Source organism: Nyctibius grandis, chromosome 5 (genome assembly GCF_013368605.1).
Source record: "Nyctibius grandis isolate bNycGra1 chromosome 5, bNycGra1.pri, whole genome shotgun sequence".
Classification (NCBI taxonomy): Eukaryota; Metazoa; Chordata; class Aves; order Nyctibiiformes; family Nyctibiidae; genus Nyctibius; species Nyctibius grandis.
Window position 1 is genome coordinate 45,660,186 of NC_090662.1, and position 72,089 is coordinate 45,732,274.

Genomic DNA, 72,089 nt, shown 5'->3' on the forward strand with positions numbered 1-72,089 from the left:
TTCAAAGTGATAGGGGCTTTGAATCCCACCTGTCAAGATCAGGTCTTAACAACCATCACCTTGGCAATCAGTGCTATGGGCCTAATCTGGCAGTCACCGCTTTGGAAGAGCCCAGAAGATCTGTCTGTAAGAGAATGGCAGGAGGGTATTCTGTGGCATTTCTAATCCCAATTGCTATAAACTGTAATAGGATCTGTAATGCTTCAGTTGTTCGGATGGGTGGCTTGGCAATTGTTTTCTTCTTCTTCTGGCATTTTCCCAATTTTTTTTTCTTAGTAGAAATGCATATATAGGACATAATATTCTATTTTATGGAATAGGTCAGAAACTGAGCAAAAAATAAATAAATCAATTAGACCAAGCAGTGACTGATCCCATTCTGAAGTAATTCCCAAATTACAAATGTTCCTTAGCTCCCTGTGAGTCTCTCTTCTCCAAGCATGGCAGCTCTCTTCATTCCCAGGCATTCTCTTCATTCCCAGCTTGTAATGTCTGAGATGAAGCACTATTAAGTATAATTAAACATATTTAGGAGACACAATCTGCCACTGTGCCAGTATCTATAACAAAAGAGGCTTTAAAAACTGCACAAGAAAAGAGAACTCCATTTTTTCAAGTGTAGCACACCTACCACTCAGTAATGGTTCTGTCAAACTGAATCTCCGTGCCCTACTGTTAAAAACTAGGCATCTGGTATAGTATTCATTTCCAAAAATTTTTTTTCCTACTGTCTGAAAATGGCCTCTTACTTTACTATGATGATTTTAAAACACACCAGAAATGTATTTTCCTGCATAGCTATTCATTCTGCCTTAAGAATATAGAAAAAACAGATGGGACTAATTTTCTCTTACTTGTTCCAAACATTTCAACAGGTGGGTAACTTTTCTTCCCAGTGTTTGGACTCTCCACTGTTCTTAATAGGATTATTTGGATAAATAAACTCATCCAACTTTGGCCCTTTATTAGTCATACACCTGAGGCAGAATATGCAGAAGTTAATGGAAAGAAAGGATGTCTGCTCTGGTAAGAAATGAGCTAATGTTGCTTTACTATGAAAAGGCATTAAATTCTTCTTGCCTGAAATATGCTCTTGCAACCCAGAAAGCCAACGGTATCCTGGGCTGCACCACAAGAAACATGACCAGCAGGTTGAGGGAGATGATTCTTCCCCTCTACTCCGCTCTTGTGAGACCCCACCTGGGGTACTGCATCCAGCTCTGGGGCCCCCAACATAAGAAGGACATGGAGCTGTTGGAGTGAGTCCAGAGGAGGGCCATGAAGATGATGAGAGGGCTGGAGCACCTCTCCTATGAAGACAGGCTGAGAGAGTTGGGGCTGTTCAGCCTGGAGAAGAGAAGGCTCTGGGGAGACCTTCTAGCAGCCTTCCAGTACCTGAAGGGGGCCTACAGGAAAGCAGGAGAGGGACTTCTTAGAAAGGCGTGTAGTGATAGGACGAGGGGTAACAGTTCTAAACTGAAAGAGGGTAGATTTAGATTAGATATTAGGAAGAGATTCTTTCCTGTGAGGGTGGTGAAGACAGTGGAACATGTTGCCTAGAGAAGCTGTGGATGCCCCCTCCCTGGTAGTGTTCAAGGTCAGGTTGGATGGGGCTTTGAGCAACCTGGTCTAGTGGAAGGTGTCCCTGCTCATGGCAGGGGGGTTGGAACGAGATGATCTTTAAGGTCCCTTCCAACCCAAACCATTCTATGATCCTATGATTCTATGAAACAGAAATTGATTTTTTGGCATAAATCTCCAGTTTTATTTCTGCTATAGTTCAACGAACACCAAAAAATGAAGAGGCTGGAACATAGTTTGGGAGGCGCAAAGAAGGAAGATATTATATCTACCTTATGCTTTACACATCTTCTAGGTAGGCATACAGATATCTCTCTTGTTTCAAAATTATCCTTGTACTGTTCTGCCAATGTTCAAACTCATTTCTCCCTTTACAGCTCTATCTATCTACCTTAATTACAGTTGAAGGAGAACAGGTTACAGTCTAGTGGGCAGCAAAAGCAGCGTAAGAATATCAAACAATGAAACAAAACCAGTTTCCACTATAGACAAGAAAGGAAAATTTTCAAAAAGTGAAACGATGTAGTAAAATAGGATGGACATTCTCCTTTTCCTTCAGGGTGAATGAATTAACAATGCAAGGATGCAATGAGATGCATATATCAGTGATAGATTACAAAGACAATATTGAGATGAAGATCTTGAACAAGGGAAATTAAAAGCTGAGCAGTGCTGTAAGTATGCAGATCACAGAAGAGGTGCAGATTAAACTCCCATATGTCATCCTAGATGGCCTTCATCTGCTTCCCAAGCTCTGATCATCAAGGAGCTGAAGCTGTAGTAAAATGTGCCAATGGGCTCTACTTAACCTTTAAGATGAAATATTTTGATGCTGGGAGTGACTGCCATGACTGAAGTGCTCTGACATGACACCCTGTGTAATATTTCTTGCTTTCTTCTCATCATCTGGCCTCTTTGTAGAGGGATTACAGGATTATAGGTGCAATGGAACTGATACTACAATGGAGTGGAAGTAGGAGTGGAACTGAAGCATCCCTTGCACCTGATGACCGAAGGTGTAAGTGACATTGATGTGTTGTCCTAGTGTGCAAGAAAACATGCATTGCAAACAGATACAACAGTGGAAGAGGGTATTGTCCGGTCCTTTTTCTTCTGCTGGACTGCCAAATGCTCCTGTTTGCTCAGATCTGCTAGCAGGCCTACTCATCAAACTCCCTTCGTTGGTTCAGTCTGCGTGAGCTGAGTTAACCAATACCTACGAATTGAGTTGTTTAGACTAACAGAAGTGATTAAGGGGATGCTCTCCTGAGGAGCCTGGGAGAGTGGTGATGAGTGGTTTGCAGCAAGCTAAGAGCACTTATCTCTTCAGCTGGTGCAGTTGCGTTTGTCCTTGGTATCAGGCCCTGCTGTGAATTTGTCCCAGTGAATTTATCACCCTGTAAATGTGGATCTGGTTCCAACTGTGAAGTTGAAGAGCAGGCATATAATTTTAATGTTTTTACAACTCCTTCAGCTAGAACTGCATTAGGACAGTTAGCTATGGCACCTGAGAAACAGATCTGTGAAAGCAGGTTTTTTTCAAGCAATCCTCTTATTTTGTATATAAAATACCCATTAAAAATAAGTCAAGTTGTGGAAGAGTGTGTAGGTAATTGCACTGTACTATAATTTCTATTTATATTAGACACTATTGGAATAAACCAAGCAGACAGAGTGGCATACCTGGCAAGAGGTAGAGGAGATGACCCTGCACAAGGTCATTTTGTTTCTGGACAGGACATTTGTCACAGCTGCAGTACTGTTCTGCTTTGGAAGAGAAGAGTGTGCAAAGTATTTTTTAATGAAATATTTAAGACACTGTTCCCAGTGTCAATGTGGCCTAAAGAACACTGTGTACTAATTTCTGTTGACATTGACTGTGCCTGTGACCTTGGATAAATCATTGCATCTCTTTGTGCATATCCCCATCTATAAAATGTCCTCCTCATGGATATGTAGTGAAGATTCATTAGTTAATGTTTGTGAAGTGCTTTCAATACATAAATATGGTTATTACTTTAACAACTCTGAAGTTTATGAGATTAAGAGGACATCTTACCCTTTGCATCCTACTCATCAGTTGGGGGCTGCAGTAGCCATCCGATAAATGAGTGCATCATTCACATCAATCTTTACACATATCTGTTACCTGCTACTAAATGTCTTTGTAATTCTACAAGGTCACTGGCTCTCCACTGTCTATGATTGCCTAATCTTTTATAGCAATTAAGGAGTAAATTATGTTCATTTTTTCAAAAATTGTACACTAGAGATGAAAATTTTTTGCATGCACTGGTATGATTTGTCGCTCCAAGCATCTACAGGGTGATTTTTTGCAATCATTCCTTTATTCCTATAATCTAGAGCACCTCATTTCCCAGGCAAAAAGCAGAATCCTGTCTGGACCTGGGGCTGCCACTAAAATGAAATAAGATTGAAATTCAGAGGTTTATTGTGTGCCAAATCTCTGGAAGACATTGGCAGGTATTGTTGTGTCTTTTCTGAGCTTCCAGATGAATATACCCAACTGATGTACCTCTGCTTCTTATGCTGTAGTTTAATATGCTACAGGAGGTCTCTCTAGCACAGTGAAGCAATAGAAGCCTTGATGAGAGCTATTGAAAAAGTGTGAATGCTCATAAAAGCCTGACTAGAAATCATATATATTGCTGAACCTTAAATTTCCACCGATGAAAATGAAATCAGACTTTGTCCCAAGCTGGTAGGTAACATCTTTTTTTGGTCTTTTTGGCAAAAGGAACTGCAGTGACATGGAAATAAGCAGGAGCTGTCAACTCTTAGCATAGTTCAACATTGCTCTGATTTATGTGTTGATGTACAGTCCTTGTGCTAATGATAAATATGTGTCCAGTTATTGTCCATGCCTCCATCTCCTTATATTCTTCTGTTCTTTTGTATTGGCGTTGAACAAGTTAATTTCCACCATGAAGAAGTTGGAGATATGGAGATATGGGGAACAACAGCGATGGTGCCTGGCATGGCATGAAATGGGCCATGAAGAACTGGATGAGGCTACTTTCCTTTATCAGGAAGGATTACCAGGAAGGATTAACAGGAAGGAAGACCAGGAAAACCATGAACATATATTCATTGATGACAAGACCAACTGCGAAGCGACAGGTTTTTTGGCTTTGCTGCCATCTAGCAGAAGTTAGACAGCCTGACACCCACTCACCCACCAACTGGGACAGAGAGGCGAAGTAGATTCCTGAGGTAGGTGGGGGATAATGTGGATTATGGCTGAGGTCTGAGCTGGCCATTCTGGCCTAAGTCCTCTGCATGTTGCTAGTTGACTGTTAAAAGGTGGCTTGGTCTTTGGAAGAGCAGCTGTGAGGGTGCTGTTCCCTCCTGCTTGACTTTACTTCTCTTCCTCAAGCGCAGAACTAACTGAGACTCACTCATGTCACTGGAGGAGTGACCCAGGCCGCTGCTGCCCCACCGGTACTGTTACGTTGAAGGAGATGTGCGGACAAAAACAGATTTAAAAGAAGTCAGATATGCCCTCTAAACACAAACCTTCTCATCAAGACAAGAGCCTTTTTCCTTTCTGGGGAAAGGAAAGCACTCCTCATGTGTACAGAACATATTTAATTATAATCAGTTAATAATAACAGTCACCTTGATCTAGGTTTGGTCAAGGCTCATGCTGAAAAAAATCCTTTAGCTTCTAAAGCATTTCAAGCAAGTCATTAGCTGGTTCTGAGTTTATACTGCTTTATCATCTGGACGGTCTTGAACAAAGCTTAGTTACATAATGATCCTGTTAGTCTCCTAAATGAGTTTCCTTTCCTGTAATTATTAATCCTTCAGCTTCTCTCTTTCTTGCAATCTCATTTTCTCCTGCAGTGTATGTTCTTTTCGCAGAGACAGATAACTAGATCTTGGAGACAGTCATTTATGGTCTGTGTTCATTAGTTCACAGGCAGAGGAAACTAAGCAGACTCTACTCTGATTTTCCTTTTGTTCAATGGAAACTGAACATTCATTATGGTTTTGCTGCTGAGGGAAAGTTCAATTGCTAACGTAACACAGGCTAAAAAGTCACAGAAAGAGAAATGTTTCATGTTCTGGAGCAACTGAGCTCACATGTATTTTCCAGGGAAGGAAAAAACCAGCTAAACCTGAGTTGAGGTAATTGAAATGGGCCTGTGAGGCTAACAGACATTATGAGAATGTTGTGATCAGGCTCAAACTAAGGATTAACCAGGTCACTCAGCCTGAAGGTTAAGCTTTAAAAGAAACGGAGGCAAATTAAGATACAGGAATATACAGACAAATCACCTGGGTAAGTCTTCCCTGTAGCAGTGTTCATTATATGATTGAAAGTAAGTCATTTTTCCTGCCAGGTCAGGTTAGTGTGGCTTTTTTAAAAGATAAAGTGAGAAGTTTTATTCCCATTTTTTTTTTCTTTTGGACATCACAATATAGCAAAGGCCATTTGTCTGTGAGGAGTATGTCAGAAGCAGTGAGACCCACACTCAGCTGAGTTTCTGGGCTGCTACTTTTTCCTAGGGCTTATGAATTCAGCACTAAATCATGTTCTAGGTCTCTAAATTACATTAGATGTCATGTGAATGCAAATATGTGTTAAGTAGTTTAAGAAACGCCCTGGTGGGGGATGTTGACCAACCTTCCTTCCTGCTCAGGTGCAGACAACCAAGGAAGGGCAGTGAGGGAGCATGGGGCATGCCTCACCTTCCTCACTGGAGCTGTTGGCTGGACAATCCCCTTCAGCAGAGCCTGGGAAAGCTCTTAAGGGGAGAGGTCTGGGCTGCATGTTCAGCATCTCCAGAGACAAGTGCTCCACTTCAAACAGGCGGGAGGAAGGGATCTGGGGAGTCAGGGTGGCCAAGAAACCATCAAGGCCCATCAACATGTGTGGGGATGCTGGGAGGAAAAGCCTGGGTGCCATGGGACCCTGTCCTATACATTGCGGGTGTTGGGTTCATGAGATGGAACTCACAGCTCCTCTTCTAAGTCTCCTTTTAATTTTGCAGTAGGAATATTCTTAAAATATTTTATTGCACAAACCTTCTTCAACTATTTCTGTTTCATGCAGTCCAGTAGACCAGGAGGGAATGGTGTCTCTGCTCAGCTGTGCCTTGGTAACCAGCCCTGAAGAGCTCGGCCCCTCTGCTGTGGTGTCTGCAGTGTGGTGACATGGACTGCATATGCTTTTCGTGGGGCTCAACCTAGCAGAATTTCATGGTTAGCCTCTGCACTTAATTGAGAAGCGAAACATTCATATATGCTTAAGTAAAATAAATGACCTTAACCAAGGGAAAAAATGAGAGAGTAACTTAAGCTATAAAACAAAATAACTTTCAAAGCATATTGTCAGTTTCAACAAAATAATTGTTTAAAATCCAGTGAAGTTAAATCAAATAGAGTATTTTGTAAAAATGAGAATGTCTCATGCTGCAGAAATGTGCATTTAAGCCATCCAAACAACAGTATTGTGGCAGGACAATTATGATTTAAAACCAGATTAAAATAAATTGATTTTTGCATCAACCTGCTGGTGCCTTTACAATCATTCCAGTCTTTCTGAAGTCCATCTCAGTGCATGTTTCCTTTATGGACTGGGAACTCCTGGGAACTCCAGAGAACATTCCTCTTTTATGTATGTTCACCAGATCAAGACTGGTTGAATTAGGGTTGCTTTGAAGTGAGAGCCATACCTGCTATTCAAACCTGCCCTCTAAAAGCAAAGGGTCTATAAACTTAAGTGTTAATAAGATTCAAAGAAAGCAGACTTATGTGCATGCTCCTTACATTATTCTGACTTACTGCTTCTTCCTATATTAAATCACTCAAGGCCCTGTAAGCACTTTCTGTGAGAATTTACTTACAGTTGGTCTAGTGATTGGAACAGAGCATGTCTATGCCAGCACAGTCTCCTCAACTGTAGGATGTTATTGGTGACCCTCTGAGTATGCTTTAACTTGAATCAAATTTTCAGGGCAGGAATTATGTTTTCAGATGTGTGTATGGGGTAATGGAGCTCTCTTCCACTACAGGGTCCCAGGATGCTTTTTATGCAAGCAACAAATGCAGCTAATTAGACAAGGCAGGGAGTAGTATCTTTCCTTTTGTAGAGAGCATATGGTGTTTCCCAGAAAAGCACAGTTTGTCCAACCAACACAGAGTTAACTAATACAGGCTTACAAAAATCCAGTATTGGGTGATGGATTTATGGGCTACTGATAAGCGACCAAAAGTGGGAAAGAGCAAAGCTTCCTAAACCACCACCATCTCTATTATAAATGTGGTTTTATGTCTTTTAACATACATCGCTAGTATTCATTCACTGTTCGGTTTTGTTCATTCCTTTTAACACAATGTCTGTTTTTCACAGAGGAGGAAAAGGTGGATTTTTTTTAAATGTCCTCTCTGTAAGATTTTCGCTCCCTCACTCACACCAACAGTGTGCAAATAACTGAATGGACAAATTTGCTTCTAGCAGTGACTTACAGGTTCAGTAGATGTCAGTTAGGCAAAGTCATGGAACAATGCTACAGGAACCACAGTTTTGAAGCTTGATGTTACCCACATTGAACCTATTTATTCTGTCATATGAAGGCTGATAGATTTGTGGCAAAAATGTCAAGAGCTATCAAGGAAAATGCGCTCTAAAAATTCTCAAAACCTGAAAGCATTTTAAAAACATATGGAGAGAATTTTAAATTTTGCAGAAAATGTGAGGAATGACATCTTTCTCTCCAACATGGAAATCATGAGCAGAAATAGAAATTATTGTCTGTGTTCCCCCACTGCTGAGATATTTCCACTCTCAGAGAATTTGTGGCTACTTGGAAAAGCTCCTATCTGGGTAGAACCATGATAATTGTAAGGAAAACTGAAAGAGATGCCAAGACAATGTCATCTATGTTATTTAAACTGTTTAGAAACTGGAAAAAAACACTCTGTGTTTTTATCATGCATAGATTTAGTTTCTTGCCCAATAAGGAAAGCTGTGATTGCCCACTGCTCTTTGGAATATAAGTGCCATATGATCACTCTGTAATGCTGGGGAAAAGAGTGGGGAGTCTTACATGACAGAGACCATCTCTGGAGGCAGTAGCATTGTTTGACCCTTGGCACAGCCAGTATCTTTGACATCATCTGAGATCAAAGACTCTGTTAGGTTAGTAGCTATTAGCTTTTCACTAAAAGGCAGCAGTTATGCCCCTTAACAGTTGTTTGAAATGCCCATCCAGCAGAATAAATGCCCAGTACACTATGTCATAGCCCATAGCCTGAAGAAATATATGTACCCCAGGCCAATGCATCGACTTGCTCAGGGTCCTTCTATACCTCTCCTGCATGGGGCTGTATGTCACATATACATGTGGAAAAAACATTTTAGTTAAAGTACATTTGGGTCATGAGCATATTTGGGTCTAGAGTGCAGCATCACAGATTTGGTTATCTAAGGCCACCATCAATTTGAGGTCACCTGGTGAGACCTTTTGTGATGCAAAACTGAGTGGCTGTAGTTTTGCTGCTGCTGAGAACTTGTGGATGGTTAAAGTGGAGCTAAGAAAGCTTCTTGCTCAGCCTCACAGTTGGCATTTGCATAGAAATCAGCAAGATATTCATGTGGACAAAGCTTTGCAGAATTCAAGCATGCCAGTACCTCTTTAGTGAAGGATGATCCCACTTGTCTGTCCTCTGAGATCCCCATTATTGAGATGCACCTGTGTCTAGGAGTTTTTGGAAATTGTAGGTTTCTTTAGGGCCAAAATAAACCTTTTTTATGTTCTGTCTGAAGAAGGTGTTTGGAAGGGGAGCCAACTGCGAGTGCACTAAAAACTGTGACAAAATGGTATTGAATAGATGATGAGGAACACTGCTAGCTGTGCTGTTAAGAGCTCATGGAGACCACATCACTTCTACTTCTCCATGCTTCTCTTCCTGAAAAGAAAAAAAAAATCAAGCCCTACACAGTGAAATAGTAGTTTTATGGGGTAGTGGAATTCATCTGTCTGTGTTAGCTAGAAAACACATTTAGCACTTTTCTCAGCTCTTCAAATACGACATACTTGGTATGGATATTAATGTCATTTTCCTGGCCACAGTAGATACAGTTTTGGGCATGAGAGTGATGTGATCACAGCAATTTGTTGCTAAGCAGAAATGTTGCTTAGTTTCATATCAACTGAAATATTTTCATTGTGTATGGCTCCAATTCCAGATGTACATTTCAATGGTTTAAATTCAGAAGTTATGAACATGTAGATATCCCCAGTCATACTTGGCTCCAGGGCCAAAATGTTCATAGGACAGAATTTCCTTGAGATAAATGCAGTGAGAACAAATATTGTGTGACATGACCTTACTGCAGGCAGTCAAAAATGTTTTGCAGTGAGACACCTTAGCCTAACCAACATGCTACCAAGATATTTTTCTTAGGCATTAATTTTCTCCACAGCTCCAGATATACCCATTGTCCTGAATTTACTTAGAGAAGTCAGTCCTTTTCTTCTCTTTTGCCCTACCTTTCCTCCAGAAGTACAAAGTTAAATTCTGTTCACTTCCTTAACCAAACTGCATCAAATTAGTTCCTGATGCAACTTCATTAACTTCAGCACAGTCTCACCAAGGATTAGCTTACCCTGCTCACCGATCCTTAAGAGAATATAATTTAATCAATCAGATGTAACTGACATAACCAACAAACAGCTCAAGAAAGATTCTTTCTTACCTTGAGGTCCACTGTCTTCATAGTGTAAAAATGGCATGAAGTGACTTAGGCACTCTCAGGTGCTTAAATGCCCTCAGAGTGGTGTAAGTGATAGCCTCACAAAATTGAAAGCTGTAGGAAACTAAGATCAAAACAAGCTTTTACTGTTTTGCTGTCTGTGCAACAAATTCTCTCCTTTAGTATGTCATAATATGAATTCTGATGTCTTTCAAGTGATATTTAATCCAGGTCCCAAGTGGCATTTTTTTGTCTACAATATGGCATGATGGATGTTCTATACGAGCAACTCACTCATCCCTAAAATCTCCTGGAACTGTGTCACTACGCAACAGGATATTCATTGAAAAAAAAAAATCTATCCCTGAACAACAAACCAAAATTACACTGTTGAGTTACAGACTCATAAAAATAGGAGGCAATTGTGGTAAGGCTGAATGATGAATCCATTAAATGGAGAGTTTAAAAACGACCTCTGGTGTTTCATATATAGATATATATGGATATTTTACTCATGGTGTAACTTTTACTATCTTGAGAGGAAGCACAAAAAGATTTGACTCCTCAAACAGAAATCACAAACGTGATTTATGGATTCAAACTGATCTATGGATTTCTGCTGACAGAACTCATGACTTCTTCTAAACTAGCAAAAGTTTTATTCTGCAATTCCAGAAGAATCAATGACTCAATAATACAGGAAAAAAGAAGAGAAAGAGGATTGTTACCCTTTATTTATGTTAGCTTGACCACACTGCAACAAGGACTCAATTAAAATGTAGCAGAAAAGCTCCTCAGAGCAGACTGACATGGATTCATTTGATTCCTTAAAAAGTACCTACCTGGCACACAAATGTTCTTCTGGAGAAAGTACTGTGTGGAACAGTCCTCTGTTACCAGAAGGACAGGACTGAAAACTTCTCTAGTTTTCAGATGAATTCTCTATTGTTTTTTCTCAAGAACTGCTGCAGAGAGGGTATTTCCTTCTCCCCCTTCCAGGAGCTCCTCCATATTTCCTGTTTATTAGTATTGCTGATTTCTAAATGCCGACATGGGACAAGAAAACAGGCATTGTCCCTATAGAAGCAATACAGTTATGTGACCCTTTTAGTCCTGTCTTAAAGGATGTGAACAGGACATGGGAGACAAGCTACTCCACTCCCCAACAAGCTAGTACAGAGTGGGTAGTCCTAGAGAAAATTACACCTTGAAACAAGGTGGATGGGTGAGGGTGGTCATGCCCCAGAGGGCCATGACTGAACAGCTGCACCACCTTCCAGCCAGCACATTTATGGATTTGCCTCAAGTTGTAACATCTTTCCCATTTTACGTAACTTATGTATGATACTCATCTGGTTTGCAGTGTGGAGAAGGATGGGACCCATCAGGATATGTCATAATGCAGTGATATAACAGGAAAACATGGCAGGAGACCAGATGTTCATACAAGGGGTTATCTTTTGGAGATGCAGAATGGTTGACATGAAGGGTTTCACCCTCAGTTTATATAAACAGGCAGAGGCAGCACTGTCTCCAGCTGTTGTACAGTGCTGTATGAATGACAGAGCTGTGCCAGGTGAACAGTTTAAGGGGACTGTCATGAAAAAGCATCACAGTGCAATACCCAGTAAGTGACTGCTTGGATTTGTTGACAATGTTCACTCTTTGCAGAATTGTTTCCAGATCTGTGATCATCTTACAGTGGCTTCATGATTTCCTAGGTTGAAATGGAAATGACCTAGCTTCTATTCTAGTTCAGCTGCAGTTGACTTGCTGGATAGCTGTTGTTACTGCAAAGGTTTCTAAATTTCTTTTATTATTCTCCTCTTCCACAGCATCAGTTTTAGTTTAGCATCTTGTCCTCCAAAGTGTTTTCAATGTCTTTTTTTCTCTCACATACATTTTCAAGTAAACTAGGTGTATTGCTGGTGAGCAGGCAGAAAACGACTTGAAAGGATAGGAAGGACATCAAAAAATGAATTCCCATTAGAATAGAGCTTGAGTATCATCAGCTGTGGTTAGGCAGGTATTTGCACTTCTGGTGTGGCAATTAGACCCTTCAGCATAGGGCTGTTGGAGGGGATATGCAAACTTCTTATAATACAGCTTTCTGATATGCTACTAAGAACAAAAATCCATCAGTTCTAGCAAATGCTAGATATACCCTGAATTTATTTGCCAGAAAAGAGCTTTAGCCACATGTGGTTGGGCAAAATTCTCCGTGCACCCCAAGGGTAGATTACTGTTCAGTGAGCACTAGTGGCTGCTGCTATCACCCCAGGCATGGCTGTGCTCAACTGGTGCTGCGTGGGTGTGATATAGAGAGTGACCACAGATCCTCTGGTTGGAAAGAGGTTTAATCCAGCTCATCACGCTGCTAGTTGTTGATCCAAATGTCCTCTGTTTGAAGTGCTGCTGAAGGGGGAAAGTTCTTTTTACTCCCATCTGGTTATGACTAATCTTCTCAGGCAGGCTTCCTTTGGCAAAGGAGGGGCCTAAGACAAGAACGGTCTCTCTCCCTCTAATTACAGGGTTTACCCTTTGGTTTAACACAGAAACACTAGTAATTAGAGTACAGAAATGCCAGTAGGCCTATGTGAACATGGAGTCAGTTTACAAGGTGATATGCTCAAGCTGATTCAAACCTTTACACAATCTCTTTCTCATTATGGAGTGTAATTAATCACTTTGTCTCATTATCACACTATTGGATTAAATAGAGTCGTTTTAACCTTCCTCCCGATCTTGGAATCTACTCTGGCGCAACTGAAGCCAATTTCCTTTGGAAAACGTGATTGAGCTTTTGTATCTCTGTGGATGTGGCTCTGTAGAGATCTTCTAATATTAAGTTGATTTTAGCCTTTCCATCAATCAGCTGAACTTGAATAGCATGTTAAAGTCATTGCCTTAGAGAGCATCCCCCCTTCGGGTGTCTCTTTGGCTAAGCTGAGGAGCTTAGCTGGCTGAGTCCAAGGTTGGCTCCTTTGCTGAGAAGGGCTGTGGTGAAGACAGCTAAGGTGAGAGCTTGCCCCTCTTCTCCTTTGGGAACTGCTTTCCAGCTGAGGCTTTACTGCTGGTCCCACCTGGGCTACGTGGCATCTGGATAGCAGATGTCCATGATTTTGGCCTGGACCTGGGCCTGCTGGCCTCAGACCAGCCTGGTTGCTGAGCTGGGTGATTTCTGGGCTGCGTCTGCCCCTGGTCACTTTTTTGTGCCTGATCCAGGCCCTCACATGCCACTCGGTATCCTGGCTCCTTGCTGCTGAGGCCACTGCCTCTGCCAGCCTTGCATCCACACTTGGCTCCCAGCTCACCTGCCCCTGGGAAGCAGCTAGTCCTTGCTGCACCCTGACACAAGTTTTTAGGACTCACCTACATCTACTAATAATCAATCTTCCCCATGTCTTCTTTCCATTGTCAGGTTCTGAGACTGGTCTGAAAGCAGTTTCATCTGAGTAAAAACTGAGGGCAGTCCTGAAAGCCATAATCTGACATAGCCCAAAATTCTAAGCTTTAGCCCTGTGTTTTATTTCAACGAATCAAGGTTTACTGAGTCACAGCACCTACCCTCCTGCTTGTCAATTGATCCCCCGGGCATTTGGTGCCCATTACCCCATTCCCGCCAAACTTGCAGTGTGAAGTCAGCTGTGGTGGGTAGTAGATGATGTTAAGGGAAGGTGACCATGGAGGGAACAGAGGTCAGCAGAGCCATGGGAAGGACAGCCTGGGTCTGCTGCAGTCAGGGGACCCATAACATCCCAAAATTTCACAGGGAAGCAGCTTTCATGGCTGATATCGCTCACAAGGCAGAACAATTGCAGTGCAAGGCAGAGACTCTCATGCAATATTGCTGTAATTTATATTCTACAGTGGGGATAGGCTCAGGCTTCGCAGTGCTTTGGGTTTTGATATCAGGCTCCTGCAGGCCTCACTTAATCCCAATCAGACTGCTGTGGTAACACAGGGACCATGTGGTATGGAGGAATCCTTGTCAAAACATAGACCTTCACCCCCTCCCAGGTTCCACAAACCAGTAACACACTCATTTGTAGGCTATCCAGTACACAGTCATTTATAGCTGGACTGGAAATAAGAGAGTCCTCTCTGTTTCACCCAACCCAGAAACATTTTGAGTGGCATGGAGAATCCTGCACTGGCGAGTGAGTGTTACAGTGAGTAGCAGGGAGTAGCTGGGTGCAAAATACACGTCAGCACAAGAGACAGCCAGCATCCATGTTTATGGACTTCCCTCAGAGCAGCTTTTGCTTACTTCACAAATGTGCTGCTACAAATGCCCCGTGGGGGACTGAGCTCAGTAAGATGGGGGCCTGAAGTGGGAGTGAATCCTGTACCTCTGGTGGGGTATAAGGAGCTGCTTCTGACTGCTGCTTGAGACCAGAGCCAGGCTGTAAGCTGGTGGCTGTGCTGGGTAGGATAGGGCATACCAGAAGGGTCAGGCGTACTTTGTTGCCCTGCTGCAGCCTCACCCTGCAATGGCCTTGAGCCTCCGGACCCTGCGCCAGACTGGTAGCAGAGAGAAGCCAAGGCTGCAGGTGAGTGCTTTGAGCCAGAGAGACTTCCCAGCAGCTCTGAGCGAGGAGGGACCGTAGCACACCATCAGGCATGTCGGAGGAGCAGGCACCCGGAGCTGCAGGTAGCAGGAGCAATGGCAGAAGAAATTGGGATGTGGACCTCCTCTAGGAAAGGCTGATATTCTGTTTCCCTTGCCATCTCTGAGGAGGAGTTTAGAGGTAAGAGATGGTGCAGAGAAAAGGCAACAGTGCTGAGCACAGGCAGTCAGAGTTTGCAGAGCCAAAGACAGAGGACAGGCTGCACTATGCCAGGTGGGAGATGCATGAATTGGGCTGGTTTGTTCCCCGCTGCCCGCCTCTTATAAAATGATAGCCTGCTCCTGGAGATATGGGTCCAAGGACCTTCCCGCCCACCCCAGGTGACCCTGGGAGCTGTGTGGCCCGAGAGCTGTGCAAGCGTTCCCAGCGGTGCCTCAACACCCGGAAGAATCCAGGTCTGTGTCGTGCATGAGACCTCACAGCACTGCGGCAGTCAGCATGCCCCATCCGGGGGCTGGCCTGGCTCTCCTCTTCACTTTAATCCGTTCAGGCGCTTTTCATCTCCTCTCTGTTGTGCTGAAAATACCGAAATGGTTTTTATTGCTGTAGGGCTTGGAGAGGCTTCCCCTTGCTAACTGGCTGCCCGCTGGTGACTGGCTCCAGCACTGCACTTGAACGCACCTCAGTGCTGCCCCACAGCTCCACACCAGGGTATCTCAGGGAGGGATTTCTGCTTCTTGTCGTTGCATCTTTGGTTTTCCTTTTAATTCTGGCCAGGCAGAATCCCTCCTTGAAAATGAAACAGAGGAAATAAATATTATCTGGTTTTGCACAGAGTTACAAAAATCATTTTTTTCTATGCAAAATCATAATCCAGACCTAGATTTCCTGGGCTTTAACAGACTTAAAAGGTTTATGAACCTCTGGGATTCATTTTGCTCTCCTTAATTAAGCTCTCTGTGTCTTGAGAAAGCCAAAGGGAGGCTACAGGCATGTTTACCTGGCATAACAAATGGCGGGGACTTTGCTAGGAAAAAGCTGGTAGGCTGGGACTCTCTTTCTGTCTTCTGGTTTCTCCTAGAAATAACAACCCACTAGGGTCATGCAGGACTTTGCAGCTTGCACTGGCTTGAATATCTGGAGAGACTTCTTAACAGGGGGAGGAGAGGGGCTGGCGCCTGAGTGAATCCTTTTATCCTCTGCAGAGGCTTCTGGAGCCCAGTCCTAGCTACTCTGGCAGGGCATTGCAGAGTTATCTGATTATAGTAACATATATACCCTGACTGCATCTGAAATGTTTTCTCCCCTTTAATTGCATATGCTGGGAAGACTGAAAAAGCTTTTGCTTTCTCAGCCTCTTAGATAAAAGATTATTTTAATGAATTTTGAAGTATTTTTGTAAATGTCTTATAGATGTAATAGGCTCCAATCTGTGTGATTTCAGCCTCACACTTATGAAGAGGAATCTTACATTAAAAATCAATGGTCAGACAGCAAGAGAAGGTCATTCCAAGGCCATCAGCCTTATCCTGCAGGAGCACAAGGACAGGTTTGGATGCTATCCCAAGCCAGCAGGCTCTAATATGTCTTGACGAGCAGCTTCAAATAATGTGAAGTCCCAAGCAAGGCTGAGCAGAAAAGCCCTAAATGATTTTCAAATCAGTGAATGTACTTGTCCGACTGTTTCTTACTGCCTGCTCAACAGGGCTGCCCCCTGCCCTCTCTCCATCTCTCTTTTCCCCTGCAAGCCAGCTCCACAAGCTAGATCATCAGCTCTTGTGAGGCCAGACTCAGTGTCGTGCAGTAGATGATGAGCAGAATTAAGCCCAGAACCAGGAGACAGATCCTCCTTCTCTTCAAGCCAATGAAAATCAGGAGCAAGTCCACTGGAGCCACTGGCATTGCACTGACGTAAAGGAAGACAGGAACACAGGCGTTTGACACGTAGGCCTAGAGTGTCTGCAGAGACATTTTTCACTAACCTCTTCCAAACATCCTAGTTTTGGTGCAGGAATGATGGGAACCCTAATGCAGGTGAGGTGCCAGTGGCTGGTTTTGTCACGACACCAGGCAAGCCTTAGAGCAGAGCTCCAGCTGCCTCCTCCCCTAACATCTTCTTCTAAGTTACGTTCATTAAACTCCTGGGGCATTTCAGGCACAGGGCTAATAGTTACCAGTTAATCAAGATTTTAAAGGGGTGTAGGGTTATTAAATCACACGTTGGCTGGCTATCAGTGAGATGCAGAGACTGTGAAGAGGCAAAACGTTTTTCTTAGCATTGAAGAATTGGCTAGCAAAGTATGGGAGATGTCTCCTGGAAAATTTATTGCTGTGGAGTGAAATCTTTTACTTACATCTTATTTTTTAGGCTTTAAGTTGTTTCCCTTTCCTTCCCAAAACATTAAACCTGTTCCAAATTGGCCTATTTCAGGTGTTGTTACAGGCACTTACACACTTACCAAGTTGCGGTATTTCATATTTATTGCAGATTTGTTTGATTTCCCTACGGCACCTTCACTACCACACCACACCAAGGGGGTAAGTCTGTAAACCACTGGTTCACAGCTGTCAGTTTTGAAACAAGGAAGCAACTGTTGGAAAAAAAAGCAAGTTTCATGCTGCCCTCCCACCCAAACTGGGAATATCATCTATGAAATTAAACTGCTGTCACATCCAGGGTGAGAAATATCCCGCCAGAGATGGGGGGGAAAGGGAGAAAGTTTGACGTCTCACGTTCAGGGTGAAAATGAGAACTTTATTTGGAAAGTGGAGGAGCTCTGACTGAGGCAGACCTTTCCATCCCCTGGGAGGTCCCACAATAGCAGACTTGGAGGTCACAGTATTTTGCAAACAAGTAATGCAGCCTTTTGCCCACTCACCAGCAAAGTCGTCGTGCCCTCCGAGGGGAGCAGGGGAAGGCTTCAGGCTCTTGGAACTTAAGCCGGCACTCACTGACACTATTAGGACTCATCTCATCGCTGCAGGAGGCCTTGGAGAAAGCACTTGAAAAAAATACCTTAAATTCTCATCGCATTTCTGGTGCAATAAATGAATTTGGAAAGAATCTGGACATTAATGCTTACTGTCTCCAAGGATCTTCTCAGACGCTCACAGTCAGCATGGCTCAAATTTGCCTCATTTGTGTATGAAGCCTTTCTTTTCACCTGTTTAGAACCATAGAACCAGAGAATCATTTTGGTTGGAAAGGACCTTTAAGATCATAGAATCCAACTGTTAACCAGGCACTGCCAAGTCCAGCACTAAACCATGTCCCTAAGCACTACATCTACTCGTCTTTCAAATACCTCCAGGGATGGTGACTCCACCACTTCCCTGGGCAGCCTGTTCCAATGCTTGACAACCCTTTCAGTAAAGAAATTCTTCCTGATATCCAATCTAAACCTCCCCTGGCACAACTTGAGGCCCTTTCCTCTCGTCCTATCACTTGTTGCCTGGGAGAAGAGACTGACACCCGTCTCGCTACAACCTCCTTTCAGGTAGTTGTAGAGAGTGATAAAGTCTCCCCCGAGCCTCCTTTTCTCCAGTCTAAACAATTCTGAGCTATTAAATTTAAAATTATTATGCAGACCATGAAGCCTTGCTCAGGACCTCTCTGAGCTGGAAGGAGAAAGCATTACCGTGACCTAAACACATCTCAGGATTCCCTCCTTGTTGACCAAGCAGGCTGGTGAAGACCTGCTTCCCTGGACATGTGGGAGTGGGCTCTGCTCTGCTGCCCGTTGGAGGCTTCCCTTTTGCTTCTGCCTCTGACCAGGTTTGTTGGCAGCGTTCGGCACCTTCCAGCATCAGGGGCTTATCTTTGCCTCCCAGCTGACTCTGGGCTGCCCAGCCCAGGCTGTGGAGCATTAAGACGTTCATCCACTACGCCACTGCTTTTAATTTCCCCTTTTTAGAGAGAAAACTAAATCAGATGGAGTTTGATGTTCCCCTCTAATTATTTTTTACTTCAAAAGGGAGAGTTTTAAGTGCACTAGTGAGGACAAGAACTACTAGAAGCTACAGGTCTGCTCCTCCCTAAGGAAACAGTGGCCATGGTCCTGCCGGAGGAGCTGGAGCAGGGTTAGGGCTTGTTAGTTCTCCTCATACCATATTTGATCTTATCATCCTTCCTTGTATCAGTTGAAAGGGAAAATTAATATTGGTGAAGTCACAGGTCAAAGAAACCCCAAAACTATATTGAGTGAGCTGCTGAGTTTTCATTTTAGAAATTAGTTTTGAGGAACTCAGGCAGTCACAACTCGCAGGCATTTTGCAGCCGTTGCTGGTGGAAACGGAAACGGGGCCATGGCCATGTTCTCCACTTCTGTTTTTTACGAGCGGTTGGTGGTCAATAAGCGCACACAAGCAAATGCCGGCTGCTGCCTGTGGGAAACTAGCCTCTGCGTCAAGGCCTGCCTTGCTCTTGGGTGTCTGTGGCCGGCAGCTTGGGCAGGCACTGCTGCCACCCTGTGGAGAACCGGGCTGAGGGAGGGCTGCAGGGCCACAGGGTGCCCAGGGCAGGACCCACGGCAGTGGTAGGACAAGCCCCTATGGTGGTGGGACTGGGGATCACCTCATGGTTTTGGGCTGGGGACCATCAGGTGTTCCTCTGGCCAGCCCCAGGACTTTAAGAGACAGTTTGCATTGCAGTGGTCCAGCTGAAGTGGGAATCGTACCTATGCTGCGTAAAATAGCTGGACGTGAGAGCCACTAGGCAAGCTGTCGTCCTCTGCTACTCATTCGGTGCTCAGATCCAACAGGGACCGCTCACCTGGACGTGTGGTAGATCATAGATGGATGTTTCTTTTCAAGGGCGCTCTCCATACTGAAATCACAGCCTCAGCTTCGGTTTTAATTCCATTTTTATTCTGTAAAAGTTTAATATTTTGCTAAAAGGTAGTATAAAAAAAAATACTCAACAGTGTGATTGGAGTAAAGCGATACACAGACAGCTAAAAAGACGGCTAGAGAGCAGAAAAAGCAGGACAACTAATCACTGAAGAACAGTTATAAACAGCAATAAAATTAATGTCTACATTAAACTAGCAGTGCAAAGATACAAACTGGAAGCAGCTTTACATTAAAAATACAGCCTTTTAAATACAGAAATAGCACCAATTTACAGAAGACAATCAGAAATGTAAACGTGGCAGGTAGATTCAAGTATAAGTAAGTTATACGCTCACCCTCCTCAGCAACTGCCTTGGGACAGAAAGGTTTCACAAACCCTGCAGAACATCCTGGGTACGCACTTCACCTCAGTGCAAATACAAATTCTGCTTCTCCAAAGCTACTTTGCTGATGAGTTGTTCCTAGTTTATTTTACTTCTTAGCTTTCAGTGAAGACAAAGATAGGAAAGGTAAACTCATTCCCTCTTGACAACCAACCTTTCTCCCTTACTGGTCTAGTTAGGCACCTCAGGTACTACAAGTAGTGTTGATCCCTTCGCTGCTCAACTGCTTCAGTGGTTCCACTCCTTCAGTCCCGCCCCTCCTATCTCAGTGAGAATTCTGCATTGACAAAAACAGGCCCAAATCTGCTTTCACAACCGAGACCCATCAAACAGCTTTGATCATGAGGGTGTTGATCCTCATTTCCAGACCTGCTGTTTTTACGGAAACTCAAAACTGGAAGCAGAAATTGGAAAACTGAAGATCCATTTTCAGTCCCTGCATTTTCAAGTATAGTTAGGTTAGTTATGGCACAGAATAACATTACTGACAAAGCAAGGCAATTTTTGCAATGATGCTTCAACTGGACCGAAGAGCCAATATTAGCTCTAATCCTCCTCTCTGCTCCCAGCTGCCATTTCACTAAAAGGCTGCATCGTACTAGAGGGGAAGAAAAAAGACAAGGTGTGGAGAATCAACATCCACCCTGTCACCCTGTACCCTAGCAGCCTGTTTCCAGCCCCAAAGGCAACAAATGCACGCTAGCAGAAGTGCAGGGGTGGCACCGTGCCAATTAACACATTGCTTTTCAAAGTGAAATTAATTTAAGTGGGCGTATAAGAAGAAATAATTCAGAAGCAAAAACTGTAAACTTCCACAACTGTAGTGTAATTAAAAAGAAAACCAAAACCTCTTAAAATTTAGCAGTCTGAAGATTTCTCTTTACCACCCCTGAATTTCCTATGACAATTCTATTATAGAAATTTTCTGTCAACAAGGGCTAACCAGCCCTCCTTATAAGGCTGTTATTGGTCTATTCTAAGATAAGGCCACATTACTCAAACTCCCAGCTTCACTAAAATTCTGTCTTAAATTCCATTTTCATAATACATTTCATTATAAAAATAAAAAACCTCATCAAGTCCCTAACCCCCAAAGTCCTAGCCTCCCTTGACCAACAAAGTAGCACATCTGACAGTGTACCTACCTGTGGAAAACCAGTACCAGTATCAGTACCAATGAGAGAAGAGCTGATAATGCTGGCCCCTATGTTTGCTAAAAATCCAGAGTAACGTGACGTCAACAGCAATACTTTCTGTCTTTTAAACAGGAAACTGCACAAATTTAATTGCAGATTGCTACACCAGTGAAAACATACCCAAGCATAAGAGCATTCACTCTTAAAATTATGTCCTATATTATTAATAGCACCATCCATTATTTGAGGACTTTGAATGTTAACTGTCACACTTTTTTCCTCTTCTCCTAAGGAATACAGATAATTTTCTTCCCACTTCTAAAATTTATGGCTCCTGCTCTTTTCAGCTTCTTTTTATGGTTTAGATAGATACGTGCCAAAAGATAAGATCTCCCTTGTCTTCCAAGTACACTCAAATGCACTATTAACTAGTTACAAAATTCCCATAAGGGTTAGGCACTTAAGTACATACCCTGTAAGTAGACTTAAGTAAACCACTAAATAGGCACTTAAGTAGGCTCAGGTTAGACTGAATCTAATCACGTGGTTAATGACTTACCAGTGTTCCTTGGTCATAAAGTCTAGACTATATATTTAAACAGGAGATGAAATCTTAATGCAGCCCTCTCAGGGGCTCATCACCTCTCAAGTTACTTGTCAAACTTATTTAAGGAATCAGGTTTTGCATTCTGTACATCTAAATTGTACATTTTGCTCAGAGTAAAAGAAAAAAAAAACCCAAGGACTAATACAGTTCATTAACACAATTATAAAAATGTTAACATTCACAGTTATTTTGGTCTTAATATTTTTCACATGTATACATTCAATCATATTGTGTTAAGTTATTATTAGGCTTTTCTAACCACAAGTGCTGGGCAAATTGTACAACAACTAACTGACATTCAAGTAATCCTACCCTGAGAAAATCTGTTACTCCGAAGTTGCAAAAAAACTTTTTTTGCACTAAATCCCACTCTAATGTACAAAATAAATAGCAAGAGGCTGCACTGTGGAGGCAGGATTTGACAGATTGGAACCAAGGAAGCAGTTGCTCTCGCAACTGCAGGAGTTTATCAATTTCACCACAGATTTACTCAGGGTAAGTAGAGTACATGCAAAATGCTTGCCCAAGTAAGTGCTAGACATCTCACTTAAAATCATGAATAAAGAGCCCCTGGGGACTCCAAGGAAATCTGTTCGTATCTCCTCACAGCAATAGAGTTTTCCAAATTAAAACCCCAAATACAATTTTATGCCCTCGAGGCCGTGGGAAGCACAGCATCTGAATTCAAATCAGTACTGAAGGAACAATTCAGTAAAAGGTTTTCAGTACCAAGGATGATTTGTGAAGAAGGTGGTTAAGAGAACTGGTGGGTGAATATAGCGGGGAAGCATGCCAAAAGGGATGACATTTTAATGCGCTCTTCTTGCCAGATAAGAGCTTGTTCTCTTGCAATAGATACAGGGTCCTAGGACCATCTGCCCACCCTTTGCAATGAGTGGAGTTAGTCAGGGCTGGTACTAGAGATTTCCAGTCTCCTCTGCACAGAGCTGGCATTTCTGGTCTGGTTGCCTTCATTTTTCTTCCATGCAACAGGGTCTCCAAGACTTCCAGGAGTTTTGAAAAATGCCTCATGACGTGCAGGACGAATGTTCTTGGGAGTGAGAGGAGCTGATGAAGGCTGTTTGTGAAACAAAGCCAAAGTGATTCAGTAGGGTTTTCTCAAAGCCTACATGCAAGCACGCAAACAGAAGACAGCTTGTAGACATTAAGCCCTGTACCCTGCTACTATAGGGAACCATGTCACACATCCTTTCAGAAGTTCCACATGAAAAGCTACAGGCTTTGCCCCTGCTTTTTGTTCTGGAACTGTCTGCCAGTACATCATTGCTGGAAGATCTATCTCATTTCCAACTTAAATGTATTCATGACTAGTTCATACTCATTCATCCTTATGCCAATCTTGTCCTTTAGCTGAAATGGCTCTTTCCCTTCCTTGACGTTTTCCTTGCTTTCATTATTTGTTAGCATCAAAACAGATCTAAAATTAGTCTCCTAAACCCTGGCCACTTCTGGTTTGTGCGACTCTACTGTAACCTCTAATGCTAGTATCTGTAATCAGATTGGCTGCCAACCAGTCTCTATTACAGCCTTTTTCTAAAGCTCGAAAAAGATAAACATAAAGTGAAATTCATAAAGCTTCCAAAAGTTCAATCTATTTGTCACTGCATTAGACAATAGGAAAACAAATCACAGATTTAAGAGTGTAAGCTAAAGTAATGCCAAAATGTCACTGCTAATAGTTGTAAAGACCCAGGTACCAGTGTGACATGCTGTTTCATGCCACTCATTGTACTTCAGATAAATGAGTACACTTCACTTCTGAATTTCTTATTTTTTTACTCTAAAAGTCTGTTTCTATGGTAGATTCTAAAAAATATCTTTATAAAAAAAGATCAACAAAACCCACAAGAATTGTTGTTTTCCCCAGTTCTGATGCTGCTATTATGTTTCCATTAGTGAAGAGAGATCAGAACAAGTGTGAGGAGGCAACCCAGTACACTACTACCTGAGCAGTGCTGCAGCCAGCTGACTCCTGAATTATGACAAACAATCCTCCTGTCCACTTAATATGTTTCTGTAGCCACTGCGTAACACACAATGATCGTGCCAAATGGGGAAAAAATACTGACTCGGATTTCTGGGGGAAAAATCCTGTAACTTATTTTCTTCTCTATTCCTGTAAGACTTTTAAACATCAAGATTTTTATGACTTTAAAATTCCTGGAAGATTTTTAAAACTCACCAGTTCACCATTCAGGGCTAGACGTGCTATGCTGGGCTACGTCTTTAACACTGTCACAGAATCACAGAATGTTAGGGATTGGAAGGGACCTCAAAAGATCATCTAGTCCAATCCCCCTGCCGGAGCAGGATTACCTAGATCATGTCACACAGAAACGCATCCAGGGGGGTTTTGAATGTCTCCAGAGAAGGAGACTCCACAACCTCTCTGGGCAGCCTGTTCCAGTGTTCAGTTACCCTCACTGTAAAGAAGTTTTTCCTCATATTTATGTGGAACCTCCTGTGTTCCAGCTTGCACCTGTTGCCCCTTGTCCTGTCAATGGATGTCACTGCGAAGAGCCTGGCTCCATCTTCATGACACTGTCCCAAGAGTTGCCACCACTACAGACGGACACACAAACTAAGTGGAAGACACCAGTGCCCAACAGCGTGCCAACCTACCACTCTGACATACGGGCACCAGCCTGCAGCACAAGCTGCCTTCAGTCCCAGTGACCTGGCACGGCTGTTTCATCATCAGTCAACCACCTTTCGCTCTTACCTGCTGCAGCTTCAGAAGGGTCACCGGATGTCCCATACACATGGGGGAGTCCAGTTTAACAGCACCGCAAGACCTCGCAAGCACGGGACTCAGGTGCAGAGCGGGGTGAGCTGGTTGCTGGGGCTCCGCCGAAGGTGCGCATGAGACCTTGGGGGTAACTGCTGCCGTGGTGCCTATGAAAACAGGCGTTGGTGATGCCAGGCCAGACATACTGAAATTCATGGAGGTGGCAGCAGCAGCTGAGAAGGAGCCATCGGGAACTGGGGAAAGAGGACTGGTGATTGTGGGAGAACAGACGACAGGGAAGGAAGCCAAGGCTGCTGACGGCACCACGACATAGGGGACGCTCAGAGAAGGTAACTGGCTTGCAGCCAGGTTGATAGCACCAGGGGCTTGGTTTGCAGAGAACAGGAAATTAAAACTGCTTAATCCTAGACCAAAGAGAGAAAAAGCAAGGCATTAATACAGTTGACAAATTGGAATTAAGCTATTATAACTTCATCTAGAACAGGAAAGAGGGATGACAAAAAAGAAAGAGATAGGTTGCCCAGGAAGAAAATTTTGACAAAAAAGAAAAAATAAGGAAGAAAACTGTCATAAACCTGTGACTCTTCTGTCAAGCTCCCTTTCCTTACCTTCCTCCATCTCCCCCCCTACTGCCTGTTTGCTATATCTGCATCCATTTGCTTTGTTCGTATTAAGTACCAACCACACACCTTGCTGTTTTCTGCTTCTATCTTCAGTTACAAGCAACATCTTGGCTAAACAAACTTTTTTCACTAGCAGGAATCATATCCTCTGCTATATGAAGACATACCCATTGCTTTTAATAAGAAAAACAAAAAAGGAAAACACCCACAAAGATATACCCCAAGGGCGCTAATTTTCCTGAGAATGGCTGAAATACTGTTTTGAAAGAGAAGCTGCTCCAACTCCCAGTTTGTCTGACCTTGCAAAACAACAAGATCAACATTTTCAAACTGAGCGTCTCTGTCTTATAAGTGAAATCCCATAGACCCCACTCTGTGCCACAAGTGAATCAAATACTAAAGCAATAGTCATGGGAATCTGCCACACGTACCCTGTTCCCATGAAACACTCTTCCATTCCACACAAACACAGGCATGGAAAATAGTGGACACAAAATCCTTTTGTAGTATTTTCAGCTACTTCCTCCCCATCCCTATTGTGTCCTACGAGCAGGCCTGGCTACACTCCCAGTGCCTCAGTTTTTGTGGGGTTATCCTCATGATGCACATGACAAGACAGTATAAAGTTTGTAGATGACTAAATTCACCCATCTGGGTGCCTTACTGCCATATCTAGACTTCCAGCTCCTCCGAGCTTTGAACGCTGGATAGGTGTCTTCTTTGCTGCACATAATTCAAGCATGCAAACCCCACATTATTCATCTCTATTAATGTCTGGGTAACTCAGAAAAATGCCTGTATTTTCACAGAAGCAACAGTTCATCTGGAGTCAAGAGAATTCAGAGCTATTAAAACTACTACAGAGAACCGCTGACAGTTTTTGTGCCAAATACAGACTTATTCACCTATCTACAGGTCTCCCTATTTGAACAGCTCAGTGAACAGATGCAGAAGTTCGCGTGCGTCTAGATCTCATGGCTGTCCTTACCAGCAGTAGGCTGAACATAAAGATACTGTGGTAGAAAAGGATGATTGGCATTTTCTTTAGAGATGTGCTCTTTTCCTGGAGAGGGTTCATCAGGGTCTTTATTCTGAGACCATTTTTCTTGCTCCTGAGAATCTAAAGGCTTAGTAGACTCCTTGTCTGCAGCCTCTGGAGCAGCAGGACTTGCAAGGTCAAGGTGAAAGGCTTTTAGATGTTCAGCAGATGTACAGCCACTTCCTGGGTTAGATTCTGCCTTGGGTGACTCAAAAGGCTTCTAAGCAAAAACAAAAGAGGAAATGATGAGTCCGAACTGAAATAACACAGTATCATGTCTCTCAGGCACTTTCCTCAACTACAGAATAAAATATGCACCCGTGCAAAGGGGCAGCACAAAACTCATTAGCAAGTCACCAAGTTAAAAATTTTGTTTGAGAGTTTGAAGAGCAGTATTAGTGATGCCTAAGCCCTGTGCTGTAGTTCACTTTCAGTACTTGGAGACACTAGATAAGAAATACCTGAGCTTGGGGATTAATTTCTCTTTATTGATAAGGAAAAACACCTGTTTCAAACTGCTTATATTCAAACACTGATAAGACCTTGAGCCTGACCCCCATTTTCAGTAGTTAAGAAAACTATGAGACAGATGCACTTCACCTTCATCGCCATCTCCTCTCTCACCAGTCTGCTGCGGGCAACACTGGGTATGAGAGAGAGGGACTCAGGCTGGAGAGTAGGAGGAAAGTACAAATCACATTTGCTGTAGCTCAGCAGAGTAAGCAATGCTGCTGCTGCTGCCTGGGAAAACCCAAACTAACAGGAGTAATAGTCACATTGATTTCTTCCCCTCTGGCAGGCTGTTTTGTTGAAGACAATGATCAGGACACTGATTACAAAGAACAGATGACCATCACTTCACTATGCAAAGCAATCACAGTCCATTTTCCCCTGGTAATGTGAAAACATCTCCCAGTTAATGCCTATACTTCCTGGCACAGCACCCTTACAGTTCTATTAACATGTGGGAGGCAGCATTTGTATCTGTAATAAGAGTGGTGTAGTGAATTTTCACTTCTGAAACACTGTCTTGGGCAAAAGTCTTTCCTTGCTAACCAGAAGCCTAAGTGATAATGAAATTCACTTCTTTACCTTGGGTACTACAAGTGAGAGGGGCACATCACTCTGTTCCATGGTCTGCTTTTTAGCAGCTGGCTCTTCATCATCTACAGGTGCAGAGGGCGATGCGCACTTGGGGGAGCTGCGTTTCTGGCAGGCAGCTGCAGGTACAGTGGCCTGAGCTTCTGCCCTCCTGTTTCCCGCATCTCCTGTGGTGGGCAGGGTTTCCCTCAAGTTATTTTCCTGAAGACCGCCGCACAACATAAAAAGGGATGAAGAGGGGAAGCACAGGAAGGGTTGGTTGGGGAGCAGAGTAGGTTTTCCATTTTCTGTTTTGGAGGCTGCTGATGTGGGAGGATGTAGAGCTTGGCTGCTGATACCATTTGGCAGCGAGAGGCTTGGCACATCTGCCTGAACCACAGGGAAAACTACCTGAGGCAAAGGGTTAACACAAAAATCAGAGTCTCCAGGAACTGGAAGAAGGGAGAGAGGTGAGGTTATACTTGGGTTCCTTGCTGAATATAGTACCGCTTCTGTGGCACAAGCTTTATTCCTGAAAAAAAAAAGTAATGAAAAGGGGAAAAACATTTAGTCCAAAAATAAATTCCTATTTTTTCCTTAAAAGCAAGTAGGTACATTGTTGGATATAAATGTGGAAAAATTCCCCGCCCCCCCCAATCACTACTTTTACACAGTTTACAAGGAGGGTCACTTCTTATTATTTCTAATTACACAGAAGCAGACATCAGTTTTTTGGGAGAACAATAATGCTTTCGGTTGCACTTGACTGAGTCAATCATTCACAAATTAATTCAAATTAAGATAGGTGTAGAGAAGACCCACTGATACGACAGAGAGGCTCTTCCATGGAATCACGATTTGCTCAGCCTACCTAGACGACAGTTCAAAGGAGGCAGGGATGACCTATATAAGCACACATGTGATGAAAAACTGCTGAAGCTAAAGGACAACAGTGGTACAAGTACAGGTGGGTATAAACTGGCCGTGAAAAAAAAAAACCAAAAACAACAAAGCCACGCTGAGACCTATCACCATTAAAATAGTGATAACGAGACTCTCTGGCAATTTTCTATCTCACTCCCATCAGTGGAATCTAGCCTTGAACTAAATGTGACAAGCATGAAGCTGAAACTGGACAAAAGTTAAGACCAACCTACCTAGTATCTTCCTCTATTTTCTGCCTGCAGACAGCTGCTAGATTTATCATTTTGGAGCAATATGCATCTGAATTCACAATAGAGGCTGAAAGAACAAAGGAGCAGTCAATTAATAACAGGTAGGTTTACCAAGCGTATTTTGATACTGGCAATATAAAATAATTGATATAATTTTTCTATCCTGGCACATTGTTATAACACTCACTAATCACCTAGAGCCAGAACCTGCAAAACACTCAGAACTCTCAGTCCCACCGGGGAGGTGCTTGACATCACGATTTCCTATAAGAGGGAACGGTAAAAAGCCCTGTAATTGCTTAATCTGTTTTAACAGCTATCCATTAGATTGTTACAGTAAATTCTACTATATTAGGAACCACAAAGTAAGGCAAGCTTTTGTGGCTAAAGAATCTTTCTTTATCTGTACCAAATTTTAATAGAAGAAACTGTAGTATAGTTGCAGTTAGTGGAGAACAGAAATGTTTACCAGAAAACAAACTGCAGATTCAAGGCTGTGTGGCCCAGATTTATCTCATCTAACTTTAAGCACTTGACTGGAGGGTCCAAAACAGAAGTCTCATCACATGGACAGTAGAAATATAGGCATCTCCCAAGGATAATTCATATATTTAATTAAGTTGATCCACCCGCTCAAGTGCCTGAAAATGATGGGCCCACATTTGGGCAGAATCAGCAGGATACAAAAGAACGTGCTTCCTTAGGAGTTACCTTGCCTCTCTTGACGTGGGCTGTTGGGCTCAGAACTGACCTTCCTTCTGTCCCCTTCACAAGGCTGTGTGCCATTAAATGAAGCGTGACGTGTAAACCTTTGTTTTCCAGTAGCGCAGATCTGATACGGGGCACAGGCTCCTGTCTGCATCCCTGGCAGAGGATCTGATGTTGGGCTATGCCCTCTCGGCTCATCTGTAGGAACATAATTTTGTAACAACAGTCCTTCAGCAAACACAGTTCATAATTTAGGCTTCTGCCATGTTACTGAACTTGGCCATAAGAGAAGAGGTAACTTCTGTACCATCCCAAATCCCACAACACTGAAGCAGACCTAAGCTCAGTAGCACTGACAGACAAGATAAGGACTTCCCTCTTTTCCATTCCACGGCAGCTGCAGCAGCAGCTACACTCTAGTGTGCATACCCAGGAGGACAAATGGTACTAAGACGGCATTAACACTATCCTTCACTTTCACTTGGTCCTGGCACTGGCCTGACCCAAATACATTAGCAAAGAGCTGTCCTTTGCTCTGGCTTCCAGCCAAGAATCAGCAGCTTACAGAGATGCTCTGGCCCACCGCCTCCTTCTTTGCAGACAAACCTTTTGTTTGAGGGGACACGTGCAAGAAACAGGCCTGCTCTACCTTGGTAAGTCCCCTTACAAAGGCAACAATTCACTGTCTAGTTATGACAGAATTACTGAGATTTGTCAGTGTAAAAATACCAGCAAGATACAATATCCTTCAACATCCCTCCACAGCTCCAGCCCTTGAGCTTAAAGTCTAACACGGGCAAATGTTGGGCTGGCCAGCAGTTAATAATCACAGGGTGGACTATGAATGCCAAGCCATTCTTTACACACGGAAAACAACTTATTACCACTTGGGAAGGGATTGTCAAAACAAAAAGAAAGGAGATGTGAAAGGAGATACTGAAGTTACCGATCTTTCCAGGGGATTCCACAGGACCAATCCACTTGAACGCTGGTTTGCGTCCTCGTTCCTCCGTGACATGAACTTTCTTGATCAAGCTGAGGCTGGTGAGAACGTTGGCGATATCATACAGTCTTCGTACCTTTGCTAAAAGGAAAGGGCAGAAATAGTCAAAGACAGACATGTTTACAATGCATACAGTACATATTTACATGGTAATTTCATTCCAGAGTATCACCACAGCTTTCATAGACCTGGTGGGTAAAATCAAATTGGGATGGACTTAAGCCACCGCCTGTGAAGTCAGCCATGCCAGCTCCCACCTGCTTGTCACTGCTTCTTCATATCTTAGCTGCTCATCCACCTTAGCTGCTCAGGTTTAAGCCCACCTACCTCATTCTGACAGAAATGTGTTAGGGAGTGATTACATCATCAGATTGCCCAGAAGAGGCAGCTACCTCCATGTGGAGTAAAGACAAGCACTTGGATGCAAGAGGCACATGAGTGCACAGCTGATCACAAGAGGATACATATTTATCATCTTAAAAATCTAACACACTCAGAAAAATCTCAGTGACTCCAATAAATAACGCATTTCAGCTGAATATGATACTCCCAGGTTGTCCCACTGAGGTAGAATTTTAAGACTGAAATGCAAGTACTTTATTTTAAAAGTACTTTAAAGACTTAAAATAAATTTTAGAAGGATTATTTACTAATACTGAGTTTTTCCATGTTGTCCAAGGGATATAAGTACTAATCCCCACTAACTAGAAAGCAAACTGTGCCATCCAGCTGTGAAAGATTTCTGGGGTAAAAAGGAGAAGTAACATTTCTGCAGAGAAGAAAATGAATTCCATTAAATTAAACAACATTTTTAATTTCAGTAAGTTCTGAAATGTCATTCAGAACACTACAAGGAACAGGGTTAAAGTATGAAAAAAAATTCAAACAAAAAAAAATTTTTCTTCATTGTGAAGATAAAACTTGGGTGATAATTGTCAAATTGACTCTTCCCCACCCCAAGCTCTGTTTTCACAAACTGGCATTTGCAGTTAAAAAACCCTCAAACCATATTTCAGCAGAAGATTCCTGACCTGTTCTTGCCATTACCTACTGGTGTCAGTCCAAACATGCCCCTGTTTTCGTTACTCACTGATTGATCAATTCATCTCTCAACAGCCAGCTTACTTTTAAATTTGCTGTGGTCCACTGTATCCTGGGTTTCTTCTATCAGTATCTTTGCTGCGATGTCCAGTGTGACTATCTTGGTCTTGGAGACAAGGAACAGCATGACAAACTTTTGGCTCATAATCCGCAACGACTTGTCCTTTCTGCTGTTTGAAGATGCTGTGTTACAAATAATACCCAAGCCTCTTAGCATATGTCATCCATCACAGTCAGAAAACTAGCAAGTAGGTTTCTCACACACAAAAGGGGTAAAGTATTTCCTTGTTGGGAAGCAGAAATCTTTTGAAAGGCAGCAAATAACTGAGTAATGAAGACAGAAGTCTCTCTTCAAAAGGCAATAAAAATGAAAGCTTGCAGAAAGAGCTTCCAGAAAGTCACATTCCAAAGCTGATTCTATGTTACGTTACACAGTTTTGTGCCACTGTAATTTTGTGACTCCAATGGACTTTGTAAGTTAAACACTATGTATTATATGGGCAGCATGCAAACAGTGGGCAAATGGAAGATGGCACCTTCTGTCAGGGAAGTGCATTTACTGTCAGATACAGGTGGGGAAAGAACTGTAGTGTCTGGCAGAAGTTCCTGCCAGTCTGGAGGACAGAGGGAAAATCCACCCTCAGACCCATGCTAGGGACAGGACAGAAGGAAGAATTCTGTCACCTCCACAATGAATTCAGCACCTTTTTGCAAAGAATAATTTTTTATTATTTCATTTAAAAGCAAAGCAAGGAAAAAGTCATATAATAAACTGGAGAAAGAGACTTGTGTCTGTGTAATCACATCACACACAGTAGTTATCTTACCAGAGGCGCAATCTGGTTCTGAAAAGTCCAGTAATGGTCTGTCTTGAGAATCTGGAATAGTTTCCTTTTTCCGTTCTCCAAATTTGTACTCCAAATCCTGCTCCTTCTGCTGGAAGAAGGTCATTAGCTCTCCATACTGCAGCTCTCCTGCTTCCTGAAGTGTTTTCAGAGTCTGACTTAGGTTGTGCCAGCCATGCCAACAGTACTGGTTCTTGGCCACACGGCTAACCAAGTGCAATGACTCCAGGACATTCACTATATCATAAATTCGTCTCCGCTCAACTCCTGTTTTAAGAGGGAAGGAAATAAAAGACATAGATGCTCATCTACTTTTAATGTGCTCTTCAGCAGAAGCAGAAGAGAGAACAGGCTGCTCTCTAATACTGAGTGTTCGCAATACATATGTCACTGTTCACCTGGACACATTACTTTAGATCCATCCAAATTTGCACAATTAAGAACTGACTTATATACAGCCAGCCCCATGGTATGATGTTGTCTATTTATTTTGTTAACTGCTGACCCAGCCATGGCTTCAGCTTAAAGCATCTACACTGTGTTTAGAAGAACTGATTGCAGTCTGCCCAGCCCCACTCACTCAGACCTATCCAGAGTGCCCTGAGGTTTTCAGAGCACTTTGGCCCTTCTTGTCAGAAAGCTTCAGAGCTCAGACCTGTACACAAACCTGTGTGTAACAGAGGGCAGAAAAGGGTCTGAGCCTGGGTAGATATAAAAGCTCACTCCTACAGGAACCAGTGGGAGTGTGGTCACAGAATCACAGAATAACAGAATCAACCAGGTTGGAAGAGACCTCAGGGATCATCGAGTCCAACCGTTGCCCTGACACCACCCTGTCAACTAGACCATGGCACTAAGTGCCATGTCCAGTCTTTTCTTAAACACATCCAGAGACGGTGACTCCACCACCTCCCTGCGCAGCCCATTACAATGTCTAATAACCCTTTCTGAAAAGAAATTCTTCCTAATGTCCAACCTGAACCTCCCCTGGTGAAGCTTGAAGCTGTGTCCTCTTGTCCTATCGCTAGTTGCCCGGGAGAAGAGGCTGACTCCCACTTCACTACAACCTCCCTTCAGGTAGTTGTAGACTGCGATAAGGTCACCTCAGAGCCTCCTCTTCTCCAGGCTAAACAACCCCAGCTCCCTCAGCCGTTCCTCGTAGGTCAGACCCTCCAGACCCTTCACCAGCTTGGTCGCCCTCCTCTGGACTCACTCTAACACCTCAACACCTTTCTTGAAGTGCGGGGCCCAGAACTGAACACAGTACCCAAGGTGCGGCCTCACCAGTGCCGAGTACAGAGGGACAATCACTTCCCTAGACCGGCTGGCTACACTATTCCTAATAGAGGCCAGGATGCCATTGGCCTTCTTGGCCACCTGGGCACACTGCTGGCTCATGTTTAGCCGGCTGTCGATCAGCACCCCCAGGACTCTTTCCGCCGGGCCGCTTTCTAACCACTCTTCCCCCAGCCTGTAGCGCTGCATGGGGTTGTTGTGGCTGAAGTGTAAGACCCGGCACTTGTTCTTGTTGAACCTCATGCTGTTGGTCTCGGCCCATCTATCTAACCTGTCCAGATCCCTCTGTAGGGCCTTCCTACCCTCCAGCAGATCGACACTCCCACCCAGCTTGGTGTCATCTGCAAATTTACTGAGGGTGCACTCAATCCCTACGTCTAGATCATCTATAAAGATATTGAACAGCACCAGCCCCAGAACTGAGCCCTGGGGAACACCGCTAGTGACCGGCCGCCAGTTGGACTTTGCCCCATTCACCACCACTCTCTGGGCTCGGCCATCCAGCCAGTTTTTAACCCATTGAAGAGTCCACCCATCCAAGCCCCGGGCAGCCAGTTTGTCTAGGAGGATGCTGTGGGAGACAGTGTCGAATGCCTTACTGAAGTCTAGATAGACTACATCCACAGCCCTGCCCTCATCTACTAAGCAGGTCACTTGGTCATAGAAGGAGACCAGGTTGGTCGAGCAGGACCTGCCTTTCATGAATCCATGTTGGCTGGCCCCGATTGTCCTGCATGTGCCGTGTAATGGCACTCAGGATGATCTGTTCCATCACCTTGCCTGGCACCGAGGTCAGGCTGACAGGCCTATAGTTCCCTGGATCATCCTTCCAGCCCTTCTTGTAGATGGGCGTTACATTTGCTAATTTCCAGTCAGCTGGAACTTCTCCAGTTAACCAGGACTGCCGGTAGATAATCGAGAGTGGTTTGGCAAGTTCATTTGCCAGTTCCTTCATTACTCTGGGGTGAATCCCATCCGGGCCCATAGCCTTGTGGGTGTCCAGCTGGCACAGCAGGTCACTAACCGTCTCCTCCTGGATTACGGGGGGTTCACACAGCCCCCTGTCCCTAATTTCAGGCTCTGGGGGCCGAGTCTCCTGAGGACAACCGTTCTTGACATGAAGACTGAGGCAAAGAAGGCATTGAGCACCTCTGCCTTTTCCTCATCCCCTGACACTACACTACCCTCCTCATTCAGCAAGTGGTGGAGGCTCTCCTTGACCCTCCTTTTGCTGTTGATGTATTTGTAAAAGTTTTTTTTGTTATCTTTGACTGTAGCAGCCAAATCAAGCTCTAACTGAGCCTTGGCCCTTCTAATCTTCTCCCTACATGACCTGGCCACGTCCCTATAGACCTCCCAAGTTACCCGACCCTTCTTCCAGAGCAAATAGGCTCTCTTTTTTTCCTTAAGTTCTAGCCTAAGTTCCCTGTTTAACCAGGCCGGTCTTTTTCCCCGACGGATTGTCTTCCTACACACTGGGACAGCCTGCTCCTGAATATTTAGCAATTCCCTTTTGAAGCACGTCCAGCCTTCCTGGACTCCTTTGCCCTCCAGGACCGATTGCCAAGGGACTCGGTCCACCAGCCTCTTAAACAGGCTAAAGTCTGCCCGCCGGAAATCTAAGGCAGAAGTTCTGCTCTTGCCCCTCCTTACTTCCCCCACTATTGAAAACTCTAACATTTCATGGTCGCTATTCCCAAGACGGCCACCGACCCTCACATCTCCCACTAGTCCTTCTCTGTTCACAAACAACAGGTCAAGCAGGGCCCCTGCTCTAGTGGGCTCATTTACCACTTGCATGAGGAAGTTGTCCTCCACACATTCGAGGAATCTCCTAGATTGCTTCCTCTCTGCCATGTTGTATTTCCAGCAGACATCCGGCAAGTTGAAGTCGCCCACGAGTACAAGGGCCGGCAACCGGGCGGCTTCTGACAGCCGCTTGTAAAACGCCTCGTCCGCCTGCTCATCCTGGTTGGGTGGTCTATAACAGACTCCCACCGTAATGTCCGCCCTGCCAACCTTCCCCCTGATCTTCACCCATAAACATTCAACCTTGTCATCCTCACCATCTTCCTCAATTTCCACACAGTCTAAGCACTCCCTAACATACAGCGCTACCCCACCACCTCTCCTGCTTCGCCTGTCCCTCTTAAAGAGCTTATAGCCATTCATAGCAGCACTCCAGTCATGAGAGTCATCCCACCACGTTTCTGTGATGGCAACCACCTTCCTGCTGTACAGTGGCTTCTAGCTCTTCCTGTTAGTTGCCCATACTGCATGCATTGGTGTAAACGCACTTCAGCTGGGCTAGCGGCCTTGCCCCTGACGCAGGCTTGTCGCCCCTAGGTTCATTTGTGGCTGCCCTGTTCTTATCCCCCTCCCCCATCGAACCTAGTTTAAAGACCTCTTAACCAGCCCTGCCAACTTCTGGGCCATAACCCTTTTCCCCTTCTGACTCAGCTGTTCCCCATCCGGCATAAGCAGGCCCGGTGCCATGAAAGCCGCCCCGTGGTCAACGAACCCAAAATCCCACCTATGGCACCAGTCTCTTAGCCACATATAGCCACCATAGCAAGTGGTCCTCCACTTGCATTTCCAAGGGCACAATTACTTACTAAGCAAAGGCTTCACAAGGTGCAAAGCACTGGAGAATGAGACCCGCTGTTCCCAAATGCAGCAGAAATGAGTCCTCGGTACTGGCTGGGTCTGCACCAATGGGAAATGTATGAAATACGTCCAACTTGGGTTCAGTCTGACTGACGTGAGCAAGGTTGGTGACTGAGTAAGAACAAGTCGGTGGCTCTGCTCACTGTCCCAAGTACCCATGTCCAGCACTGTTTGAAGCATGGCTGTTATATACAACACAGTGCACTATATGCTAGTGGCATCATCTGCACCAGAACAGTTAACATCAGCTGAGCAGAACAAGTGCTAGCCAAGGGGAAATGTTTTGAAAGACTTCCCTGTGGAAGGCAAGGCCTTGATGCATCTGTTTACCCATCTGGAGAATATGGATAATACTTACCAGTCTCAAATGGATATTAGGATAAACAATTCATGACTATTTCCAAGTGTGTGGAGATCCTGGAGCGAAACATACTCCGGAAAAACAAGAGTGCTACACATATCCTGGTGTTTGTCAGGCACCAGCAGCATAGCCCCCTTTGTGGTCTTTCCATAGGTGTTCAGTGAACAAAGCAATATACTTATAGCAAAAGTTGTATTACAACCATCATTCGTTACACAGAGAGCAGCAACATCAGCAGTGAATAATTTTGTGGTCCCTGAATCAAGCGGATACAGGCAAGCAAGGAAGTGAAAATCAAAGGGAAAAGAGCAAACACACCCCGTTCTGGGAGGTAAAATCCCCAGCAGTAAGTTTTAAAACAAAGTTTTTAGTATTTAGGAAAGCAAAGTAACACCATTCCCAACACAAAATGAAGCACTACTCATGTTAAGCTGTACAAGGTTGGAGCATGAGTAGCTCATGCAAACGTAGAAAGGAGTAACTGCAAAATCTAAAAGAACAATTAATTTAAAAAGTAATTTATTTAACTATTTACTTCATTCGAATTCTCTCCTATATCCATGTTCCACTACCAAGGCAAATAAATGAGTATTTCAAGGACTTTCTTACTAGAGTCACATAGGACATCACTCTGTTGTTCCCTTTCTTCCCAAAACAGACACATTTAATTTTTGCTACCTCTTTTCTGTTAAATACCTGAGTTCTAAATGTAGATACAATATTTATTTAGTTTAAGTCCAATTTTGTAAAGCCCTTCCTAGCTAAGAGACAAACTCTCCAAGGACTCAGATCTTTTTGTTATTGGTGTGACCTGGCTGAGTCTTCTCTCCCAAGTTTTATTACTTCTTTCAGATATTTCATCAACTTTTAACTAAGACCAAACGTAACAGCAGACCCTGCAAACAGGCTACTTGATACCTTCTTGCCACCTCAATACAACACATTTTCTCATTCTAGTCTTGCAGGTCTCCTGGTAACCTCCTCTCACAAGACAATATTTAAAGCTAAGATAGCCTTTGTGAAACATGAGATCTTGGAAGATATAATGTCAGCCGCATTACTGAAGTCAGGCAGTAAACCCAACCGATTTCCTACATCTACTAGTTTGTAATTGTTTCCCCAGACATTCCATTTTGACAAAATCTGTTGTTCATAAGTCCTCCTTCAGAGGGTTTGTAACTCGTAACTCCTTCAGTGTTCAGCAAATTGAAAATTTAAGAAAGCAACAGAGTTGGGAAACAGCTGGAGGAGAGATCTGTCCAGTAAAATGCACTGTCAGAAAGCAGATTTCAAAATGGTAGCATTATCAAGCGGTAAAGAAACTTAGGAATATTAGGCATTTCCAACTCTTGATTAGTATGATTAGAAGAGCATCCAGACCCAGGGAAAGGCAGACCTTGAATATATTCTGTAAGAAGGATGATCTTTTGAAGGCCCTCCTGTCGTGTTACTCCAGGTGATCAGTTACCCCATTTTTGCAGATATACATACCAAGAATTGAAGCCACTTCATCCAAAGAAATAGTAGTTTTTTCTGTTGACAATGGATAACTTGGATAGCGAGCTAGAAACTTTTGGCACAAGAGTCCCAAGCTTTTCTGTTTTCTGCTGGGCCTCCGCTTTTCAAATTCATCAACCGTGCAGTCATCTACCACATCATACTGTTAAAAAATAAATGTTAACTCTTTAGTATAGAGCTTTAGAAGCAAGGCATAGCCAAGTGAGGCGTATTCCAGATGTTAGTAATATTTAAACTCGGACTTTCTAATAAGGAAAAAAACATGGTCTCCTTGCAAACACAGAGCACTTGGGTGGCACACTTTTGCTTGCAAGCTCTTTCTAATTTATCAAACAAGACATCTACAGAAAAACTCTTCTCTGTGAGATCATAAAATAACAGTTATGCATAAGGAAACAAAACAGTGAGACCAAACACCCAAGACTAGCAGATGGTAAGGTCCTACTTGGAAGGAATATTTCTTTTTGAGAGGAGGAATATGCCCTTCAACACTTCTGGATCTAATAAACCAGTACACGCCATCAAAGCATTCCTGAAAAACCTCTTTCAAGATATTTTACTGCTATTTACAGTGCCTCTATAACTTTAAGAAATTGGGGGTTGGGGAGGGGGCACAATGCTAAGAGACTATAAAAGGCACCACCCAGTCTCTGAACCTCAGACTCAGTGAAGCTGTTAGCTTAAGTGAACTCTGTAGGATGGCCTGAATATGGTCTTTCTGTCCCTGCAGGGGAAAAGAAACGCAACAAAATTGTGATGGCAAGAATGTGTGAAGAGGTAGGCTTGTTTATTAGACAAGCCTCAGAAAATGAGAATGATGGAGGACTTTTCTGCACTGGTAACTTTGGGGGTTTGCTTCCGTGTCAAAAAAAGGGAAAAAAAAAGTATCTCACCCTCTGGCAAAGAAAAGCTGAGAGTGGTGGCAGCTGTTGAAACCCAAGTTTCTTTAGTTATGAGATCTTAACTGTCCTTTGCTGCTTGTGACTAAGTGACCTTGTAGCAGGCTGTTGCTCTGATTGAATTTTTTGAGTTTTATATGGTGTGGAAATAGCAATATTCTTACAGTAACAGTTTCACATCTTCTGTAAGTTAATGTTCTGTGTGGAGAAAATCATTAAGTGTAAGTTTTATTAACTAGAAAATATTTGAACTCTTTATAGTAGCCACCCCAGAAATGCTATATGATCTTAGCAGGCTTAGAGTGGGTAATTGAACTAAACATTTAACATCAACTGGTTTTTACTTACTGGAAGCTATGTTCGGAATTACCTTTAGAGAACTGTTTGTTCCTTTATGACTATCTAAACTGGAGAATTCTCCAGACCACTGTCACTGTAGATGCTGTAAAACCTACACTTGCAGAGTGATCTGTATCTATCAAATGATGCTTCTCAGCAGGAGGACCCCAGAACTATCTTCCTCTCACTGAATTTACCAAGGAAGGACATTCTACAAGAAATAATCCAGAAGAAGGAAAGTAGCAGTTGGAACAAAAAAAAAGTCTGAAGGAAGAAAACTGTAACGATGCTTATTACAACCTGACATCATCCTCTCCTTGGACAGACTTCCTAAAGCGAGGACAGGGATCAGCCCCAGTGTTGCCTGAGTCTTGGCAAGTAAAAATCTTCCTAACACTTGACCACGCTGTCTGACTACTAGTCTGGGGACTGGGGTGGAAAGGGGAGAAAAAGGGTTTAACTGACCACTCTGCAGGGCTGTTGTGGACATGGTATAAAATTTCAAAAGTATATTGAAAAATATGCCCTCACCATTGTCGAATTGCTTTTGAAAATGATGCCTGTTTTAAAATAATCTGGAAATTTTCTTTCTAATGAGATTCAGAAAATAGCAACAGAAATACTTAAGTTGGGGAAAATTAAACATTTAAGCTCTGCTTCCTTCCCTGTCCTTTTAAGTAATATTCAGGCTCTTGAGGGGTCTCAGGTCAGTTACTATTAAGACAGTTACTTTTAGTCTTTGACAGTCCTACTGTTCAGCCAGTGCTGGGTAGGCAACTGACCTGGGGAATGCTTTACAATTCTGCAGTCTTCCATAGGGAGCAAAGCAATAGTTGGAAAAAAAAAGAGGCACAGCTTAAGGAAGGTCTGAGTCCTAACTGAACATAAGGTAATCGTTACAGGTCTTACCTGTAACGAATCAGGTGTGTCGCTTTGTTCACTGTTTTCTATGGGTCTGAAGAGCTCTTTCTTCTTTTCCCTGTCCCTCATGTCAGGGCTAGCAGCACTAACAAGCATCTTCAGGTTAGCAGTGGGAGTCCAGGGATCAGGCTGAGGTCTGTCAACAGGCTTAACAGGTGTAATTGGATTTCTTTCCGGGGTGCAGCCTTTTTGCTTTGATAAATCAACTGGCTCATTCTTAATGGGAGTCTTTGGGGCCATCCTGGATCGATCAAATATGTTTTCCTATGAAAACCAGAAAGTTCTTTAGACACAACAGGAAGAAAACAGTCCAACAATCAATTTAATTGTTCTTACAAAGGTAATTGTAGTGACTCATGCCTTGGCACTCATAGCTATATTTAGCACAGTTCTTCTGCCTTTGTTGGAAGCGGTAAAATATTCTATATGCTAGTGTACTGGAGGCAGTGTATATGAGATACTGCCCTGAATTACAGAACCTGAGGTCAACCAGTCCAACTTGTGGCCTATCAGGCTTTTAAACTGACTGATATTACAAGACAGCATTGCCCATGAACATAAATCACCAAAATGGATTGAAACTGAAATAATGCATTGGTCATATTACACTTAGCAAGAAAACAGGGTGTTCTGCTTGAAAGGTCCCCAATGAAAAGCCATGCTAGAGATGCAGCTCAGACTGTTATAAAATGTCAAACTAAAGTGGATGTAACTTCATGTGCAAGTGAAGTAAGCTTTGCATCTGCACTATATGCTGCTCAAAACAAGGAAGAAAATCGCTATAACTGTATTTTTTGACTACAGCTAAGAGCTGCTGGAAGGAAAAGTCTAATTCATCAGCTGATTTTTATCATTCTTTGAATGAAGCTCAACTCCCTCCAGTCCCTAGCTGCAATCAAACTTTTTTCATACTTTATCTTCTGGTCCAATTTTACCCCTTCCTCTTACTGCAAGAATTATCACTACAGATCAACCGATTTCAAGGGACTGACTGAAGAAAGCATCAATGGTATCCTTGATCTGAAAGGTCTGTTTTTGAGCAACAAAAGACACTATTTCACTCTAGCCTGTTAGTGCAAATAGCACATGAAGACTAAAGGAATATAGTAGACAGGATACCATACTGGCTTTCTTTGCAGGATATCAAAAATTGAGGTCCAAGTATCCTAAACCTGACACAGAGCAGGACTTCCAGAAATGGCCATGCAGAAAGTTGTACTGTTGCTTTTTGCCCAGGGAGATCAATGTTCTGTTTTAGATAGTCCAGCTATCACTTAATTCTCCTTAATACCCTACAAACAGGACACTCATTTTTGAAACTCTAGCTAATATTGCTCAGTGGTTGCTAGATTTAGTCACCTTGAGTGAAGTGAGAGAGAGAGAAAGCGAAGCAGACAGATTATCATCAGAAAGCTAGCAGAGCTTATAGCTTGCTGGAATTGGGAGTGAAGCCTTTGGAACCACAGCAAACTGCTTTTAAACTGTAAATCAGGCTTGAAGTTGTTTGCTCTTCAGTCCAGCTGTGGCTTTTTTTGGAGCTGGTCTCAAACTGAGCAAGTCTTCTTGCTCAGACTAGGATTACAACTTCATTTTTTTCAAAGTGAGTTTTAAAAATCTAACATGACAACTTTGAGGCCAGATATTGTTATTATGTATTTTATTTTGTGCTGCAAGAAGTCCAATTCTGAAATGGAATATAGCCTGAAAGAAAATGTTAAGTTACTGTTGGTTTGCTGTAAGAACTTTCCCAAGTTACGTTTTGCTGTTTATTTGGAGCAATTCCATTATCACAAGCTGATATACTTAAATAGGTGATTCCAAATATCATCAAGTACAGTCTAGCTAGAAAGCAGAAAGAAGTTCTAGTGACAACTGAAGCTGCCTTTACTAGGAACAGTTCTGTAGCATTCAAACTGGAAACAAATTGGCACATCGAAAGCACTGTGCTCTGAGCACTGATGAAGAACACTTCTGCACACATTCACCGATGAATTAATTACCCAAAAGGATGTAATAAATATATCTCCTTTTACAATGAACAGTTAGCCAGTTGTAACTTACTACTCTGTGATAAACAGGGGTCATTTTAGAGGCCATGCTACTTCTTGGAATATATGTTCACATAGTGTTGTCACTAAATATATTCTTGCAATTTCACATTTGGCTGTGAATCAACACTTAATCTGTAATGGGGAAAGTCTACCTTCCCCTGAAGTTCCTGTTCACTATGGCTGGTGCTAATGGAACTGCAGTGAGGGCAGCTGAAGCAACCTGCTGTTCCACTACCTCAAATTTTCATGTTTGTGCAAATATGAGGTAGTGGCACTATGTGAGAAGCACACGCCTACTACCAACCTTTCAGACCTTTATTTCTTGAATGTCATAATTGCCTGTTAAGGTAAGAAACACTTTTAACCCCTCTCCTCCCCCCCCGCTTTTTTTTTTTTCTCAGTAGCTGCAATGCTGTATGAACTCCTAGCTGTATTGCACAAAACCGCAAGGGCAGTCAGTAGATGTATGAGATTCACCTTGATCTAAGCAGAGATGGCTTACAAATACAAGAGGACAGGAAAGACTGGCTTAATGAACTTAGTCTGTAAGCAGGAATTGAAACAAATACCTGAGATAATAGGAGCTGAGTCTGACAAGAACTACATGATCTTGGGAGAACTCAGATTAGGCACGGACAGCAAGTCATGAATCAGGTCTAGTTCAGGAGACATTCTTGAGCAAGACATGCCCAAGGCCAGGTATCCTGTCTCCTGGGGCAGGAGTGGGAATGATGAGCTTGTTCCTTGCTGAGTGGCACTGCTTAGCCTCTTGACCCGGGAAGAGCACTGTATGGATACAGGCATACTTTTCCAGGCCAGAAGGCAAGCATAGCTGACATGCATCAGCACGGTGAAACTGCTGCTAAATAACAGGACTATACTATTCTCATGTCACATCAGGCCTGGTGTTGGTTAGATTTTGAATGGTGAATCTGTACAAAAGCCCCCTCCACCTTACCCAGTGGTAGCCACTGGGATGCTTGAGATTGCCTAGTGAGTTTTACTTATTAAGTGAAAGCTAAAAACTGTTTCCCTGGGAACAATCCCAGAGTGTAATCACTTCACTTACTGACAACAGTGGCAGGACTCGTGGCTGTTTTACTAGATTATCTTTTTACTTTAACGGTAGCATTGGACACTCCTACGCTCCCAGTGCCGACAGGTAAGATGCTGCTGCAACAGACCAACATGGCAGGACAGACCAGGTGCGGTGGTCCAATGGGCAGCACCCCAAACGCTGCCATCGGGAGCGAGAGGGACACGATCCGGGGCCACACGCCTGGCCCGACCCACCTCCAAGCGCCCCGGGCGGCGGCTGTGTACCCCGGCACTCACAGGGCTGGGGCGCCGCGTCCCCAACCCGCTCCGGCCGGCGCGGTGGCCAAACCCACCGCGCTCCCGGCCGGCCCCGCGGAGCTTCGCGCTGCGCCCGGGCCGCCGTGATGCTCCGCACCGGGAGAGGCGGAGTAACGTGTGAGGGGACCCCGCGGCGCCGGGGACAGACCGGACCTCCCACCCGCCCCCCTCGCCCGCTCACCTTCTGGGCCGCCTCGGCACGGCCCCGCCGCCCCGGCCGGCCGCTCGCCAGGTCCCGCAGCGCCAGGACGCTCACCTCCATCTGCAAAGCGAGAAGGCGCTTTGAGCCCGGCCCTTAAGAGGAGCCGTTACCGGCCCTGGCGGGACGCGAGGGGAGCGCGGCAGCTCGGGGCTACCCTCGCGGGAAGGGGGCACGGGGGGGGGGGGGGGGGGGAGGGGGAGGGGGAGGGGGGGCAGGCGGGCGGCCGCCCCGGCGGGGCGGGCGCGCGGGGCTCTGCCGCTCCCGCCAGGCGCCCTCAGACATCGCTTTTACAATCCGGCCAATCAGGGGTGGCCCGCCAGGGAGCCCGGGCCGCGCGGCCGGCCAATCAGCGCGCGGGCAGGCGGCGCGCGACAGCGGGGCGCGGGACGGGGCTCCCGCCCGCGCGGGACCGCTTCGCTCCTTTTCTGCGCGCGGTCGCCGGCGGCCCGCCCCCCGCCCCCCCCCTCCCGCCGCCGGGCCGCCAGCGCGAGGCGGGCTGTTGGCGGGAAAGGGCCGCCCGAGGGCGAGGGGGGCCGGGCGGGCAGCAGGTGGGGCTGGGGGTTGGGGTGTCTCCATCGGGGGGGTCGGGGCTCCCCTCGGGCCGCTGTGGGGGCGGGTCTGTCGCTGAGGGGCTAATTCCTGACGGGAAAGCGGCGGGAGCGGGGGACAGGGACCCTCTTTCCCGGCGCCTTAAATCTCTGAGGGGGGAGGAAGGGCTGAGGCAGCGCGAGGCGGGTGCGGCCTCTGTGGCTCGGCCACCGGCTCGCAGGAAACGCCGTCGCCTTGGGTGGGTGGTTGGGTGGGCGGCTGAATCCCGCGCCGGGGGAGAACAGCAGCACTGGCGGCGGGTCGCTGCCGCGGCTCCCCGCTGAGGGGGTGGGCAGGCGGCGGGCTGGGCGCTGGGGTGCTGCTGCTCCTCCGCGGGTGCTCGGTACGGGGCCTGCGCTGCCGGCAGCCCCCCTCGGGGGAGCCCGTGCAGGCGGCCTGCAGCGCAGCCTTGGGCATCCTGAACAGGGTGTGATTCTTCACGGTCATCCACTGAAACGGGTCTGCTGCAGGGAAGAGAAAGCGGGCAGACGCTTTGGGAAGCAGTCTGGACACAAGAAAGTTTTCACGAGCCCTGAGTCAGTCTGCTCCGTGGTGTTCCCTCCCCTGGTACCTCACAGCATACCAAGATAAGGGAAGAACTGGGAAAGCACCTTGTCCAAAATTAACACATCAAATCCAGGCAGCCTGTGGAGCTGTGCAGTGATGAGTTTTTAGTTTGTCCTATTTTGGCTGCGGAGACACAATCTTAAGAAAAAATGATAGAAAAATAGTCAAAATAAGAGCTTTCTGCTATGCAGAACTACTTCAGTCTTGAAAGTGATTGCTCTAAGCTTGAGACCCCTTCTGGAGAAATTTCCTCCATGCAGTATAATTAATTTTGCTTTTTAAATTGAGTTTGTACTTAAGATATTTTTTTTGTTATGCTAATGACAGACATGCTGCTGCTTTATTCCTGTCTTGTTTTGTTGTAGGAGGATTTCCTTCTCAAATCACTCATGCGTTAGTAATGAGTAGTCACAGAAAAACTCCAGTACACAGTTCTGATAATTTATAAAAATATTAATTTGTTAATTTTTGAGGAACAGAAAAAGTCCATTATTTTCAATAGGGATGTAGATAACGGATAGGTATTAAATGTCTTGCATTAACTTTAATTTATTTGCTCTTAGCCTACTCTATTTTTTTCTTTTCAGCAAGTTCCAGTACACTGCAGTTTCTTGAAGAGAATGAAATATAAACTCCCAGATAAATGCTTTTTAATTAAAAAAAAAAACAAACTCTTTACACTTTTAAGCCTTGGTCTTTCTATTGTCTAGAGGAAAATTAATTCCATAATTGCAAAGTGTGTCTCTCAGTATGTATTTGGGTCCGTAGCAGTTCTATATGGAAAGAGACATTTCTAATGAGTAAAGTATTACTACTGCTCTCACTCAAACGAACTCTGAAAACAGACTCATGGGAATCATAAGAGATGCAGAGTCATGGAAAATCTAAACAAGAATATCACATCGCAGACTGACATGCCCAGGCATGAACTCCAGGCTGAGGTAAAGAAGTTGAGAAGAGAGTTTAGCAGCGGAGAACCTGCTTGTGTGCTGTGCCCCCAGTGATGTGAAATTGCCATCTGGCCCTTTGAGTCATCTACTTAAACAAAAATGACATAGAAAAATACATTCTCAGACCTTTGTCTTAGATCCATCACAGGCAATTGTGTATCCATTGCCAATTAATAACATCTATGATAAGATATTACATGCTGTGAAAGTTTAATGGTTCTAACTGCTTTTGCAGCTCTAGTAGAGAGACTTTCTGGTTAAGAGCTTAATGATGGTCAGGACCTTAATGTGAGTCACTTGCTGAAATCTGTCATGGTTTAAAGCTGGGCTGGCTATTAAACCTGTGGCAGATGCTCTCTGTTAACCCTCCCCCCCACCCGAAGGGAAAGGGAAAGGGAAAGGGAAAAGGGAGAGAGACTTATGGGTTGGAAAGTTAAAACAGTTTTAATAAACTATAATAATGGAAAAGAGTATAATAACAATAATAGAAATCATCAAATATATACAAATATATATACAAAACCAAGATCGAGCTCCCCCGATGTCGGCCACGTCACCACCGGCACTGCAGGGCAGGCTCCGGGAAGGCCCAGGCTGGGCCCAGCGACGGTCGAGAACTGGATTCAGGGATGCACGGATCGGGATCGGGGGCAGCAGGAAAAAGGACAGAGTCCTCCTTGGACACTGGCCAAAGGCTCAAGCCGCAGAAGCAGCCTGAAGCAGCAGAAACACCCAAACACAGCAGAAGCAGCAAGGGAAAGGGGCAGAAGAAGGGAAGGGGCGAGACCCTCGTGTTCCCCCGGCTTTATACTGAGAATGACGTGTATGGGATGGAATACCTTCACTGGTCAATTTTGGATCACCTGCCCTCTCCGCTCCTCCCTGTAGGTGCGACCCCCCTTCGGCTCTTCACTTGTAAGCAGTGAGGAATTTAGCAGTGACCTTGGCTTCTCTAAGACTAAGTACAGCAAGAGCCTTTCTGAATAACATCCCTACCAGTGCCTCGGTGATAACTACAAACTTCGAGCTTTATCAGCCCTAGAAGCAGACACTGTCTGCAAAACATGCAGTTACTTTCAGAAAGTGCAGTTACTTAGAAGAGACTTAGCTGAAAGTAAAAATCACTGAAAGGAAAATCAGCCTGGTTTAGGCTAAACCAGGACAAATATATGGCATGTGCATGTAGAAGGGGATTTGATCATTACGACGCTTGCTTCTGGCCTTAGAAATCTCGTCATTTATAAGCGATTAAGCAGAATATCAGTAGGCTGGCATGAGACCTGGGAGGCCTAAGTCCAGAGACCTGTCAACGCCAACTGCAGGCTATGCAGGCAACGCGGCACATCTAGTTGAGATGTTACTGACTTCTAACGCCATCATTTTGCTGCTGGAATGGACCTGGGGCCTTAATAGACACTCAGGGCTTGTGACTTCAGGTTAAAGATGCCTCTGAATGTGAACTGCATTACTACTAAAGCGCTCTACAAGTCATCAAGGGAGAACTAATTTGAATCAAGTTTGACACCTTCATTTAATTTTGCTGATGTTTTACATGCGCAGTATTCTTGGCAGCTGAACTGCTGACTGCTTGAAGGAAGCTGGCTGAAATTCTGTAATAGCTCTGTTCTGGAAAACCCACAGTCTGTTGAAGATGAGACAAGTGAGTCAGATCTCTGCCGGGCTGTAAGCCCAGCCTGTTTGCTAGGGGAAATTCTGCCCCAGAAGGGGTTGTGGATCCCAGCATGTGGATGAATAAGAGAACAAAAACAAGAGTCAGAGGGAGAGAGGCGGCACTCCTGTGCTTAAGGGTGTGCTAAAGCCTGCTGTGGCACTGGGTGCAATAAGGGGTATGCATTGCGTATGTAGACTAAGGCGACAGAAGTGATATGTAGCACCAGATGGGCAGCTGTGGGAGCAGCAGTGGGTGCAAAGGGACACTGGGTGCAGGTTTAGCCTGAGGAAATAATGTGTATTCAGACTGGAGAAGCCCCTTTCATGGACGTATTGGCAATGATTTGGATATGGTAATCACTCTTCTGTAATATGGAAACGAGAATGTTCAGAATTAACATGTTAGTCTTAAGTTGTTACACAATATAAGAAACATATATAACATAAAATACACTATATTTGTTAATCAATGCTAATCTTTTCCTTAAGATCAATACACACTATTGTAATGCATTTAATAAACTAATTCTTTGTTCAGTGAAATAAACATCCAAATCTCCTCTGATAATGAAATGCAAACCTTAACTGGTTAATGTGTTGTGAGTTAATCAGAACAAAACTATGACACTACATTTCCTTTCCTGGCTGTAGCAGCTGAAAGAAGCTTGCTGGTTATCAGATAAGATTAATTATTGCAGACATACACAAATATATCATAACACACTCCAAGATGATTTTATATCTGTCTCTATATGCACGGGTGATCTACTACCACTGGTAGGAAAGAATTAACAGATAGACTACTGAAATTAAGTACAAGTGCCTGTTCTTGAATGTTTTTGTTTCATGACTTTGTTATAGGACCAAAACCACTTGTCTAATTATTTACGATTTTGTATGAATGATACATGGACTAATATATTTTTCTATTTAATGTGAATACTGTTAAGAATTAAACATTCTGTTAATTTCCTTCCATGTGTTTCCAGACATGAAAATACAATATTTCGTGCAAGGTAGAGGTGAAGGTGCCAGTTCTATGTGATAGAAAGCCAATAGCTTTGGCGGAGGAGATGGATACAAACAAATCGTGTCAATGTATCCAGCGGTACTCTCTGTCACAATAGGAAATAGTTTTGAAGACATCAGTACGTTTAAACCCGTATGACTTCTTGTAATGCAAAAAATATGACGGGTCAAAAACCTTGTAGTTCCTCTCTTCTTTCTCCTCTTCCCAGCTGCCTTTTCCTATGAGCTCAGTTATGCTGGAAAATTGTATTTCTCTGTCTGTTTTGGCTGATATTTGAAAGTTCAGCTCAAAAGCTATCCGTGAGGAAGAGACAGATCCCCACACAGATCAGATTATGAGGTTTTATTTCCATTAAAAGCCAGACTGATTCACCCAGTTGCTGAGCCATCAGGGAATCTGTGGACACCAGCACTCTCACCAGCGAAGGTAGTGGTGTACCGAATGTCTGTTGCTGATAGTTTCCCAAGCTGCTGCTGGCTTAGGTGTCATCTCCTCCCTGGGGAAGCTGGGTGGCTTAGGTAAATAACAGGTGAGACATACACGTTGGAAACCATTCCAGTAGAGGAAGGCATTGAATGAGTCTCCCGTTTTCTAAGTGCTCCAGTTGCCTAACTGCTCTGTCAGTGTCATTGCTTTGTCCCTTGGCTCTGTCTTATCTGTAAAAAGAGTAGGCAATTTCCCCAGATCCAAACCAAGGAAGGCGCTGATGATGTTTAACCTGAGGCTACAAGTTGGTAGAAGGGCTTCAGATCTTCGGTATTTCCCATTGCCTAATTCAGGTGCAGCCCTGCTCAGGGCTGGAGATTCACAGGAGGCAGCCAAGTGTTTGCCTAGTGGATAGTGTACGCAGGCACTCCGGCTGGCTCAAGGAATTCCTTCCGGGAGCTGAGCAACGGGCACAGCCATGCCTCAGCCCTTTTGTGGGTCTGATCTCAACTAACCTGCCAAAGGTCACATAAGGAAGCAGGTAGCTCACTAAATGAGGTGTCTCTTTAATCAGCCTTGCACCTGAAAATCACTTCCAGCTGCTGGTTTACAAAAAGCAGAATCCTCCACAAAGGTAGCATTACACCCCCAGTGATTATTGCATACTGAAACTAAATTGCTTTTTGTGTACTGAAATGAATGTTCAGCTCTGTGTAAGGTCATAATGTCATTACTCTTTTCTGAGTGGGATATAGTTTGCTTTATGTCCCACACCGTAGACCTTCTTTACTAGGGCTTCAGGTAAATAACTTTTCAGTAAAAAGAAATGAAAAAAGAATCAATGTGTTTAGTGCAAAATAATTTCAGAATTATTAAAACAATTACTAAAGTATTACATGGTGGCACCAGAAGGCCACCATGATAGCTGATTGAAGTCCTGTCTTCCTGCACGCTGTGTAGTGTCTTTATCCTGGACAGCCCTCAATCTAAAAGATAAGGGGCTACGGATGTCTTTCAGCTGGTTTCTATATCATAGAGATACAGTGTGCAAACTCTCTCTCTGTCTTGTCAGGTTACCTTTAGTGAAAAGTGCTTAAATACCTCTGCTTAGCTTGTTTAGACTCACCCTAAGAGGAATCAGGACCTTGCAGCATAGGATGCTATTCAGACGTGAGACCACAGATCTCCCATGCAGCTGCAGTCTCCATCGATTCAAGTTAAATTCTAGTGTTTTTTGTTTCTTCTGTGGAATATCAAGAAAACACTAATACACAACCATTTCTGCCTAAAATTCACAGAAAAAGATTTGTTGTTCCATAAAACTGTCAGTAGTTTAAGAAGGAGGCACTCTGTGCTTTAAATATTCAAAACTGCTCTCCAGTGATCATTTTCTACCATTTCATTGCGCAGAATGGTTCAGCAGCGCTTGTTTCCTCCACGGACCTGCCACCTGAAAGTCTGGCTTTTTGAATTGGCAGTGAAATAGAATGCTAAGTCTTTTTACAGATGAACGGTTTTCCTCCTGATTTCAGGCCAAAAACAGGACAACCAGCCTCCCTCAATCATTTAAAAATTTCTCTTGAGATCAAATATGGAAAATAGGAATTTGAAAAGCAGGCTCTTACCTGGAAATTATGATCATAAATGTTATAACAGAAGTCCCAATATGACCCTAGCAGTGTGCTACCCAGAGAATTCTGTAAGAACGTTTACAATCAGTGATGCAATCTATCCACAAAATATCCTCCGATGGAGGAACAAAATCAACAGATGGACAGCCACGAAAGGAAAAAGAAAGCCCCATACTTCTTAATTTTGTAGAACAGTAGTCCTGGAAAAGACTGCCGTACACTCTCCTGACTCATTTCATCACTCTGCCCTGTGCACTTTAATCTCATGTGATCGTCCCTAGATTATAAAGCCAGAGGGACCATTAGATCATCTGCTCTGACCTCCCATGTGTTGCAGGCCATTAAATTGCATTCATTACGCTTGTATTGATCCTAAGAACTTTCACCTGGCTAAAGTTTGTGTTCCAGAAAAGCATGTGGTATTGATCTGAAGACAACAAAAGACTGTGAATACATCATTTCCACTACTACTTGTTTAAATATTATCCCATTGTCCCTATTAATTCTTTTCCTTTTTCTCATTGGATTTTGTCTGGCTTTAGTTTCAAGCCATGGTTCCTGTTATGCTTTTCTACCCTAAACTGCAGGGCCTTTCAAGTATTGCTTTTTCCCATGGCAGTATTGGAACCATAAGCAAGTCACCTCTTGCTCATTTTAACAGACTCAGAATAAGAGCCTTCATTTCTCACTAAAAGCCATTTTCTGATGCTCTCAAATGACTTGTTTTTTTAAGAGCTTCCCCAATTTTCTTGCATGTGTTTTTCAAATACAGATACCCAAGCTTGATATTTTGTTACTGTACCAGTATCACTAATGCTTTATGCAGGTGCAAAATCAGTGCCCACCACTGATCTGCACTCCTTTAGAAAACTGCATACAGAAAGATTCTCCTTCAGCAAAAGTAAATTTGAAGCTTCATATGGAGATTTATAATTGTATTCTGTTTTGGGGTTCTTAATTTTTCACAAAGCAAATTATCAGGCAAAGTGTATGTATCAAAGTACGTATTTTGATTCTTTCAACTGGCCATCCTTCAGTGAAGCTCTTGATTTTGTTAAATTCAGCATTTCAATCAGGATGGAAAAACGTATTGCAGAAGTTTCCAGACTGCTCTTCTCCTTGCTTCTCATACAGGGATTGCACTAGTCCCCCCTGTACCTGCACTGCAATAAGAGCTCAGTCATAAATGGTTGTCTGCTATGGTCTCTAGGTCTTTTGAAGTCACTGCTATGTAGCCCCTTAGCTATTCAAAGGGACCTGCATTCCCTCTTCCTAACTGAGTAACTTGAGTGTGTACAGACATTTTTCACTTGCAAAGGGCTCTTCTCATCAAGCAGTCCATATTTCCTATGTGACAACCCATCTCATCTGCAAATTCTATAAGTTTTTAGTTTTTGTCTTTGTTTAAAGTTTGCACTTGTTGAGAAGATAGCAGGCACATCTGTCCATTTCCAGTATATCTTCAAAGCTTGCTGCTTTGGCAAGTTACCATGCCTCCGTGAAAATGTCACAGGACTCACTGCACATCAACCTAGTGTAGAAAGGAGAGCAGTTCCCACTGGTCCCTCATTTATGTACGCGCTATGCTTAAACAAAACTGGCCTGTCTGGTGTCAGCTCCTAAAGGCAGGGCTACCAAAACAGATAAAGCAAATCGCTTCTTAAAAGCAAAAATGAGGAAAATCTCTACTGCCAGCAGGACTGAAGAAGCTCTTAGATATTGATAAGGAATTGATCAGATCCAAAGTTGAAGAGCAGCTTAGGCAGACTTCAGCCTCTAAGAGTAGAAAGTTGTTGCCAAAAAAGCTTCTGCGTAGCGACCACCAAACCCCAGAAGTCAGTAGGTATTGTCAATAGCTAGCTCTAAACTGATACATACATATCTGCACGGCCAGTACAGCACAATGCATTTGCTTTACATAGCGGGAGCCAGAGCTAAGAAATGATTTAGGCATGTAGGGGATGTCAATGCCAACTTACAGGTCCTTCACCCTCGGAGTGGAATCTGAAGCCCAGTGCTAGTCAGAGGTAGATGCCACACCACAACCTAGACTATGTGCTTCGTGGGAAGCCCTTTTCACCCAGACAGCAGTATATAATAAGGACAAGGCTGAGCCGCCAAGCCTAGGTTCCTGAAAATAGCTATCCTGTGTGATAGAGCCTGGTGCAGCAGTCTTCAAAGCAACTGAAATTTGGGATGAAGTCTTGAACTCAAAATTGTACATCGCACAGACACTCTGGTGACTGCGTGTCACATTAGCTGGAGGCCTTTGTTTCAGAAGTGTGTTGGTTGCTCAGATGTTGAAGCCAAGCTGGTGCCATCTGACCCTGCATCCAAGCTAATAAACCCTTTTGGAGTGCAGAAGAGCTTGTCCCTATGGTCATGTTTGCAGTCTCCTTCCTTCCATCATGGGTGGTGTAGCAGTCAGAGCTACTGTTGTTTATGTCATTTCTCTTTCTTCCTCTAACTCTTCCTTTTTGCCCCAGAGCCACTAGACAGTTTGCTTGAAGCTGCCCTAGATCTGTCATCTTTTATGCAGAGGTATCTCTGATGCTTTTCAATATTTTAGTTCTTGGAGTTCTGAGCAAAGATGTCTCCATGGTTCTTCAGGGGACTAATTGCAATCTGGCAGAGCAGCAGTGTTTATACTAGCTGGACTGCTTCCACCCAAAAGCATCGCTTCCAGGCTGTAGCGTGGAGCAATACAGGTGCACTCGTGCAGTGCTCTCCCTGGGATAATAAACTAGCACTAAGCCAGTTCTGCACAGAGCCATATGATGTGTCTCCACCTGCGGCGAGGTTAGTCTGTAATCCAGATAAATTGCCAATAAGCAACAGAGCAGAGCTGACTATGTGTCTGAAGTCCCATACAAGAGCATTTTAAAAAATAATGACACTGAAAGAAAGCAACACTTCAGTGTTGCATTTGATAGATGGTAGGGGCTTATTTGACTTGAGAAGGAATGAAGGCATTTAGCACCTTACAGGAGCAGACCCCGAATCTCTTGGTATTTGTAAGGATTTAGTATTATACTTACAATGCACTTCAAGGAAAATAGAAGCCAGCTAATACTTATGGTTGGCACATGAAGGCTGTGATTTAATGAAATTTCCTCCCTGATATGAAAGGAGGCTCTTGGAAGTGGAACTAACTGAAATACCTATGTGTAATGATCCTGTCAGGGCTAGAGAATAGGATAACATTGTTATGCTATAAGTTTTGTGGGATATATTATACTACAAAAACGTGTCTTAAAGATCGGTCTAAATAAATTTCCATTTCTCTGATGTTTGTAAGCCAAGAGTAATATTTTCTTCTTTCTCTGATGTATGAACGTGGATGATTTGGCAGGGGTCAAGCAATGCCATAAAAATAACACTAGAACCCTAACCTAATGGGGTTTAAAATGACAATAGAGAATAGAGCTGTGAGTCTCTCTTAAATAAAATACAAGTACCATTTGCCTGATGCACAAGATGTGCCCTACAAGCCTTGCAAATTGACTGGGGAACTGCTAGGAATTTGGTGCATTTTAAGACCCAGATTACTGCAACAGCTTGACAGTTGCAATGCAAATGATTGGATACGAATCTAGTTTACAAGCCGAGAAAGACTACCTGCCCTCTAGACAGTTGCCCTTTGTGTTTCCCTTTTTGCATTTCTTGCTTCAATACACTATAGGGAAAGTCAGGGGAAAATATCCTTTCTCATGAACCAAATTTTAAAAAAGTGTTTACCTTAACAACCGGGTGCTTAAGCCTGACATAGTTCATAAAAAACAAATGGGGAATAAGACTTTCTGCTAGAGCCTTTGGAGTGTATTTCAAGCAGTGCTAGAAAGGTTCTCAAACTCATTTATTTTCTTTTAGAAGAATATGAACAATACTTCTCTTGGAAGCAGAGATAACATTACCTTATCTGAACTATAACTCTAGCATATGCCCTGGGGGGGAGATGATGGCAAGAAATCAGAGGAAGGACAGAGAAGGAAGTCACTTAGATTGGGTCTGGTCAGGCCTATCGGCTGCAATTAACTTGTGTAAACACACTCAATATCCCTTTTATTAAAGAATCCCATGTACAGACATTTAGTCGGTTGCAGGAAGGATACCAGACACAGGGAGGTTACCTTGAGCAAAACTGTGCAACATCCGTGTCGCCCAGTAATTATAGTTAGTGCTGGTAAGTACGGGGGAACATAAGAATGGCCATGTTAGATTAAGGCGGAAGTCTGCCCTGAGTAGTCCTGTGTCCCACAACAGGCAGTAGCAAACACTTAAGGAAAGTGCATAAAATCAGAATATACTGAAAATGATCCTTTCCCTGATCGTTCTTCCAGCATTTTAGGAAACTTCCTGAGAAGGCAATTGCATCTAGACCGTCATGCTGAGCAGCTGCCTCTGGACTTAGTCTGCAATAAGGGCCTTTTGAACTCACCTGCACTTTTGGCCACCTCAGTGTTCTGGAGCGACAAGTTCCACAATGTAATTACACAGCGTGGAAAGTATTTTGCTTTGAAATATGCTGCCTGACTGAGCACAAAGGTTTTCTTTACATTAAGCTGTCTGTTAAAACAGTAAAAATGAACAAATTAAAGGTCTGCTCTGGTATCCCGCTATAGGATTTATCTCCAAGTGTGTTAATGCTACCAGTTGATTTGCAGGTGTAAATTGCATATTTATGTGGCGGTGCTGTTCTTATTCCCCAAAGCCCTCTAGAGCGTATGAATGAGCTGCTGTGTTTGAGCTGCAGTGCATGCAATCAGAGGCTTCTGGTTCCTTTGGGAATTCAGTTATAGCATGAAATTAATCTCTTTCAGCTACTCTGGTTGAGCAGGTGAAAAGTGAAAATAATTATCAAAGCTCTGTGGCCTCTAGTAATTGTGTGAAACCTCTGAATATGCCTGCACTGCAGCTTGCTGACATAGTTTGCAATTGTCTGAAATGACACAGGGCTTAAAATAGATAACAGCGCTGTTTTCCTCTTGAATGGCTGGAGAGCTGCAAAAACCAGGTAGTCAATCACACGCCTTTAAAAAGCCACTCATTTTCAGTGCAAGCACTGAATGAATTCCTTATTCAACATATCCAGTGTCCTCCTGACATGTCCTGGGTAGCTGGGAATGCAAGTAATTAGGCTCAGTGCAGTGACTGTCTTTTTAGATGGAATAATAAGAACTGATTTTACTGGTACTGCCTGCACTATCAAGAATGCAGTATCTAACCTAGAGAATTGGTACCAAACCTTAAATGGAAGCTACTGGTACTTTTTTTTTGGCTGAATACCAAGGTAGGCTAAATATAAGCTCAGGGCTTACTTTCATTGCTTGGTGAAAATTATTAATAATCTAGCGTCGTTACTTAACACTTCTCTCACTCACTAAGGAATCAGAATAATTCCCAGAAAAGTCAATGACTGCTTTTGCTCTTTTTTTCACTTAATCCTTTTTTTTGTTTTTTTCTTTTTTAAATGTTCAGTACAAATGAGAAACTTAAAAGATGCTCAGGAGTGTTGTTAAGGAACACCTGTTCTCTCTCAACAAATATGCAAGAAAATGGTAATGAAAAAATGTTAGCAGATATATTCTAGCCTTGCTTACAATAGGCTTTGTTTGAGATTAGACTTGATGGTCCTTTCATTGCTGCATCAACAAAAAATAATAATTACTAGAGCCAGAAAGGACCTGGATGTCTAAAGCTCGGGAAACTCACCTGAATGGTCTCTGGAGTCCACAGTTAGAAGCTCACACTCCTGCCTGGGAGATTGGGTTATCTTGGAATAATGATTAGGCAAACCTGCCCCTGAGACCTGATCTCCTTGACTTTCAGAAAAGTATGATTAACAGCTGGTAGAACAGCTTGGTATCCAAAATCCAGGAGGTGTTTCTGGTCTTGCATTTCTAACCAGGTTAGGGCCATGGGAGGATGCTTGAAGCACTGGTTGCAGGCCCAGAGGAGAGGCAGGATTTCAGATCATCCTGCGGTCAGCTGGGTTAGGCTTCTCCCAGGCTCAGCACATCATGTGCTGAATACCCGGTTCTGCCCTTTCTGCAGCAGGACCTTGGCTTTAGGAATTCCACACACGTCCTGGCAATGCCCAAATTCAGTCTGAAATTGAGATTGAGCTGGGGTTCAGGCCCAGATGCTGAGCATTCCCAATTATGTTGCATCTGGGCACTCCTATGTGCTTTGGAGGAGTCACACAGAAAGGTATCTAGCAAATTTAGGTTGCCAGGGCACTGGAGGGAAATGCTGAGTGATTTGGAAGAGGAATTTGCATCCCACTGCTACATCCAGTGGGGCATTCTGGTTGCACTTAGTCCAAGAACAGCAGGTATTCCCAATCATTCAACTCAGGAAAAAACGTGGCTTTTTGTGCAAATCACAGAACAAATGAGTCTGCTACCACTGGCTGGTGACTGGTGACACTGATTCAAGGTCAGAATCTTGTTATCATTGCTAGAGATTAACACGAAGTATTTACAGGCATGAAATGTCTTTGCTTTGCTCAAAACTTGTTGATAACTTGTCTAGCTGAGGATGGAGAAGCACCTATTTTCTTGGAAAGAGCCTTGGATTATCACTCTTGCAAACATGTAGATGTATTGGTTAAAGCTTCTGCATTCCCCTGGAAATTGGAAAGCGTGCTAAGGACAAATTATTCAGCAAATACATGTGTGCGTACAGTGAACTTAGCCACATCAATCACAGGCGTGCCTAATTGAAGCTCTCACGGTTTTGCTTTTCTTATGCTGTCTGTGTAGATGTAGTGTGATATGGACTACGATTTGATTCATGAGGATGCTGATATTTAGAATGACTGTCTGTCAGTCAGTATTGATTGTGGAAATCAGCTGTTGCTGGAATGAATTTGACAGAATAAAAGGTCTAAGTATATACCTGTCACTACTCATTTGTCCTTCCTGGCCTTTTTTATAGGTGTGACACTGGCATCTGAAATGAAAAAGCATGTTAATAGTTCAGAGGTGGAAACAACAGTTGATGTATAGGGTGTGGTAAAAAAAGAGTGCAATGGGCAACCTTCTGTTTGCCGAGTAATTTCAATGACATTACATTGATATTCCATCTGTTCACTGAACAAGGTAACACAACCTGAAGTGTGAAAGGTGCTATTAAATCAGAGGGAAGGACAGGACACGCTTCAGCTACCGTATTTGAGTCCTTTTAAGACTCCTGCAACAGCTTGCGACTATTCTATTCCTACAGAAAGATCCATGGCTTGTATTATGTATGTCACGTAGGCAGAGGATAAATTCACCATGCTGTGGACTAGAATTGTGAGGATTTAAGTGTGCACTTATATCTAGCTGGTATATCTTGCTCATGCACTCTGGTTTATACTGTCACCAGATTTGAGTTTAGAGATGATGTTGGGTTTTTTGTTCCCTTACTGTGGCGTGGGGTCTTGTTCTCGTGCTGATTTTTCCAGACACTTCCTGCTTCAAGAATTCCTGCCCTCTTGGGGCTTCCAATGTTTTGCACTCTACTTGTAGGATGTCCACTACGTACCTTTTCAAGTTTTTAATAATGGAAATATTTACCTTTCAGGAAGTGGATGAGATACTCTGTCATTTTAGAGTACACACTCTTGGCTTTTGTTCTGTGAGACTCTGAAAGACACAAGGGATTCGATACATTGTGCAAAGGTTTGAGAACTTTTCCTGTCATTCATATCTGTTCACCCTATGTGTTGTTATCGAGACCAATAATTTTGACACACCTCATTTTAAGTAACGACATTCCCTTTTCTTATGGAAGTACAAGATGTGTTTCTGCAGAGTATTTAAAGAGATGTTCTCAGAAAGGAGTGTGTTGTGTAATTGCGTTTTGCAGGAAACTGCCTTTTATGAGCAACTGGACTTCTCTGTTCAATATGTTGTTCGATAGAACTAGGCTTGGGCCCAGACTGAGACATCTGATTTTGATGAACTGGACATCAGTAGCATAATTAAGTAAAAGGATATGACTAACTTGATTCTGCCTTGACTTTAGTCTTTAACTATTCTTGGTATTTCTTGTCAGCTTGACAAGAAACTGACAGGAAAAGAAAATGGAGGTGGAAAGGAAGTTAGATTGTGTATTAAATGTTTGGGGTGACTGTGCTTGAGGTGTAGTAATTGTCCTCACCGTTCATTCCAGTCTCTCTGCCCCTTGCCTTTCTGGCAGTCGCTGCCAGCTAAGCTGTTTGCTTGACTGCTCTTTAAATCTATGGAACGATTTAGCTTAACAAAACACACACTCTCAAATCCAGGTTCTAGTCATTTCATACCTTCTTTAGTAGGTGTGCTGGTTTAGGAGTTCCTGCCCCTGGGTACAAAAGGATTACTTCTGACCCAGAACATTTGCCTGGCCAAGCTCCCAGCACAGCTCTGCAAGTGCTTGGCACTGTGGAGGGGGACCAAATATCTGGAAGTAGGAAGAAAAAAGAAGCAGGAGCTTCTTGGGACAGGATTGCCTCTTTCAGAACACCACATGGAGCCCAAGGACAGGGCTGGGACCCCATGGGTGTTATTTCTGCCTGCCAAGGGGCTGCTGATCTTTCCATAGCCCTCCCTCTCCTTCCCATCTCCATTCTGCTGTTCATCAGCACTCTTTTAGTGTGTGCTGATACAACTTTTTCTGTGGATGCAATGTATGCCAGACCATAATATATACCAGGCTTTAAAAATGTCTATTTGTGGCATGTTTTTAATTTGTATCCATTTTTAATCTGGATCATTTAATTGATACAGTTTAGAGCATGATGTGCTAAAGAGTTGCCTTAGTGTAGCTTTGGAGAAGAGTGACGGAAATAATTTCTGGAGTCCAGAAAGGAGGGATGGGAGAGGAAAAGTCTTCTAAATTGGCTTTGCAGCAAAAGAAAAAAACCAGTAGTGCTCAAGCTATCTCTTAGAGAAAAAGTGTAAGGATTTTGTTTCAGCAAGACCTGGCTTAGAGAGCCTTCTCCCTTCAATTGACAGAGCTGAACAAGCTGCAGACTCCTGTGGGGCATGGGGCTGAGGGACCAGCTGGGTCTGGAAGATGTCACTTCAGAGACACAGCCTCCATATACAAGCCCAACTTTTATCCGTAGCAGACTATATCTATAATGTTTCTTCACTAGTCTGATGTAGCTGATATTGGTATATGCAAAACTTTTATAAACTTTAAGGCAATTTGGCCTTTTCATGCAGCTTCTTGTACTGCTCAGACAAGCACAGAACTGCCTGAAAGGACCTTCAGGTATTGCTGTGTTAGAGAGGAGTCCTGAAGTAGCAAAAGATGGTCAGGCTGTGCTGTAACACAGTGCTCTTTCCTGTGTGATGGGCCAATGACAAGGCAGTGTGTACTGAGAAGTGGCGAAGAGCTGGTATACAAGCCTTTTAAAGACACTTCCTATCAAGAAAAAAATGTTTTCCCACATGTTAGCTATTGTAAAACACAGACTTGGGAGAATTCTTTTTTATCTTGGCACTAGTATGTCAAAGTTATGGGTTTGATTCAGCAACATCTTGATGAAATTTTATGGCCTGGGGTTTTTGTTGCTATTTTTGTTTTGGTTTTAAGCAAAGAAGGTCAAACTAGATGAGCAGAATGATGCTTTCCAGGGTTGGAGTGTATGAAAGATTCATTCACTCTTATTCATATTCTCCTTTATAGTTACAAGGCATAAAATAGCTACTTTAGCAAACTTAATTAAAAGGGGAAGGGCTCTCAGAACTGGTCTTGCTTTCCTGTTAACTGTTAGTTGTTTCACAACTTTCAGTTGTAAATTAAATGCAGCACTTAAAACCATCCAGTATTAATACAAATGATTTGTATACAAAGTTGATAATGTTACAGAATCAATCAATCAGGTTGGAAGAGACCTCTGGGATCATTGAGTCCAAACCATGTTATACCACTTACTGGACCAAAAATACGTGTGAGCTTTGAAGCCGAAAACATCTCTAAAGTGTTGGCAGTTTTGGTGTCTTTAAAAACTTCTGCTTAAGTTGTCATCAGTCTTAATCTCTTCAGACACCCATGGCAGCCATTTGAAACCAAACGAATCCAGTCATCATTCTAGTCAGGTGTGTCAAAACAGCCCTTGCTGATGGAGGTTACATGGGAATTCATATCCAGCTAATGTATTTCAGGTCTTCACTTTGACCCTTCATATTTCTAAAGCACTGATGTTGTTAAAACAACAAAAGAGTAACAGTTGGAAGAAAAATTGTTTGTTTTGGCCTTTCAGAAAGAGAGTACCATGTAGCTGTCATGTGAGTCTGTGAAAGGGTGACCATTTAGACTGTTAATTGATGTCTAGTTAGATCACACAGTATTTGAAGGGTGCCTCTGTAGAAAAGAATGTAAAAACCAAATATTTTTATAAAAATTATTGGGGAGCAGGTGGAGCCCTGGCTGGCAACACATGAGGTATGGGCTCTGTCATCACTTCATTGTGTGACAGAGCTGATCACTGCACTGTGCTGCCAGTCAGTCAGTCTCTGCAGAGCAGGGAGGAGGATGCTGATCTTGTTAAGGCATTTCAGAAACCTGTTTATGAAAATAGCAAGATATTAGTACTCATTTATGCAATGCCCTACTTGTGCAACCTGGTGCAGGTCAAATTTGGATATCTTGAAGCAAAATCTTCAGTCTGTCATGGGGAAATGTACCTGGGAAGGCTGGTGCAGAAGAGCCGACAGACCAGAGGAACAGCCTGAACAGAAAGCCTCATACTTCTACCACATACAGGCTCCTGTTAGCTGTTCAGGTCCTGGTAAGATGACACATTTCTGCCTGAAAATGACTTGATTTTCATCTCTGTTCTTTGGCACTTGTGTGACAGTCACTTTGGAAGGGGCATCTGTCATTTCCTCCAGCAGTCTACAAGCCAGAGCTTGTTTTTGCAGTCATCTGGTAGATGGTCCCAGCATGAGCAGCATGTCACCTTCTGTCAAAGAGGAGGCAAGGAGGGAAGGAAGGAGAGTCAAAGAAGGAATAATCAGTTAACAAGGCAAAAGGTTAAAGGCAGAGAAAAATTAAGCAGGAAAGGAGAAGAGAACAAGGGGTGCCATAAAAAAGAAGCAACTAAAGAAAAGAGCAAGATTAATGGAGGGAGGACAGTGAGTCCTGTTACGCAATTAAAATGCAAAGCAGGCCTGTTCACAATGCCTTGTGCTTTTTTTTTTTCCTATGGAAGAATGGCAGATGGAGATGGGCAATGAGTTCCATCTTCAAGGAAGATCCCCAAAAAAGTGTTGACCTGCTGCCATCTTAATCACTGCAAACATCACACAACTGATGAAACAGCAGTGCTGTTGCGGTTGCAAGGGCAGCCCACACCTCACTTTTCCCAGGAAGTCCACCATCAGGCTTCACCTGCTGTGGTGCACAGTGGTGTAGATGGGGGAGAAATGTGCTCATTTCAAATTATTCAGCCTAGTCTGGATCAGGGGTAGGGATCAGTCTGCCAAGGCAGCTGAGAACCCTTCAAGGAGACAGAAGAGCAGGTTTCTCTGAATAAGTACAGGCCATTTTTCAAGCTCATTAAATAGATTTATGCTTTAGCTCAGCTAAACAACATAATTTAGCTGGTTTCTGGTCTTTGCTGTGTCTAAACCTTCTATGAGTTTCTGGTAGTCTAAATTCTGGCTACAAGTAGTGTAAAGTCTGTCACATTACTGCTTTAGGAAAGCACAGGCAGCTAAACTTAATTTCTCTACTGAGGTTTTTAAAAGCACCTCATCTCCATTTCGTTATAGCCATTCCAAGTATCTTCATCTTTGTAAACTGAATATCCATATTTTTGTTCCAGTGGACCATTTAGAAGCATGTTGCAAAAGGTGCCCTAAACCAAACAGATTTACAGTTCTTTGTCATTCCTAAAAATCACAGAAAGCTGTTCCACAACAAAAGATAGTGGTTTTCATATGCTCTTGCACATACATATCTTTGCAATATTATAGCATTATAAAAGCTACTAATTGCATGTAAGGTGTTATAGTAGAGGAAGGTGGATGTCTGGGAGTGGGTAAGGATCCTGATTGTCCAACCAGGAAGCAAATGTTTATATTTGGTTTTGTTTGCCAGGAGTCACATAACACCTCTAAGCCCCTGGATGTGCCTGTGAGCACACCCTGGCCATCAACCACTCATGGGACATGTAAGGGGAAGTAGTGGACATGAGGTAAAGGCAGCATATCAGAGAGGGACAGTAAAACAGGGGAGGTCATAATAATCATTTAACTGAACAAATTCTGAAGTCCAGAAAAAAATTTTTGCCTGTATATGGGTCTTATCTTCTGGAGGGACAGTGCTAGCATACGTGTCCACCAGGCCATCTTTTTCCTCTTCTTCACAACAAACCATACTACTATATTCCCCTTTCTAGACACCAGGTTATGTGGTGGGGAGGGCACCATCCAATGCTTGTAGGAAAAGGACAATCATTGCCTGTGAGTTCCTTGCTCTTGCTGCTGTTGTTCAGACAGAGGGACAGAGAGACCGTAGCAGTAGCTGGAAAGAGCCTGAGGAGGGTGTGGGTGAGCTCAAATGCAAAAATTTCTTGGTACAGCTCTGACTGGGCCAATTAGTTAACGTCTATCAAAAGAGATTATGCTGAGATATTGGACTTGCATGGTTAAGAAGCTTTTCTCCTGGAGGATTTTGAAGAGCTGTGTAGCTGGCAGCCTGCTGGTCCTGGCAGCCTGATATCTCTGCCTTCCCCCAGCAGGGTCCCTTCTGCCACTAAGAGGAAATTTCAAGGGTACTGTGTAGCCTCTTGATATTTTATGCTGAGAAGTAACCCCTGCAGGCACCATACTAGAAGTGACAGCTCTGAAGAATAAAGGACAGAATATTAATATCTTCTTCCTAACATTAAGCAGGGACTCTACCAGGAGACTGCAATATGGACAAGGATTCCCAAGGACTGCTCTGGCTGGGTGGCCTAAATAGTCTGTGGAGGCTAAGCCACTGAGGAGAAGCTGTGGCTGGTTCAAGGTCCTGCCTGACACACTGGTGCAGTCATCCACAGCTCAGGATAGACTGTACACAGCTAAAGCCATTCAAGTGTGTATTAAGTTCAGAAAGACACTGTCCTTGGGAGGAAGGTGTTGGCAAAAGAAGTGGCAGGGAGCAAAAGCACACACAGCTGGTCCATTGGGCTCCCTCAGGCAAGAGGGACCCTCCAGAAAGTCCCTCTGGAGGAAAATGTTTTGACATTTCATTCAGATTTTATATTAAGTCTCATAATATTTGGTCTTTGTCCTGAGTAACTTTTTGTGACAGCCTGTGCTCAAGGAAATCTTCCTCTTCATATCTCTAAGGATATCTTTCATCTTTCAGAAAAAAAAACACAAAAACATAAATCCTAAAACAATGAATGCAAAAATGCAAAGAAAAAACAGACCTTGTGCCACACCTGGTGGCCATTTTTTTATGTCAGTGTTGTGGTTCTCAACCTATTCCTCATCCTGAGCTTTGCCTTCAGCATAGAAGTTTCAAAATTGCCTTCTCCCCTGTCACCACTGAGGAAAAGAGGACCTTTGCAAATCCTGCCTGTGGTTGTGATCCACAAGCTGAGCATGTTTGAACTAAAGCAAGAATTGCTCAGAATGAATTACCATGAAACATTTGTGCTAGTTCATCATGTCACTTGAGGAATGTGTTTTACATAGTTTTTACCTAAAATAGTGTGGGATATAAAGGGGCCTTGGACAGAAGCTAAGACACGGGTCTTCTCTCCATCTCATCCACAGATGAGATGGGCTGCTTCTGCTCTAAGCTCCACAACCGTGCTCTCCCATGTGCTCTCTTTCTGGTAAACTCCTGAAGGAAGCCAGTGGTTCAAGTGCAGACCGAATCCTAGCCTGCTAGTTAGATGCCCTGCATTTTCAGGGTAGGCAATAATTTCAAACTGTTCACCAGATCCTTTGCAGAATGGGAGCTGCAGGACTGTGACTGTCCTCTGCTGGCTTGTAGGTAGTGGTGATCTTATGTTCTACCACACATGGTCCCCTCTGTCTGAGCCCCTTCTGCCCACAGAATACACATTTCCTGTGTTCCATATTGTTGTTTTTCCTGAGTACTTCCAAAAGTTAGGCTTTTCCTTGATATAAGGGAAAAAAATCCCCAACCGACAGCTGTACATTAAAAAAATCCAAAAGACCGATTGTTCATATTATGATGTCATTTTATTATTTGTTACTTAGGTGGTTCTTAATCTGATTTTCCCATTTCATATTTTTCCTGCACAGTAAAGTCTGGAGATCATTCTTTGGTTTTGGTCTCTGTAACAGAATTAGACACCTGCCAAAGTGACACAAGTCTATGAAACAGGTGCTAGCATCGAGGGTTTTACTGGGCAAAGGAATCCTTAAGCTATACATAAAAACATCAAACAGCTGATCTGGTAAAGTATACGCTGACTTCAGGGGAAACATTATAGAACTCTTCAGAGCCTTGAGAATGGCCAGACATGAATTATGCTGATATATGTCCACATTACTATTTTATTGAGAAAGATAAGGATAAAACAGGAAAATAGGAAAATCAATCATATTCAAGCAATCCAGAACTACCAAATACATCTTCAACTGCATTAGGCAAGTATTTTTTACCCATTTATGCAGACAAATACTTTGGCTTGATCATAAACAAAATTAAAAGTGTGTTTTTATCACTGGTCAATTTAAGCTTTGCTGCAGACGTAATGGAACAAAAAGGCACAATAGCCTAAGGCTGCACATTTTGCTGAGGAGCCAATAATTTCTTTTCTTTGTGCCTGAGTGAATGTTTATTTTGGGAGGAAAACCTTCTTTTACCTGGAAACAATATATTTCTGTGTCTTGGCTTTGATTTTAATGCTGAACATATTTGTAGGAAGAATGCAGTTAAAATAACTGTTCTGGAAACAAAAATAGAGTCTAACATTTGAATGTTTAGTATTGAGAAATGTGAAAATAGAAATTTGTAGTAAGCTTGTATGTATCCAGGGTGTTTTATACAAGGAAAACTTTAAGAAAAAACCTGAATCTAGCTGTTTGAAAAACATACCATGTAACCCTACACCAGTTATGGAATTTTAATCTATTTCTAGGGGAGAATGCTATATAATTCAACCGTTCACCAGAATTCTGCTTCTTATTCAAGAACGTTCACTGAACCACAGAAATCTAGGCTTAACTCAAATTAAGCTTGTGAGGATTTACAAACAGCAGTCAAAATCTCGCCAGCAAAATATTTAACGGAAAACAGTGTAGAAGCTGAAACTTCTCTTCGCAAATTGAACAGCTTTCCTTGGAGCTCCAGCTAGGAGTCTGAGGCTTAGGGGATATCTTTGACTTAAAGAGGGCTTTTCAGAGCATAAAATGAAAACAAAATGCTTAGGAACTAAAATATTTTATAAACTTTTTCTGGTAGGCTGTGCTAAATGTCTGAAAGTATTAACAGCTGAACAGATGATCAATCTGCAGATGGAAAGATGAATTGCCTTAACCTGGCCTGTGTATACACTCCTAACTTGGTGCCACAGTAAAGCAAAACATACTAAGCTATGCTAAATATATAGGTTTTATTCCTCAGTTGCAATGAGTAAGAAGTGTGCAGATGGTTAGTTAAAATCCTTCGGATGATGAGTCAGCTTCTCAGACCACAGTAACTCAGTTGTTTGCAGTTAACTTGACTGCCTGTGATAGTCTGACTGTACCCTTGCTAAACAATGAAAAACCCAATGGTCTTAATTTTTCATTCTCTGAGCAATAATATTGCACCTGGCACCACACTCACACCACCTGGGTGTAGCACAGCCCAATGATGTCTTTCTGAGCCTACGTGTCATCTCATCCTTTCCGTTCCTGTCTTCTTTCTTGAATCCTGAGTGAGGTGGGAGGGTTTCAGTCTGGCAAATTTGTGTATTTTTATATCGACACTAAGTCAGCCTGAAAAATCATGAACACATTTACAGATTAGTGACCCATGCAGTATTAAACTAGCTTGTGTTCATGGAACTGGCTCCCCTCTCCGAGTCTGCATGACGTTCACACCTTTGGCATGTGCTGGTGAACGTCATGCAGACTTGGAGAGGGGAGCCAGTTCCATGAACGCAAGCATGGCCAATCCATCTGTTACAGGATTTAGACTCTTTGGGATAAATCTGCTTCTTTCATGTAACTTGTGCTTCTACTGGGTACAGTCTTGCTAAAAGGATCCCTTGCTTAATAAAATCCAAATTGGCCCTGTTAGGAAGAAAATATTTACTGAGCTGCAGTTAGCTTTCTGAAGTGCATTGTTGTAAAACCAGATTATTGCTGATACTGACATTGAACTTCTCCCACCTGCCCCACCTCTCACACAGTGTACTGCACAGCTGAGTGGTAAGAGATGCTCAGAGAATGATCGAGAGCAAGTTCCAGAGGGTGAATCCACTCCTGCTCAAGACAAATCCCACAGGAGATGGTTTTCTGACAGTGAGAAGGAGAAGGGGAGAGGATAAGGCATAGAGCCAGGCAGCCCAAATCAGCTGCCTGAACAGAGATGTCCAGTGACCTCTGAGAGGCAGAAGGTACCCAAGAAATGCTCATGGGGCTGCCATATGTGATATAGGACCACTGGAAGTCTTGCATTTTAATGGAGAGGCAGCTGGAAGTGGGCTGTGACAGCATAGGGCGTTAGATGTCTCTATTCAGAGAATTGAATTGAACTGAGGTTGCTTCGGTTATCTTCAGAAGAGTTCAATGGTGGAGAGGTATTGGGACTCTTTCAGTGGTAGGCTCTGTAGGATGAGCTATGTCAGAAGCTGCAGCACTTACCTGAGCCATCATATTCAGTGGTGTGTGGCACCAGGAACTCCTCCATTTTCTGATGAGGAAAGTTCCCTGGCTCTATGAGCGATCAGGCAATACCCAGCCCAGGTTTGCCCAGAGAGAAAAGTAGCTGGTGGGGAAAAGGGTCAGAGGTGAAGGGTCTGCATCAAAGGTGATGAGTTTCTTCCAGGGAGCAGGAAGAGGAGTCTCAGAGGCAGTTATGGATCCAGGCTGGCAGGAAAGCTTTAACAAATACAGATCAGTAGGGCCTTGTGTGTTTCCATTATTTTCTTCAGCATTTACCTTGACTTGAGCTAGAGGCCACATAATACAGAACTTGACTTTCCATCAAAATCAGTATTTTTAAGTAAAGCCACAGCAATTGCTGGCTGCCTGGCCTGTGTTAGATGAGTTGCTGTCTTGCCAACAGTCGCTATGGAGGGGTAAAGGATAGCACTGTCATGATGGCTGGACATCCTGCTCAGAGGCTACTGGAGATCCCACTCTGCTCTGAAGAGTGGTGTTACATTGGCACTGTGACTAAATAGAAGCCTTGATGAACTATGAGACTCTTGAGTAAAGATTTACTCTACGAGCATTTTAGCTTTCCTCTTAGCAAACTCTTCTTTCAGACATGTATGTTGCTGTGTTTGGACATGTTCTATCTTTAGTTATACCTACACTTGGACAGATAGTGAGCTGTAAATTTGGATTTAAAAGGACAGATGATCTTATTGTGACAATATTTATTGCCAGCTCCTTCCTCTATCATGAAGAAGCAATAGGTTGTGATTTTTCTATTACTGGAGATAGTCTATGAATAGCAGAGGAGAAATATAAAGAAGGTATTTTATCTTAGAATGTATTTTCAGATGATGCTGATGGACAAGCTCTCTTAGTAAACAGATATTTAAACAACTTTATAAAACAGGCTATTCCCAAAGTGATAAAAAGAATATTAAACATTGAATTGTGTCACATGAAATGGTTGTTTTTTTTAATCGCCCCTGCATTTTTTCCTTCATCAAACCTTGTATCTAACCGTATGTTTCTATTGCACTTTTCAATACTTCTTCACGTACAGGTCATCTCTGTAAGGTGTTAATTGCCCTCAGCACCAATTACTACCCCAGTCAATAGCTGTAACAATTAATACAGCAGTCCTACACTGTCTTGAGCGCTTCCTGCACAAAGGTGATCCAATTCAGTTCCTACTGAAGTCATTGGCATAGCTTTTTATTGGAATTTGATCAAACCTTTAATTTTATAGACTGTTTTGGACACTGAAGCTTTTCAGTATCAGACAAAAGGTACACAGGGGCCTTATAAAACTAAGTTGTTATTGATGAATAATACTGAAAGATTGCTTGCTAATTACCATTTGTTATTCAGTTAGTTTCAGCAGCCAATGGCATATTATTAATCCTGAATGATTAAATGTAAAGATGATTCTCTTCAAAGTCTCCTCTTTCATTGTGCAAAAAGATCTATTTGCCATGTTTTACATGAGCTATTTTTTATCCTGTCTGAAGTACTGAAAAAATTTACTAGCTTAGTAATTACTTCAGAATAGGAAATTTCCAGTAAGTCACAGCGTTTTATCTTCTGAAAATAAAAATGCAACACCTCTAATCCTTTGTTAGGATATAGTGGTTTATTCATTCCATTGTTTTTCATTCTGTTTTTTCTGAGGGAGAGGGGAGGTGAGTTTTTGTTTGTTTGCTCTTGAAAATAGACAGGAGGATGAGTAGCACTTGACAGAACCATCTCAGCAGATAACTGGGTCTGTGTGTACATATATATGAACGAAAAAAGACAAAATGGATATCTGCAAAAAAATTTGAAGTAGACTTAGCAAGGAATGGTGTGGGATGCTTACCACTGCTTTATTTTTAACAGGAATTATTCTACCAAGGTCAACATCATGAATAATGCTGTGTGATTAGCGGCAGAGATCTCTGTGAGCAGAGGAGTTTACCCACTACTGGCTGATGGTGCTTGACAAGCCCTTTGGAATGGCCAGGTTCCTAAAGGTCTCTGAATGAACAGACAGCTATTTCTGGAGTAAGAGAGGAGGTGTGCTTCTTGAGCCTAAGATATGACAGAGGCAAGGACAGAGAAGTGGAGACTGTATGACTTGACTGGAAGGTGCTGGGGATTCGTGCATGGCCAGGTTTTAGGCAATGGGTACTTGCTTTAACAACAGCATTTTGTTACTAATCACACAGCTATAGCTCCGTGATATTAAGTGGACAGTGTTTACCCACAATATTTTTTTCAATATTTTTTCCCCCTGGAATACTTTCTGAAATGTATTCTTCTGTACTCTAGATCACTTGCTTGCAGAAATGGAAAAGGTAGCTTCATCTATTTCCTCTCTTTCAATTTTAAGTTCAGAGATGCGAGGAGAGAATAGGGAGCCCAAGACTTTCCAAAGTCAAGCTGTCTACCATTGTTTGAGGTAGGAAAACTTGGGTTTCATACCATCATCTGGGATTATGGGTGGGGCAAACTGATCCTTGAAGTAGGCTGAAATTATCCATGAAGTCTGTAACAAAATAATAAGATTTTGTGAAAAAGAATGAAGGTTTTGGTTTTTTTTTTGTTAAAAAGGCGGGGGGGGGGGGGGCGCTGTGGATATATCAAAAATGTGTTTGCTTGAAGGAATCAAACATTTCTGTTTACAGCAGACATAGTATATACAATACAGAAAATTAACAAATATCTGTAGTGGTTTAATTTGTTGTCCATATTTTTCTGCTTTTTTTGGCAGTTCACTGTAAAGGAAGGGGGACAGACTGATGATGAGCAAGGTGGAAGAAGTGCCATAATCATTCTGCTAAAACTGTGCAGAACTTGTGTGCCAATGCTTACAAAAAGTGCTTCTTGTTTTGGGGAGAGAAATCAGTTTTCTGTTAACTTTCATATACAAAGGGAGGTTACCTGTGGTTTGGATTTATTAAATTAAGTTTACCCATTGTCTCTACTCCAGGTAGAGACAGATAAACACCATACTGCTGTTCTACTTTTCCTGGTTATTCACAGGTTTTAACTCATGTTTTTAAACACCATTCATAAAGCCCTTTTCTGTGTACTTGTATTGGGTTTGCGTGGCAAGGCTTTGGCAGCGGAGGGGCTACAGGGTTGGCTTCTGTAAGAAGCTGCTAGAAGCTTCCCCCATGTCTGATAGAGCCAATGCCAGCCGGCTCCAAGACAGACCCACCACTGGCCAAGGCCGAGCCAATTGGTGATGGTGGTAGCGCCTTTAGGATAACATATTTAAGGGGAAAAAAAACTGCTGAGAAAGAGCAGCCAGAGAGAGGAGTGAGAATATGTGAGAGGAATAACTCTGCAGACACCAAGGTCAGTGAAGAAGGAGAGGGAGGAGGTGCTCCAGGTGCTGGAGCAGAGATTCCCCTACAGCCCATGGTGAAGACTGTGGTGAAGACCATGGTGAGGCAGGCTGTCCCCCTGCAGCCCATGGGGGTCCATGGTGCAGCAGATATCCACCTGCAGCCTTTGGAGGACCCCACGCCAGAGCAAGCGGATGCCCGAATGTGGCTGTAACACTGTGGGAAGCCCACGTTGGAGCAGGCTCCTGGCAGGAACTGTGGACTTGAGGAGAGAGGAGCCCACGCTGGAGCAGGTTTGTGACCCCTTGGGGGACCCACACTGGAGCAGTCTGTTCCTGAAGGACTGCACCCCATGGAATCGACTCACGCTGGAGCAGTTTGTGAAGAACAGCAGCCCGTCGGAAGGACTCATGTTGGAGAAGTTCACGGAGGACTGTCTCCCGTGGGATGGACTCCACGCTGGAGCAGGGGAAGAGTGTGAGGAGTCCTCCCCCTGGGGAGGAAGGAGTGGCAGAGACAACATGTGATGAACTGACCGCAGGCCCCATTCCCCTTCCCCCTGTGGTGCTGGAGGGGAGGAGGTAGAGAAAATCAGGAGTGAAGTTGAGGCCCAGGAAGAAGGGAGGGGTGGGGGGAAGGTGTTTTAAGATTTCATTTTATTTCTTATTACCCTACTCTGACTTTTGGTTGTCAATATATGAAATTAGTTTCCCCAAGTCGAGTCTATTTTACCTGTGACAGTAATGGGGTGAGTGATCTCTCCCTGTCCTTATCTTGACCCACGAGCCTTCTGTTATATTTTCTCTCCCCTGTCCAGCTGAGGAGGGGAGTGATAGAATGGCTTTGGTGGGCACCTGGCATCCAGCCAAGGTCAACCCACTACAGTACTGTACAGAGTATATTCAAAGTGCCTCTCCTACCTAAGCCTTTACAACCAGCCTTAAAATTTCTTACTTCAATAATGGAACCAGAAGAGCATCAACTAATTCAGTGCTCCTGGAAGTCCAGGGGTTTATCTTCATGGCAGTCCTTGTAACAGGCATACGTTGCCTCTTGAATAGTCTTCTCTGTTTTCTTGAAGAATGGTTCATCCTGGTATTTTGTGGTAATAAATAGCTATAAAGTAAATACTGCTCTTGTAGTTAGACCAACATAGTGATAAAAAAAATATACTTTTTTTAACAAACTTTAAGGTAGCAATTTTTCTATTTCCCCTTCCGGTTATTATGAGTTGGGTGGAAGGAAGAAATTTAACCTTGTTGGAGCCAGTTG

General features: G+C 43.3%; 1 protein-coding gene across 1 annotated transcript; it reads right to left on the reverse strand.

Annotated features, from left to right (window-relative positions):
- Positions 1–22,755: 22,755 nt before the first annotated feature.
- Positions 22,756–43,868, reverse strand: E2F7 (E2F transcription factor 7). The gene is made up of 12 exons (XM_068402208.1): positions 43,788–43,868; positions 40,188–40,463; positions 38,014–38,182; positions 32,181–32,465; positions 31,378–31,536; positions 30,196–30,333; positions 29,253–29,447; positions 28,524–28,608; positions 27,379–27,898; positions 26,236–26,506; positions 24,598–25,028; positions 22,756–22,932 (listed from the first exon to the last, which is right to left on the reverse strand). Exons 1-12 carry the CDS (start codon positions 43,866–43,868, stop codon positions 22,756–22,758), a joined length of 2,787 nt encoding a protein of 928 aa, XP_068258309.1.
- Between the last annotated feature and the right edge of the window lie 28,221 nt (positions 43,869–72,089).

Bases quoted from the DNA above. Each gene is read 5' to 3' on its own strand.
- E2F7 (XM_068402208.1), bottom strand. From the start codon at position 43,868: ATGGAGGTGAGCGTCCTGGCGCTGCGGGACCTGGCGAGCGGCCGGCCG. The intron at 28,609-29,252 runs GTAACTCCTAAG...TTGTTCTTTCAG, and splicing joins CCCACGTCAAGAGAGGCAAG to CCTCTATTGTGAATTCAGAT. The intron at 26,507-27,378 runs GTAAAGAAGTGA...GTTTTTGCTTAG, and splicing joins TCTCACTTGTAGTACCCAAG to AAGCCTTTTGAGTCACCCAA.